General features: G+C 32.7%; 2 protein-coding genes across 2 annotated transcripts; both read right to left on the bottom strand.

Annotated features, from left to right (window-relative positions):
- Nucleotides 1-2,423: 2,423 nt before the first annotated feature.
- On the bottom strand, nt 2,424-5,385 carry LOC127712366 (toll-like receptor 13). Its single transcript, XM_052218754.1, has one exon. The coding sequence runs from the start codon at nt 5,382-5,384 to the stop codon at nt 3,240-3,242; it is 2,145 nt and encodes a 714-aa protein (XP_052074714.1). The 5' UTR covers nt 5,385; the 3' UTR covers nt 2,424-3,239.
- A 38,866-nt stretch (nt 5,386-44,251) lies between these two features.
- LOC127712024 (probable N-acetyltransferase 16) lies at nt 44,252-55,300 on the bottom strand. Its single transcript, XM_052218182.1, has 3 exons — nt 55,136-55,300; nt 53,280-53,507; nt 44,252-44,885 (listed from the first exon to the last, which is right to left on the bottom strand). The coding sequence occupies exons 1-3, from the start codon at nt 55,298-55,300 to the stop codon at nt 44,343-44,345; spliced, it is 936 nt and encodes a 311-aa protein (XP_052074142.1). The 3' UTR covers nt 44,252-44,342.
- Nucleotides 55,301-72,089: the final 16,789 nt, after the last annotated feature.

Below are 72,089 nucleotides of genomic sequence, written 5' to 3' on the forward strand. Positions count from 1 at the left end.
AAGGCTGGGATTGATGATGGGGGTAATTGCCTCAATATTTTAGGAATTAGGGGCCACAAAGGGGCAAAAAACAAGCATTTTTCTAGTTTCAGGACAATAACTTGTGTGTAAGTGTATGGATCTTTCTGAAATTGTACTACAAGGTTCCATATCACAAAGGGAAAGCTAGGTTTGAGTTTTGGGGTAATTGCCCTAAATGTTTAGGAATTTGGGGCCAAAAAGGGGCCAAAAAACACATTTTTCTAGTTTCCAGACAATAACTTGTGTTCAAGTGTATGGATCTCTCTGAAATTGTACTGCAAGGTACCATACCACAAAGGGAAGGCTGGGATTGAGTTTGGGGGTGATGAATCATAAGGGGGTTCAAAAAATTTGGGGGGGGATTTTTTTTTTTTTTCATTTTTTTTTCTTTTAAAATTTTTCATTTTAAGTTGGTTATTTCTGATTTATATTTAAAAGCAAATAATAATGATATGGTAGGAGATACACACCAAACAGGATGTGTAAATTATTATATTATAAGTATTGTGCAATAGCAAGAAATTTTCAATTGCACAGTATTGCACAATAGCAAGAAATCTTCAATTGCACAGTATTGCGCAATAGCAAGACATCTTCAATTGCACAGTATTGCGCAATAGCAAGGAATGTCCAATAGCACAATATTGCGCAATAGCAAGATATTGTCAATTGTACAGTATTGCGCAATAGCAAGAAATATTTAATTGCACAGTATTGTGCAAAAGAAGATACTTCATATAAATTGCTTATTTCTTGACCAATTTCAGTGGGGTTTTATTCTTGAGTTCTTGGGGTTCTTTAATATGCTGAATCTAACCTTGTATTTAGTTTTTGGATTTTGGGCCCCGTTTTTAAATTGGTCCACATTGAGGTCCAAAGGGTCCAAAATTAAACTTTGTTTGATTTCATCAAGAATTGAATTATTGGGATTCTTTGATTTGCCGAATCTAACCGTGTATTTAGATTCTTAATTTTTGGTTCCGTTTTCAAATTGGTCTACATTAAGGTCCAAAGGGTCCAAAATTAAACTTAGTTTGATTTTAACAAAAATTGAATTCTTAGGGTTCTTTGATATGCTGAATCTAACCATGTATTTAGATTTTTGATTATGGGCCCAGTTTGCAAGTTGGTCCAAATCGGGGTCCAAAATTAAACTTTGTTTGATTTCAACAAAAATTGAATATATGGGGTTCTTTGATATGCTGAATCTAACCATGTATTTAGATTTTTGACTTTTGGGCCCCGTTATCAACTTTGTCCACATTGAGGTCAAAAGGGTCCAAAATTAAACTTTGTTTGATTTCATCAAAAATTGAATTCTTGGGGTTCTTTGATATGCTGAATCTAACCATGTATTTAGATTTTGGATATTGGACCATAATAGCTATAGGTGAATGTCCAATTTAAAAATTTTAAGTTCTTAGACCACATTCATTCTGTGTCAGAAACCTATGCTGTGTCAAATATTTAATCACAATCCAAATGCAAAGCTGTATCAAGCTTGAATGTTGTGTCCATACTTGCCCCAACTGTTCAGGATTCAACCTCTGCGGTCGTATCAAGCTGCGCCCTGCGGAGCATTTTATTAACAATTAATGGCAACCTTACGGCTTTCAACATGAGAAAAACCATACTGTTTAGTCGCCTATTAAAGGCCCCGATATACATGATTACAGTTACACAAGAGTTTGTGAGGAAATTAGCCCATTTCCTATACTGTATCATCTCTATCTCTGATGTTTGTTGTTTAATTTATCAGTGTGAATGTTTCCCCAGCCAATGATTTCTTTCAATTGTGTTATCTGCTGCTGAAAATGTTTCACATTCACAACAGTGACTTTTTTCTATTCTTACAGTATCTGTTAGACGACATATTTCTCGCTGTTGTATACAACAGAATGTGCAATCATTGTGCAATGCATGAGTATTTTCTTCAAGCCTGTGAACTTATTTTGGTTATCATCTCTGTGGGAATAATTCCCCAGTCTATAGAAAACTATTTGGTTAAAATCTTTGTGAAGAAATTTCCCCAGTCTAAATATTTTTTTTGGTTATCAACTGTGTAAGGAAATTTCCCCATTCTATTGATTTCGGTATCGTTCCCATCTTTTTTGGGAAATTTCCCCAGTCTATTGATTTATTTTTGATTATGAAATTTTAGTGATTTCGTTTTCGTTATCATCTTTTTTGGGAAATTTCCCCAGACTTTTGATTTCTTTTTGGTAATCAACTTTGTAGGGAAATTTCCCCATTTTAGTGATTTCGTTTTCGTTATCATCTTTTTAGGGAAATTTCCCCATTCTATTGATTTCTTGTTGGTTATCATCTTTTTGGGGAGATTTCCCCATTCTATTGACTTCTTGTTGGTTATCGTCTTTTTGGGAAAATTTCCCCATTCTATTGATTTCTTGTTGGTTATCATCTTTTTGGGGAGATTTCCCCATTCTATTGACTTCTTGTTGGTTATCGTCTTTTTTGGGGAAATTTTACCATTCTATTGATTTCTTTTTAGTTTTCATCGTTTTGGGGAGATTTTATCATTCTATTGATTTCTTTTTCGTAAACATCGTTTTAGGGAAACTTCCCCATTCTATTGATTTGTTGTTGGTCATCATCTTTTTGGGGAAATTTCCCAAATTATTGATATCTGATTGGTTATCAACTTTATGGGGAAATTTCCCCAATACTTGTTAACAAATAATTTCTGCGTTTCTTGTATATGTAAAGTAATACGTGTTTATTTCTTGAGATTGTTCTCCAAGTTTTGTTGTGTAGTGTTATTGGATACCATCATCAAATATATTTGTTACAATCATGCCAGTTAAATGTTTGTTGGAATACTTTGTTCACACAAATAGAAAACATTGAAAAAAGAGAATAAAATAGAAATTCTCTTTTTCAAATAGATTGCGTTATACATAACATAAAAGAAATAGTTGTTTGTACCTATATGGTACTGCATTATCATGATTATGTCTTTGCACAATGTCATGTTTTTCTCAGATTGTCTATGCGGTCTTTCACTATATCCATTGTAGGTACACTGACAGAGATTTAAATATGGCCGCACAATGCCCTTTAGTTTATTACATACTCGTTCTTTGGTCTCAGGGAGATAATTTTCTATTCATCAAAGTATATTATATGCAAAAATGCAGCATTGCTGGGCTGCAATGATAGAAAAAAATAACAGAAACCTATAACATCGTTTGTATTATTTAGAAAATAGATGTTGGAGGCATATTCAAAGGTTTGTTAATGTCTTTAACTACAGCAGTCCAGAATAAATACTCCCCAAACCCTTCCTTATATGATAAATAAGGCGTTGTGTCGAGTAATGTCTTTAGTGGAGTAATCATGTGTTTCGAATCAATCTGTTGGTACATAACTAATACCAAAACCTCTTTTCCCTGTCGGCGCCTCCGCTCTTGTACAATGTCAATCTCCCATTGACACCATTCACTTTTAGCAAAATTATTAGACAAAACAACTATGATCTTCCAACTTTTCGCCATATATTTTCCAATATTGTTAAGGATTGGCTCTCCGACATCAAAATCCCTATGATGTACACAAATATTAAGGTTAGAATTTTCTAGATGTTTTAACAGAACGCCATGGACCCATAGGCGATCGGCATCGCAATAAACAACGAACGCGTCAAACTCGTAATCATCTGACGATTCAAGACTAAAGTACCCACGTTTCATACGTTGCTTTAAACGAAATAAGTACAGCGCATTCTTAAAATTTATCTGACATTGGAACGTCATTATGACAAAGAAAAGCAAAATCAAAACAGACGAACATGCAGTTATTATTATCAAATAGACAATGTTTAATGAATTACACTCTGCAATCGTTGGAAAGTAATCTGCAAGACGGGTTAATCGTAGATGTTCCGGATAGTAGCAAGTATAACGACTCGGCCAATTCTTCTGCATTTTTGTTGAAAAATTCGTTGATCGAATTCTGTCCAAAAACCATTTTATTTCACACGTACATCGATATTGATTCCCGGACAATTCTAGTACTTCTAAAGATTTTAATAAATTTGATGGAAACGACGTTTCGTTAATAACGTGAATATTGTTTCCATCAAGATACAATTCACGCATGGACGGCAAATTATCGAAGAGTGATTCGCTCCACCGTTCTATTTCATTTCCTTCTAAATTCAACGATTTGATGTGAGACATATTTCGGAACAATTCATCTGGAATCGTCGTTATATCTGACGAAACTAAAGTAAGTTTTTGGATATTCTGTGTAGACGCAAATAGTTCTCGTAATATTGAAAAGTTATTTAAATGGTTGTGAGATAAATCCAACTCTGTTAAATTTGGTATAGTTTGAAAAATTGTTTGTGGATTGAATCGTTTTTCCTTAATTTTTTTCTCACTAAATCGAAAATTATTCCGGTACAAATGAAGCTTCTGTAATGACGAACTGTTAAATGCGAACGGAGCAATGTCTTTCAACTGCTGATTATCCCCTATGATAAGTTTCGTCAAGCTATGTAGTAATGCGAGGACATTATTATCCAGGCTTCGAAAACGATTCCCATCCAAATTTAAAGACTCTAAATTATCCAGGCATTTAAAAGATTCTTTGGAAATTTTCCTTATAGCATTGTATGCAAGTGACAACTTTTTCAGTTTCGGAACAAACGTTTCATCGCTGTTATTACAAAAATTAGGTATTGCATAAATATTATTATTTGATAAATCCAGAAACCCAGTTGTCATAAGACCGTTTAAATCTACATTCACAATTTCGTTTTCCTCAACATGTAATTTCTTTAGGTTTGCTATTGGTAGAAATATACTTGAATTTAGTTTGTGTAATAAATTTTTTCTAAGTGACAGAGCGATATTAGCTCCTACCAAATGATAAAACATGTCATCCGGAAGTCCATACCAATCGTTTTTCTCTAAATACAACCTTTGAATGGTCCTAATAGTCAAACTCTGGAACGAAAATTTCAACGATGTTATGTTTAATAGCTTCTCAGTTGTTATTCTTAGCTCGGCAATATATTCAAAATCATCAAACACATCATCTTGAATTATCTCAATTGAGTTATTCTCAAACCATAATGTCTTGAGGTTGACTGAAGAAACATTCCTAAAACTACTCTGATTGATCACCGTAAGAATGTTATTTTTCAATATTAATTTAGTAATGCTACAGTTTAGTGGCAGCTTCGGGATGTAATGCAAATAGCAGCAGATTGCTTCTGCTTTTTCACACTTGCATTCAATATTTTTTCCACATTGTATTTTTTTCGCACAACAGAAGTCATTACATCCAACGGCAAAACAAAGTAAAATGAAAACACAATTTAACTTTAAATTCGACATTTTTTACACTACAAAGTGCTTTATAACAATGGAAAGGACACCGAAACCAAAAAAAGTACTTCCCGGTACATTATTATTTGAAAAACTTCCTTGATACTTCAGTTTTTTATATATTCGTACCTATGATAGTTGATCATTTCATCATTACGAGCATGTTTCAACTTTTTTCAATACTTGGTGACCTTCTATATCATGGCTACATATAAATTTGAATATTCTTTTGAAGTCTTTTAACACTGAAATTCTATCATCAAGCTCAAGCAATGCATGTTTATACATACTTCTTCGGTTTGCAAAAAAAGCTCTTTGATTCCAAAAATTTCTAAATTGGCAAAAAGTATATTTCTTTGTTTCAAAACTGTTGAAGGGCTTTGTGACCTCGCCTATCACAAGCCCAGTCTCTAAACCTCATATAAAAAGATGAGCTTCTTACATTGACATTATATTGTAAATGTATGCGTGTGAATGTTTTGCATTCAAATCGGACTTTAACTTCTTGCATTTACTTGAATTGAAGGATACTATTAATGAGCATAATATATATACTTGACTGATAGAGTAAAACTATAATTATCGATATTTCAGTACGGTCATATAGGAAGTTGATGATCATAGTTTTATATAAAAGGTGTCCAAATGTTACTGATTTTATTTTGGCTAGACATGTTTTGTATAAGGAAATTGAGTTAACCTTTGCTTACAGAAAATTAGAATATTGTATATTTCTCACGGAAGTCAATAAAATAACATTATTCAATTTAAAGTGTAATGTAAATAGTCACCATCAGAAAAAAAAAAAACTGGTTGAACACTAGATATGACCCTATTTATGGAAATTTTCTCTCATATTTATAATTTATTATTTATTGGAAAAAAAACACCTTTAAACACTGATGCCGAAGTCCCTTGGATGCATTTATCAACAAGTGATAAATGTTCCCTCGTCGTTCGAATTTTAAGTATTTCTAATGTTAATTCAATTGGACATAAACAAGATAAACAAAAATAACATTGATAGATCGCAATATCTTATTATTTTATTTTGCGATACGACTTTTTATTCAATTGTGTAGACTTAATTCTACCATTCAAAAAATATATAGGTACATAGAATGAATAAACGTAGCAGCAACAGTAGACAAATCTAAACAATTTTGTTTCGACGTTGGGAGAACTTCTGACACTGTTACATTCAAATACCGAACTAAATAAAACACCATAAAACAAAACCCGTACAAACACTAAAATTGTCCCCCTTGCACCGAACATCAAACTTTATAATAAGTAAGTACTGTTGTGGATAGATATAGGAAGATGTGGTACGTTGCCAATGAGACAACTCTCCATCCAAGTTACAATTTATAAAAGTAAACCATTATAGGTCAAGGTACGGCCTTCAACACGGAGCATTGGCTCACACCGAACAGCAAACTATAAAGGGCCCCAAACATTACTAGTGTAAAACCATTCAAACGGGAAAACCAACGGTCTAATCTATATAAAAACGAGAAACGAGAACCACGTATGAACTACATAAACAGACGACAACTACTGTACATCAGATTTCTGACTTAGGACAGGTGCAAACATTTGCAGCGGGATTAAACGTTTTAATGGTACCAAACCTTCTCCCTTTTTCTGAAACAATAGTATAACATCACAACATAGAAAGACACACTATAAAATATCAATTGGAAGGATTAACTCAATCAAAAAACGTAAATTAACACACAATGAACGAATAAATTTGGAACTATTTATTAAATAAGTCATACAAATATCAGACGGGGAAACCCGAATTTTAAACGAAATGATTACAATTGAAAATGGAAACGACGAATGCGTCAGAGAGACAACAACCCGCCTAGAGAGCAGAAAACAACCCAAGATCACCAATTGATCTTCAACACAGCGAGAAAATCCTGCACCTGCAGGCCGGTCTCTGAAAATAATAATGTATACTAGTTCAGCGAAAATGGAAACAAGTGAAAACTATTTATCATTGGTCAACGGTATTTTTGCAAATTGAAACGCAAGTTATTTTGAGGAAATAAAATGCAAATTATGAAAACAATAAGATATATCATATGCTCATGGTCTAGAACATTTAAAAACAATATATATACATACCTTTGACCCATCTAGTAAAACAAATTGTACAGAGAAAATTGTTCCCACATATTTGTTCTAGTTTCAGACTCTTTCTTGTGTTACATGTTTCTGCAAGGTTTACTCACAGTTCTGTCGATAAGAAAAATAGTTTTACCATTATCAAATAGAAAATCTATCCCAAGTGAATATTGGGCATAATGAAATTAAAGTTTTGCACCATATGTATAATCTCTGCAAAAATAACGTACTTCCAGAACTCAGAGAGCTGAATTAAAATTAGGAAGATATGTATCTACTACATACACAATTACAGTTCTTCAATAAATCACCAATAGCTGACCAACACATCAGTGGGAAGAGTAACTCATCTGTTGATCAAAGCGTGAGTGGTACAATGATCCCAACAGAAAAGATAATGTCTCAAGACCAGACACCTTACTCACAGTCAGTAGAATCATCTCAGTCTCAGGAGTTGTGTACTTCGACTGAATACACTGATAGTCAAAAGTCTGTGATTTCATTATCTACCACCTCTATATCCCAAACAAACAGTCAGACATCAGTCATCCCTTTATCAACAGAATAATCTGAAGATTACATGTGTAACAACGTCAGTACAGAACCTTTAGATTCAGATACAAGGCGAAGCACAGCTAACACTCCAAATCAGTTCATTGATCTCGGAAATTTTTATCCGTCTGTTGTAAGATATTGCCAAGGACTTACTGTTCTTACTGGAAATTCCAATAAAACATCATCCACGGTGACTGATATTCAGATCTTAATGACTGACGGCTGTGATAAACGTTTATTATCAGAAAATATGCTTCAATCTTTTAATAATCCGAAGACTTTACTTGAATCTGGGGGAAATCAACCTTCTTATGTCCTGTTAAAGTCAAACAAGGTTATATGTATCCTGGTTGACAAAATAGAGCCTGGGCAATACATTCTAAAAAAATTTGGTAAAAAGGTCAAGGTCATGCACGAGAAGGTTGTTACTGACAAAGATTTGAAAAATGTTACTGTAAGTAAAGCAACTGTTCCGAAGTTCAATGGATCTGTTACCGATGATAATCAGAGAGAGTCACAAATTTTGATATTGGGATCATTTCACAAGCAACCACTGAAACTTAAAATGATATCCACACATCTGTCATTAACAACAAAACTTGCATTCCTTGACCAATTCGAAACACAGACACTACTTGAACAGACAAGTCCTGCAAAACATGACCAAATATTTCTACAGATGATCAGCAACGTTGTAAACAAATGAAAACGGTCAGAACAAAGAAAAGCAGAAAGCAGAAACTTAAATCTGACACTAATAAAAAAGATGATGAATTTGAAAATGATTTTAACGAACCATTGAAAAAGAAACCTAAATTCCAACTGAGGATTGTTCTAAAGAATAAAGGAAATAGTCAGAAGAAATTTAAAACTAAACTAAACCAGGACACTTAGTGATATACATGGGCGTTAACAAGTTAGTGCTAATAGGCAAGAATTGACTTCGCTTGGAAAAGAGCAGAAGGAATATAAAAAACTCTTGTCTCTGATGAAGTAATGCTATTATCAACAATATGACTCATGTGATATTTCTTTTTTTTTCTATTATTTCTGATATCTTTTCTGCGCAATTTATATCTAACTAATTTTGTGACATTAACGTTATTGATATATTTAAAAGTTTTAAATACAGTATCCATCAATAGTGATTTTGCTGATAAAAAGGATCTGGATTGAGGTACTGGGTTGAAGTGGTGGGATGTCTTCATTTCTGTATTTTTTGTTTTTATATGGCATGTACTCTATTCTTTTATTCGTTTACTTATAATTCAGTTTTCTTTAGATTTCACCATCTCACTATGCTCTATTTTCTAAATTTCTTATGCCCATTTTCTCTATTCTGTTAGTCCTCGTCTATATTCTCAGTAAATTGTATCACAAATGTATTACATGTTGATGCCATTATAAATTGGTTCTTTTCTTTATTCTTTTGCCAATTTTTCTCTTTTCTGTAAATCCTCGTCTATACTCTCAGTAAATTGTGGCACAAATGTTTTACATGTTGATGCAATTAGATATTGGTTCTTTACTGATTAAGAAGTATGGTACCTTGAACTTCTTTTCAGTTTTAAATGATATTATACAGAACAAAAGTCGTCTATTCAAATGAAAATTGATATTCCAATAAGAGGATGTATTCATTTATGAGTTAATGTTTGTTTATCAACCATCGTCATGGAGACTAGGAGATAAAACTTTATTTTGTGCACATAGTTCAAGTGTGATTTGTATTTATCTTCAGCTTAATATATCTTAAAAATTCTTTGAAATATGCTGCTTTTATTATAAATTTTTGACATCCTTCTTTCGTATGACTATCTCGTTTGACAACAATTTTAATAACTTTGCTTACAAACAAACAAAACCGATCTGATCAGAATCCCTTATAATTCAAAGGTGTTAGATATGAATAGACAAGAATCAGTTAACACATTTGTTTACCTGTGAAATGTCCATTATATTAGGTATGATAGTTTCAAGACTTTAATATAAACAGTTTTCAGATTGATGCACGGTTTAGTTTAAATATGTAATTAAGAGATATCAGATCAATGTCTGTTGAAAGAATTGGAACAATTCTAACAATATATGGGTTGCATTGAAAATTGGTACAAACTGTCCCGAGTGCATTGATATATTATTGTCAGTGCCATATTTCTTCTAAGAGAGACAATTTTTACCAGCATTCATACAATAAGTCTTTTATTTTATAGCTTGAGAAAAATATTTTTGTCACCAACGAAGTCACCAATTTGAAACTTTATTTTGCACTTGTGATACAATATGATATATTATCGTACACTTACTTTTGGTCATGTTCTGTGTGTACGATTTTGGATATATACACTTACAAGGTTTTATAGAGGTCTTAATTCAAATTTCAAAAGTTTCGAGATGTAATCTTAATTAAGCATCAATTTATTTAGCATCGCATGCTTTTATTCTTGTTTTTTTATTTTTTTTATAGTTCTATCCTTTTTTTTGAACGTGGTAGGGTAGGAAAGTAATTTCAATATCTGCTCAAAACCAACATACTGTCTTTGACAAATTTGCATTGATGTCCAGAAACGAAAACAAATATATTTTGATGGAATAAAGCCTTATACAGAAAGTGATACAGATATTTTGTAATTTCTTAAAATTAATAATGTAATTGACTGCACATGGTATTTTTTTTTTTTTTTTTGTATGGCAAAGTGAAAATACAAACTCTTTATCCATTACTGATTGCAATATTATTAGGCAAACAATATAGACATATACAAAGTGTTCTGATTTCAAGGGAGATAACTCATGTTTGACTCAGATGTAAACCACATAAGTTGATTTTCAAATATGATCTGATGTAGTTTTTAGTACAATAAGAAATATTGTTGTTTTTGTTATTATCTATTTCATTGTTGGTTTGTTTGACAATAAAATAAATTGTATACAAATATGTAAGATTTCGTAAAGCAATGAAATGAAGGCAAAATAAAATTACCAGACACTGCAGAAAATTTCATTCACCTTTAACTTTCATTTAGAAGAATTCTTTCTTGGTAAGTATTCATTAAAACGGTAGAATTGCGAATACTAAAGAAATAAAGAGAGTACGGAAAGGATACTATTGAATGATAATACAACCGAATGGAAATCAACGGGAATAACAAGGTACTTCAAACAAATACGCCTTTCATAGATTTATTTAATGAAATGAGCAGAGCTGGGATTATTAAAATTGCTATAGTAATTATACGTAACTAATTACAAATTCAAAAAAATTGAAATTAATGTGTAATTAAGCTTCTTTGAAAGCAATGAATTATATTCCTTTTAAAATGTAGTTATTCAATACTTTTCAAAACATTGAAGTATTTGATTGACAGTTTAAAAATATTCTGATGTTCTCACACATGTAAACTGTTCTTTATTTTATTTCATTTAGTATGCCCTTGGTTTTAAAGCTAGGTAAACACCCCACTTGTATGACAATTGTATAGTTTCGTTATATTGACAAAAATGGGTAAGCAACCCAAACAGACATTACTACTAAATAGGGCAACAACTTGGACCAATAAGCCAACACCGTTGCTAGTGAGACAAACCCCCCACAAGAGACCAAATGACACATACATTAACAAGTACAGGTCATCATTGATTGAGAGCTTTTAATCAATCTAGAACTTGTGCAAACTTGTCGATTTTTCTGCAGATTTTACATGAAAATAACATTTTTTTTTAGACAAAAGAAACTAAAAGATAGACCTTCAGATAAAATATGTGAGGTTAGCTCTTTAAACGTGTTTCACAAAACAAGAAGTGAATTTGTGCTTACGTGACTTGATTTCTGACTACAAAACAAAATAGCTAAATATTTAAATTATTAACATCTAAATTATTAACATCTATTTTATCCGCAATCGAAGCCGGGTTCCAAAGTTATTGTGAAACTGCCTATTCTAGAGGTGGCGTGAATCAGATGTGGATACTAAAAAATTCCAAAAATATTTTAGAGTACATACAATCTAAGACTCTCTCATCTTGCAATAGTATTAAAACATTTGACTTTTCTACACTTTACACAAGTATTCCCCATTACAAACTAAAAGACAAATTGAAAGAGTTGGTTTTACTTTTTTTTCATTAAAAATAATGGCGAAAGTAGATTCAAGTATCTTGTTTTGGGGAGGGATAAATCCTTTTTTGTAAAGCATCACTCTGATTCAAACAAAAAATTATCTGAAACTGACATTATCAAGATGCTTGATTTCTTGATTGACAATATATTTGTTACGTTTGGAGGACGTGTTTTTCAACAGACTGTCGGAATTCCAATGGAAACCAATTGTGCCCCTCTTCTTGCCGACTTGTTTCTTTATTATTTTGAGGCTGACTTCATACAGGAACTTCTTAGGAAGAAAGATAAGAAGTTATCAATATCCTTTAACTCTACGTTCCGCTACATAGATGATGTTCTCTCACTAAATAATACAAAATTTGGTGACTATGTTGAACGAATCTGTCCCATCGAACTAGAGATAAAGGATACTACAGATACAGTTAAGTCTGCTTCATATCTTGACTTACATCTAGAAATTGACAATGAGGGTCGGTTGAAAACAACACTTTACGACAAAAGAGATAATTTCAGCTTCCCAATTGTGAACTTTCGATTTGTATGTAGCAACATTCCAGATGATATCGGATATGTTCCTTATGTCGTAACTACAATACCCTTCCCTTTTCACGAATGTGACTTACCGAATTCGACTATTTACCGGATTTATAATAACATAAGCAGCCCGGCGGGTGCCACATGTGGAGCAGGATCTGCTTCCCCTTCCGGAGCACCTGAGATCACCCCCAGTTTTTTGGTGGGGTTCGTGTTGCTTAGTCTTTAGTTTTCTATGCTGTGTCATCTGTACTATTATTTGTCTGTTTGTCTTTTTATTTTTGGCCATGGCGTTGTCAGTTTGTTTTCGATCTATGAGTTTGACTTTCCCTCTGGTATCTTTCGTCCCTCTTTTATCTATTTTTTTTTTTAGAAAATAGAAGTTGGTGGAATATTCTAAGGTTTGTTTATGTCTTTAACTACAGCAGTCCAGAATAAGTACTCGCCAAAACCTTCATTATATGATAAATAAGGCGTTGTGTCGAGTAATGCCTTTAGTGGGGTAATCATTTGTTTTGAATCAATCTGTTGGTACATGATTAATATCAAGACCTCTTTTCCCTGACGGCGCCTCCATTCTTGTACAAGGTCAATCTCTCATTGACACCATTCGCTTTTATTTTTAGCAAAGTTATTAAACAAAACTACTATGATCTTCCAACTTTTTGCCATATATTTACCAATATTGTTGATGATTGCAATCCCTATGATGTACACAAATATTAAAGTTAGAATTTTCCAATTGTTTTAGTAGAACGCCATGGATCCATCGGCGATCGGCATCGCAATAAACAACGAACGCGAACTGTAAATCATTTGATGACTCTAGACTAAAGTTCCAACGTTTCATATGTCGTTTTAAACGGAACAAATACAGTGCATTCTTAAAATTTATCTGACACTGAAAAGTCATTATGACACAAAAAAGCAAAATCAAAACAGACGAACATGCAGTAATAATTATCAGATAGACAATGTTCAACGAATTACACTCTGCAATTGTTGGAAAGTAATCTTAAAGACGGGGGAATCATAGATGTTCCGGTTAGTAGCAAATATAACGCCTGGTCCATTTTTTCCGAATTTTTGTTGATAAATTTGTTGATCGGATTAAGTCCGAAATCGATTTTATTTCACACGTGCATCGATATTGATTACCGGATAATTCGAGTACTTCTAAAGATTCTAACAAGTTTGCTGGAAACGACGTTTCGTTAATAACGTGAATATTGTTTCCGCCTAGATACAATTTACGCATAGAAGGCAAATGTTCGAATAGTGATTCGTCCCATAGTTCTATCTCATTTCCTTGTAAATTCAATGATTGGATGTGAGGCATTTTTCGCAATAAATCTTCTGGGATTGACGATATATCTGACGAAACTAAAGTAAGTTTTTGAATATTCCGTGTAGATGAAAAAAGTTTGTGTACTATAGCATAATCATTCGTATAGTTCTTAGATAAATCCAATTCTGTTAAATTAAGTATAGTTTGAAAAATTGTTTGCGGATCAAAACGCTTTTTCTTGAACTTGCTCTCACTATATCGGAAATGATTCGAGAATAAATGGATGGCCTGTAATGAAGAACTATTAAATGCAAACGGAGCAATCTTTTTCAGCTGCTGATTAACTCCTATGGCAAGTTTTCGCAAATTATGTAGTAATGCGAAAATATTATTATCCAAGCTTCGAAAACAATTTCCATCCATAATAAGATCTTTAAAATTGTCTAGGCATTTGATTGTCTTTAAAGCATTGTATGCAAGTGACAAATATTTCAGATGTGGAACAAAAGATTCATCGCTGTTTTTGCAAAAGTTTGGTAGTGCATAAATGTTATTATTCGATAGATTCAGGACCTCAGTAGTCCTAAGACCGATAACGTCGACATTCACAATTTGGGTGAGAATACACTTGAATTTAGTGTATTGAATAAATTGTATCTAAGCGACAGAGTCATGTTAGCTCCTGATAAATATTTAAACATTTCGGAAGTTCATTCCAATCGTTTTTCTCTCATCCCAACTTTTGAATGGTTGTAATAGTCAAACTGTGGAACAAATAGTTTAACGATGTTTTAATCAATAACCTCTCAGCTGTTATATTTAGCTCAGCAATGTATTTAAAATCATAAAATGCATCATCTTGAATGATCTCAATTGAATTATTCTCAAAGCATAGTGTCGTGAGGTTGATGGAAGAAATATTCCCAAAACTACGCCGATTGATCAGCGTTAGCATATTTTATATTATTTACTATCAATATATTAATTGTTGGTGGCAGCTCCGGTATAAAGTTCAAACCAGAGCAGATTGTTTTTATTTCTGTACACATACATTTTCCACATGGTATTATTATCGGACCACAGCAGAGGGCAATATACAAAACGATAAAACAGAGTATACTGCAAACAGATTCTAATTGTAAATTTGACATTTTAACACTGCAAAGTGTCATATTACAATGAAAGGACATCGAAACCAAAATAATAACTTCCCCGTGCATTTTTAGCTACAATACGTCCTTAATACTTAAGTTTTTTATATGTATATTTTTTTAAATGAAATTGTGAAAGTTTACCACTTGATAATTACGCATATCCTTCAACTCCTGCGTATCATCTATATCATGGCAACATATACATTTGAATATTCATCTGACACTCTTCTGGCACTTGAATCTATTATCACACCCAAACAATGCATGTTTATAAATGTTTGAATAACAACCCAACAATACTAGACTGGCCAAAAGTATATTTCTGCGATACGAAACTGTTGAAGGACTCGGATACCTCTTACCCGAGCCCAGTTTCTAAACCTTTTATCAAAAGATGTTATCTTAGATTGAATTAACTTTGGATGTGTATGCGTTTGATAACTATTTGAACGTTCTGCAGTCAATTCAGACTTAAATGGAAACTTCGTCAAAAAATGGAAAAAAATTTTTTTATTAATTCCTAAGCAATATGCATACAATCATTGATATTAACGTTTTTATCTACTGAATAAGTGATCAAAATAGATTTTTAAAATACGACTATCTTTTTTGACATGATGTCATGTCTTTATTTTTCTATGTTGTGTATTGTGCTCTATTGGTTGTCTGTTGGTTTTTTCCGACATGATGCCATCTTGACGGCATCTCGATACAAATAACCTCGTGATATTTAAATATTACAAAGTATCACAAAAAGCATGACATGCCAAGGTTTCATTTCGTGTCAACATGAGATATATACGTATATAGTAAAACTACTTAGAGATCACCCTTATTTTTCGGTGGAGTTCATGTTGCTCTGTCTTTAGTTTTCTATGTTGTCTATTGTGCATAATTGGTTGTTTGTTGGACTCTTTCATTTTTAGCCATGACGTTATCAGTTTTTATATTCGACTTATTAGTGTGACTGTCCCTTTGGTACCTATCATCACTCTTTTATTCATTCTGTGTTCATCCATAATGTGATTCGGCATGGCTTAATAGATAGTCAGAGGTTGTGTTGAAGTGGCACATTTGACTTCCCGACGACCGAACAAATGCAACTTTACGCAATGCGAATATCAATGCATCGCTTAGGATGAACCAAATTTAGTTTTAATACTAGGATCCCGAAGTTAATTCAAATTGTTCTTTCCTCTTACTGACTTCAGAACACGGTTTCGCAAATCCGAAACTTACCGATTTATTGATTAAAATAACATTTTATTTTTAGTTTGAAACTACCTATTTGCCAATTATATAAACAATATTATGTACTTTGTGCTCTTATTCAACTCCTTTGTGGTTCTTTTAGTTTTATGTTGCTGCTATCTGCACAAAGGAGGTCTTTTGTGGTGTTTTTAGAGACCGGTTTATATATTTTTCTTTTACATTTAATATTTAAATTAATAGATAATTCTATTTCAACCTTCCTTATCGTTATTATGATAAAATTTTATTAGTGAAAACATGTGTTATGTCTAATCTAGTACTCGAATGATAATGAAATATTCCACTGCCATCTTTGCCATCCCTTCCCCTTCCTCTTTGCCTGACCCCCCCCCCCCCCCCCTCTCCCCCCCCCCCCCCCCCCCAACCCCAAAATTATTAGTACAATGTTGAAATATTTTGTGTAATCTTTGCCCTACTTCTGTCTTATAATCTACCAGAGATGTTATCCACACCCTGAACGGTTAACGCTTCAGCCTAAAATGCACTCAGATGAAGATCAAAAGAGTAGATTTCCAGACAGTCGAGCTTCTTTAATTACCGAAAAAAAAATAAATAAAGACAACAGTGGTATACCGGTATCAAAAGTAGTAAATCGATTGAGAGAAAACAAATCCGGATTAGAAACCCATACTTAAGGAAACTCATCAACTATAAGAGGAAACAAAGGAATAACAGGAACACAGAAGTGCAACAAAAAAATCAAACGCCAACACACATAGAAACGAACTATTTGATAACAACTGCCATATTCTGACTTGATTCAGGACATTTTAAGAACAAATGTTTGGTTGAACATGGTTAAATGGCATAACAAATTTGGCCGTACATTTGTTTTTATTCGTTTGTCTATTGTGCAACGAAACGCGCGCATGGGGTACACAATTATAAGTCTGCTATCTTTGGTGAGTTGTTTATACACAGTTTCATCCGATGCTAGATGAAAGAATATTTATATCTATATAGAGTGACCGGGAACGATGCAAAACCTATCATGTTTATGTCACAGCTTACAAAGAAAATAAAAGAATTTCAGCATATGCATGTTTATATAATTTGACAAATGTAAACATTGTATGCAGTGATGCTACATCTTATCCTTATTATTGATGCAATGGATGCACCCTTGGACATAATTGATACCATTGAGATAAGCCGCTTCTGTTAATCATTGAACAGGAGCTACATTCAATTTTATAAGTCTGTAACATTATCGATGAAATGGGGAATTAAATCGCACGGTATCACTCGTTGATCGCTATTCTAATATATACATGTTGATGGTTCGACAATATATCCTTGGTCTCTTTCTGCATCTAAGGTATCGAAATCCTACGATGTCATAATAGCAACACACTTCGTTCCTTTAAAAAAAAATGGTCCATTGAGAACCAGAATTTTATACCATTCCGTCATTTTAAAAATGAATCAAAGTTACAACGTAAGTTCTATCCGAGATATATTCGGCGTTTTCTTCTTTTTCAATTGTTTTAAAAAAAAACAATAATAAAGCTCCCTACTGTAAGTTCGCGGTTTAATACCTTACTAATTGATTATTCTGAAAAAAACCATCTTGTATAAACAATGACGTTTTAATTACATATTGATTATTACTGTTATTGTTTTTGATTAATTAACAGACCGGTTGTGACAGGTAATAAATGATGTAAATAAACTAATCATAGATACCAGCATTGAAATTTTGTATTTGCGCCAGACGCGCGTTTCGTCTACAAAAGACTCATCAGTCCGGTCTGTTGGTGGAACAATTGTTCAGATTGTGGTAAAAGCATCAAACTTAGCTGAGTTTTAGTTTATGTCATAGAAAACATGTATAGCTATGTACCCATTTCAGAAAATGAAAATGGCTGCTATGGGCGGCCATTTTAAAATGGCCGCCATAAAATCAATAAAAGTAATTTAAAAAGAATTGTAGGAAATAAATAGTTTTACTTATTTTGATAACTTTGTTTATTATCCACTAATGACATAGACTTTCATCTGAGGTCTTCAAATATTGAAGTACTGGTGGTCATTTTGAATGATGGTCATTTAAAAAAAAAAAAAATATTTCAATATATAATTTTTCACGGTTTTTTAATAATTTTCTATTTGCCTTTTTACTAATGTATTGATGCATTTACAACTTGTAATTGTTATACGACTTGCTATTTATATTAGATATTCACCAAATATTGAAATCAGGCATGTACATGTTAAACAAAAAAATGTATCTAATACCTAATTTCTTTTAATTACTTTTTACCAAATATAATTACGTACATACAATATAATTTATGACCACACTTAATCGAAAAGGTTAAAGATTGAAGATATTAAAATCACTGGAGCTTTAAAATCTAATGAACAAATAGACGAAGAAATTGTGAAACGCCAAAAGAGGACGCGTGATTTTACAATTCCCATATATTTGAGCCGGTTATCAGTCCTTTTATGCTTGCATACAAAATATTGCGCATTAACGTTTCTCCCACCACTTAACCTGGAACAGTTGAATGAAGGCCATGGAATTGCAGAAAAACGCCAGCAAAACAATTCAAAATGGTACTAATATTCCTGCCAAATAAATTTTCAGATCTCAAAATATTTTGTCAGGAAAAACGAAAACATTTCTGAAGTTGAAAACACCAGTAAAATAACCATCAACAGTTGTGGCCAATCACTAACTAAAAAGAGCAATGACTGCAGTTAGTTTTTTTGTGGTGGTGTATCTGACAGTCTTCATGAAGCATCGACATTTATGATCGATAGAAGAGTACATGACTGTGCACTTGAACTACAAACCATTGTTTGCTAAGCCAAACTCAGTGCTGGAGATTTAATATCACAGGAACTACGGTATCATGCTAAATGTTTGTTAGAACTGCACAACAAAGCATTACAACAGAATCCAAAGACACAGAAAGAAAGTCGAGAATCTGTTATCCATTGAACTACGCTTGCCGAATTGATAGAATACATCGACGGCTCACAGTCTGGAACAGATATTTTGCCAATATCGCTAAATTGTACAGTTAACGCCTTAGGCAACTCGGAGTTGTCATGGAAGGAATGATTAATACAATGTTTCTGAAAAATTTGATACTAGCTGCCATAGATGATATGCAAGCACACATGAACGGTAGTGTTGTTCTTCTGATTTCAGGGAAGATGTTGGGGACATGATTCAGTTCCACAAACACCGAGACACGTGACTCTCTATCTGAGGAGTGATAAATTGTAGTTCAACGACGAGTTGCACAATCGAACTGATATAGGTGCGAAATGGTTAGTTCTGTCTGCGACTCAACAATATAACTTGACTGTGTCTCGATGTTTGGCCAACCTAGAATCATTCTTACTAAGGCAGCTAATGTCTGTGGAAATGGTTCATGTTAAAAGCTGATATTGAATTACCATGTAAAGCTTTTCTTAGTATCCAGCATCTCTCTTCAAACTATTTTAACTGCTTTGGCTATGATAATTCCTTTATTTGCACGCGTTCGAGATGTGACCTGTTTCAGAGCTTCACAAACACCGTCGTTCAAAATTAGGAGAACGAATCTACCTTGCTTGTAGGCAGCTAGTTTCCAGTTTTTTTAGATGCGTTGCGTCCTTCTATGACAACTCCAAGTTGTACAAGGCGTTTACTGTACAATTAGGCGTGGTCGGTTGAAAACTGTTCTAGACTCTGTGACTTCGATGTATTCTATTATTTCGTCAAGTACAATTCCATGGCTTTCTTTCTGCGTCTTTGGTTTCTGCCTACTTGCCCTATTGTCAAGGTATATAAAAAACATAAGCATGGTACTTGGCCTCCTTCGATACTTCATCTCCAGTACTTAGTTTGGATAAGACAAGAGTGTCTTGAAGTAAAGTGCACAGTCACGTTCTCTTTTGTCGTTGTATTTTGAAGATTATCAGATTCATCACCAAAGAAAAATATCGGCGACTTATAAATCTTCAACTTCAGTAGTATGTTTTCGTTTTTCCTGACGAAATGATTTAAGTTCTGAAAATTAGTTCGACAGGATTAGTGACATTTTGCCTTGAGTGTTTCTGCAGTTCCATAGCCTTCATTTAACTGTTCCAAATTGAGCGATGGAAAAAACCAATTCAATGTGCAACATCTTTGTATGCGAGCATCAAATGACTGATGACCAGCTCTAATGTATATTTCTGTTCTCTTTGTATCTGCTTGGCATTTTAAATCCTCACGTGTCCTCTTCCAGTCTCTTTGTTCATTATGTTATTCAACTCTGTGTTTTCGATATCAACAACTTTGATACTTTTTGACAAGGTCATAAAGCATATTGTATGTGAACATGTACATAATTTTTGTGATAAACAGTTACTTAGGATAACCTGTAAATAAAAGAAATTTTTAATTGGATACCTCTATTTCGTAAATATTTGCCTGCCTTATTTTACCACTTGGTGAATATCCAATATAAATAGCAACAGTCATATAACAATGATTTTTTTTCTAAACTAGTTGTTAATGCGTTAAAAAATTATTATAAATGCAAATAGCAAATAATAAAATTTCGTTTTCAAAGTGGCAACCATTCAAAATGACAACCAGTACAGTGTAACCTGTCTAATCCGACACCTGAGTTTTCCAACATCCTGCTTTAACCGGCATTTTTTCTGGTCCCCCAGTGTGTCGGATAACACAGGTTACACTGTACTTCAAAATCTAAAGTCTTAGATGATAGTCCTTGTCATTTTTGATGAATATACCATGTGTTATTACAATTGGTAAAGCTATTAATTTTTCATACTTTTTTGTATCAATTTCCTGGCGGCCATTTATAATGCCGCCAAAAGCAGACCGCTTTTGATTTTCTGAAATATGTCCATAGCTATAAAATTGAGAATGGTAATGGGGAATATGTCAAAGAGACAACAACCCGACCAAAGAGCAGACAACAGCCGAAGGCAACCAATGGGTCTTCAACGCAGCGAGAAATCCCGCACCCGGAGGTGGTCCTCAGCTGGCCCCTAAATAAAATATAAGTACAAATGTTTGCTTTTACCCTTAACGCAAACTCTGCAATGTTTGACTCTATTACCACCATCTAAATATTTTGTTTAAAAAATCGACTATATGGGAACCCTTCAGGATATCTTTGTAGCAAGCGTGCGAGTCCTGCGCAAAATTAACAAAATGTGAATGTTAAAGTTAAAATGGTTGCAGAGGACGATGCAAATGTCTTTTGGCAGTATTTAGTTGTACTACTCTGTGTAAATGTGAAGGGTAATGCGATTTGCTATAATAAACAGAGACAGCTTTTGTGTTATTTGACAAAACATATACAATTCATTCTTTGTTTGTTTTTTTAACGTCAATTGAAAACTTTTGAGCAGATGATATCCTTATGAACTGACTTGTTTGATATGATACTCATTATGTCTGCCATGAAGGTTTTTTTTAAAGTTGTTTTCAGATAAACAATATTGCAATTGATATAAGTACTGTCACTGTTTTTAGCAGGTTTCATGTCATTATTTTTAATTATATAATTTTCATGAATGTTTAAAGTACTTTATAGAAATCAAACGTGCGCCATTTTTAAAATAGCCACCTTTCCCGACAATACTATGATTCAAGGTGGGCAAAACATCGAGACACAGTCCAGTTATATTGTTGAGTCGTAGACGGCACTAACTATTTCGCAGCTATACCAGTTCGATTGTGCAACTCGTCGTTGAACTACAATTTATCACTCCTCAGATAGAGAGTAGCCTGTCTCGGTGTTTTTTCAACTGAATCATGTTGAAGGCATTCATTTAATGTCCCTGTAAAACTTAGAATCAAGCATATCCCTTCGAACTATTCTAGCTGCTTTGGCTATGATGAGGCCTTCATCTTCACTACTATATAACATAGCCTTTTTCATAACGTCCCCAACATCTTTGCTGAAAATCAGAAGAACAACACTACCTTTCATGTGTGCTTGCATATCATCTATGACAGCTAGTATCAAATTTTTCAGAAGCATTGTATTAATCATTCCATCCATGACAACTCCGAGTTGCCTAAGGCGTTAACTGTACAATTTAGCGATATCTTAAAGCTCGAAGGTTGGCAAAATATGTGTTCCAGACTGTGAGCCGTCGTTGTATTCTATCAATTCGGCAAGCGTAGTTCAATGGATAACAGATTCCTGACTTTCTTTCTGTGTCTTTGGATTCTGTCGTAATGCTTTGTTGCGCGGTTCCTGTAATATTAAATCTCCAGTACTGAGTTTGGCTTAGCGAACAATGGTTTGTAGTTCAAGTGCACAGTCATGTACTCTTCAGTCGATCATAAATGTCGATGCTTCATGAAGACTGTCAGATACATCACATCACCACAAAAAAACTAACTGCTGTCATTGCTCTTTTTAGTTTGTGATTAGCCACAACTGTTGATGGTTATTTTACTGGTGTTTTTAACTTCAGAAATGTTTTCGTTTTTCCTGACAAAATATTTTGAGATCTGAAATTTATTTGGCAAGAATATTAGTACCATTTTGAATTGAGTTCCTTGAGTTTTTCTGCAATTCCATGGCCTTCATTCAACTGTTCTAGGTCGAGTGTTGGAGAAACTTTAATGCGCAATATATTTGTATGTTAGCATAAAAGGACTGATAACCAGCTCAAATATATTTGTCTGTGTTTTTGGTATATGCTGGGAATTGTAAAATCACTCGTCCTCTCTTGGCGTTTCACAATTCTTTTCAGTCTATTTGTTCAGTAGATTTTTTAGCTCCAGTAATTTTAATATCTCCAATCTTTATCCTTTTCGATTTAGTGTGGTCATAAAATATATTGTATATACGTAATTATATTTAGTAAAAAGTAATTAAAAGAAATTATGTATTAGATACATTTATTATTTTAACATGTGCATGGCTGATTTCAACATTTGGTGAATATCCAATATTAAATATTAAATAGCAAGTCGTATAACAATTAAAAGTTGTAAATGCATCAATACATTAGTATAAATGCAAATAGAAAATTATTAAAAAACCGTGAATAATCATATATTGGAAATTCTTGTTTTTTTCTTCAAAATGGCAATCATTCAAAATGACCACCAGTACTTCAATATTTGAAGACCTCAGATGATAGTCCTTGTCATTAGTGGATAATAAACCAAAGTTATCAAAATAATTAAAACTATTTATTTCCTACAATTTTTTCTAATTACTTTTATTGATTTTATGGCGGCCATTTTTAAATGGCCGCCCAGAGCAGCCATTTTGATTTTCTGAAATGGGTTCATAGCTATAAATGTTTTCTATGACATAAACTAAAACTCAACTAAATGTTTGATGCTTTTAGCACAATCTGAACAATTGTTTCACAAATCGACCGGACTAATTTCTTTAAAAACAAATCATACCCTTTATCAGTCTTCTATCATACTGTCGTTGTACTAATACCTGTGCATATATAATGAGAAATTCAAAGACAAAAATAGAGGATGGAATTATGTAAAGAAGGCCCATGTCTCTTTACCTGCATGGAAGCGATAAGTTACGTAAACATTCGGTTGACCTACCCAAAACGGACTACTAGTATCCATATTTGAATTAAATTTTTTTTAATGCAGGAAACTACCGATCATAAACAACTTGAGGTAACACTTTCCACAACTGATTGAATTTTATGAATGATTTGTGAAGTATTGAAAGGGATGAACTTATGAATGTCTGAAAATAGGAAATTGTATGTCGGACAAAAGATACACAAGTTCGGATGGACATTTGGCTGAAAATTGTCAGGCTAAGGAAGTTGAGGTTATCGTCACAAACGGAAATTGGAGTAATCTAAATTTTCACAGGGAAGTAATAAACATAACATTATGTGTTTGAAGTGTTAGAAAATAGGTCATTTTCAGAAAAGTTGACGTATGAACCTTTCTCTGTAGCAGTCCCATTTTTGTAATTATTTCAAACAGAAAATATGTAAAATAAATTAAAACAAAGACAGTAAAATATAACACTAAAATAAACAAAATTAACTACTATTCAAATATAAGAAGATGTGGAATGAGTGCCAATGAGATAACTCTCCATCCAAGTCACAATTTGTAAAAGTAAACCATTATAGGTCAAAGTACGACTTTCAACACGGAGCATTGGAACACACTGAACACCGAATAAAACATTGTTGTGACGTCGTTCTATTGTTGGACCCGTTCTTTATTTCAGTGATTGGACTATCATTTACCTATAAGAAACCAAAGTGACCAGAACTGGACTATTAATTAAAAGTGATTTGCAATTTTCAAAAGCGTTTTGACAATTTTTACTCCAAATAAATTTAGAATCTTTCCGTAAAAGATGAGTCAATGGTTAAACAACAGTAGCAAAATATGAACAGAATTTCCTGTAAATTCCAATCATGCCTAAGAATCTCATAAGTTGTTTTTTATTTGTAAGAGGAGGAAATTTGGTAATTGCATCCACTTTAGCCATAATAGGTTTCACCTGACCTTGGCCAACTGTGTGCCCAAAATAATCATATATATAATTTCTTGTCTCATAAATTTTAGTTTAAGTGAATTGAGCCTGTAAGGATGTTGCTTAATTGGAGAAGCATCGCTTACATCAGCATCATGACAAACAGCAGTGGTTTCGTTTGGCAAATCTGGTAAAAGATTTTGAAAAGAAAATACCAAAGCTTTTACTTTTTCCATACGATCAAAAGACAGATGTGCAAGTTTGGAATCTAAATTTTGACAAAATTTCTGAATTTTTTAATCTAACTGTCTCTTCCATAGATTAAGAACTAAAAAGTGGTTCAATTACATATGGTTTGTCATGATTGTTCTCCAATTTAACAATGGCTAAAGTGGCAACTGGTTTACTCTCACATTCATTAGTACGCTCAAAATATGGTTTTAACATATCAATATGACACACTCTCTTTTGTTTGCCCCGACCTGGAGTTTTTACAATATAATTCAAATCATTGATTTTACTCTCTATTGTATAAGGATCACAATATTTAGCCTGTTAAAGATGTCCAGGGACTGGCAAAAATACAAGTACATTGTACCTTATCACCAGGCTCAAAAACTCTGTCCCTGGCATCTTTATCATTTCATATTTTCATTTTGTTCTGTACATTTTTTTTGTGAGCAATTTGACAAGCAGTATACATTTTTTCTTTACATCTAGATACATAGTCTAGAAGTCAGTGTGTTCAGTAAGCCATTTTTCCTAAACCAATTTCAAAGGTCCCCTAACAGTATGACCAAACACCAACTCAAAAGGAACTAAAACCAAGGGATTCTTGAACAGCCTCAAGGACCGTAAAAGTAGAAAGTGAACTCCATCATCCCAGTCTCTGTCAAATTGAAGACAAAAAATTCTAATCATGTTCTTCAATGTTTGATGAAAACGTTCTAAGGCACCTTGAGATTCTAGATGATAAGCACTTCATCTATACTGAGCAATCTCTAACTGGTACACGACTTGCTGAAATAAACCTGACATAAAATTTGAACCATGGTCGGACTGTATAGACTTTGGAAGTCCTACTAGCGTAAAAAAATTGATAAGAGTTTGACAATAGTTGGTGTCTTGATATTCCTTAGCGGAATAGCCTCAGGAAAGCGAATGGATGTACACATGATCGTCAATAAATACGCATATCCAGTCTTGGTAAAGGTCCAACGCAGTCAATTAATACTCTGCTGAAAAGTTCTTCAAAGGCTGGAATAGCCAGAATTGGTGCTAGTGGTATTTTCTGGTTAGGCTTACCAACAACCTGGCATATATGGCATGATTTACAGTATTCTGCGACATCATTTCCAAGTCTTGGCCAGTAGAAATGCTGCAAGATCTTAAGGCAAGTCTTCCTTATACCTCAGCGGCCAGCCAAGGGGGTGTCATGTGCAAGACCAATAATGTCTTGCCTATAAACTTTAGGCACCACCACTTGGTATACCACTCTCCATTCCTCCTCTGGGGTAGCATCAGGGAGCCTCCACTTCCTCATTAAAATGCTCTCTTGATGGAAATAGCATTCGGCCACTTTGTTTGCTTCCTCCTTTGGTTGAGCCCTCTTGCGGAGCTGATAAACCTCAGGGTCTTTATTTTGTTCTTCGACAAATTTCCTTCGGTCTAAAGAACGGCTGTTTACGTCTGGCCATGGAATAATTACTCTCTTGTTAACACTAGGTGGTCTTATTATGGCCTTTTCTGAGCTACCAGGACCTTCAATGTCGGCTAGGAAAGTTTCAGAAAGGTCCATGTAATCAAACTGGTCTTCTTGCAAATCCTCATTTTTTTATTTTCTAGCCATCGCCCGAGTAACAACACAAGCTGGATACAGTTCAGCAACATCTTCAGGTAATTTAACATCAACCACCGGTTCACTGGTAAAAATTGGTTCAGCAACCACTTTGTTCTTAACTAGATCATTTCCTAGCAATAATGAAACACCCTCAACAGGGAGATTAAAACGAACACCCACAACTGGTCCAGTTATCAAATCTGACTTCAGATAAATACGATGGCGGGGAACATCTATACAACCTAACTCCACACCTTGTAACAAAACGGAGATACCAACAGAAGTCTCCTCGGACAAAGGTAACACACCTTCTAACAATACAGTCTGAGAAGTTCCAGTGCTGTAAAATCTTAATAGGCTGAGGAGTAGTATTATCAACAATAGAAACAAACCCATCAGACATAAAGGGTTTATAATCCTCCATGTAATCACAAAATCTGGACTTAAAAGCCTAACACAGGGTGTCGTACAAGCCCTGGTCTTGGGCTTTTTATCTCTTTCATTATTCTTCTGGAGTCTAACACAATCCGCCATCAGGTGACCATTCTTCTTACAATAAGCACAAGTAAGTGACTTCTCAAAAGTATCAAATTTTGGACTAGACATATCATAACTAGACTGACTCTTATTCTGTGCAACAGACTTACTATCAGTACGCTCAGTGCTTTGAATTTTGTAATTTCTACTCGAAGTATTAAAATATTGACCCTTGAAACTTCTTTTATGTGAAAGAGTATAATTATCTGAAATAACAGCTGCACCATTTAATGTCTCAACAGTTTTGTCGTCTAAATGTTTTTTAAGTCTAAATGAACACATTGTTTGAACTCTTCTAATAACATCAATTGTCTTAGGTTATCAAAATTGTTATCTGTTTTCTTTGACGTAAGCTATTTATCAAAAAGATCTTCTTTTTACCTAGCAAATTCAACATAGGTTTGTGAATCAAACTTTTTATAAGATCTAAATTTCTGTCTATATGCTTCTGGTACTACCTCATAAGCTTTTAAAACTTCCTGTTTTACCGTGTCATAATCAGAACTTTTTCTGATGAAAGTGCTGAGTAAATTTCAGCGGCCTTGCAGCATCGTAGTCCAATAAGGCTTTAGCAATGTCAAATTATGACTGTTTTTTCACAAAATCTTGGAACCAAACGTATATTTTTTGCTGCATCATTTAGTGTTACTTTCTTCTTTGACCATTTCAATTTTCAATTTTTCCATCTCTAACCTTTCCTTCATTTAAAGTTCTGCCTGTTTTGATTTAAATTCATCTTGTTTAAGTTTTAATTCATCTTCTTTTTCTTTTATCATCTCCATCTCTAACCTTTTCTTCATTTCAAGTTCTGCCTGTCTTTCTTCTTTTTCTTTTTCCAATTGTTTTTTTTTTTATTTTAACATTAACAAATTCTTTATTGCACTAGTATCTAGTTGTTAACAACTGCCCTATATAGTACAACCATTATATATTGGTTTAACCCTGTGTGTTAATCGTCAAATGAACCAGGGGATTGACTTGACGAAATTATATATTCTTCATTGTTAGAATAATTTACATTTGCGTTATACATTCATTTTGCGGATATCTGTTTTCTCCGTTTACGGTTTGTTATTTACAGTGATTTATTTATAAACCCTACAACACGTATGATTTTCCGTTGGATAAATTTTGTCTATCAAGGTAAGTTTCAAATATAATGTGCCACTATGATTAAGATGACTTAATGTATGATGTTCTTCTATGTGTATATGTATCTATTTGAAATGTCTTCAATCTTTGATATGATCTGATATTATTCTACGTTCACTGAAACGAAAGTAGATATTTCAACATGTTTGCTTTCTTCAAAATTGAAAATAAGAAGATATATTGCTAATTTAGAAAACCGCTTTGTGTCCTTTGCTAATTTCATTTGGATAATATTACAAACATCGTGACCCATGACCATTATTGTTTTAATTTAAGTTCATCTTCTTTTTCCAATTGCTTTAATTTAACTTCGTTTTCCAGTTGTTTTAAAATAAGTTCATGTTCTAATTTAAGCTGTTTTAATTTGATAGCGTCAACATTTTCGACCTTAAATTCAAAAGCCTCTTCACCTAAAATTTCTGCGTCAACTAATTTGTCTATTACCAAATTTTTTATAATTTGCTTTCTCATAGATACTCTAAATTCTAATTTCAGATGTTTAGCAAGCAAAACTAATTCCTCTTTCTTTAAATTATCAAACACCTCCAGGTCTGGCGTTTTCCAAAATTTACCGACATCAAATGCCATTTTGTAGAAATTTGTTGGCTAGTTCTAATGATAAATACTAAACAAATTTTCAATAAGATATTTACGTTATCCCGGACGAGCTCCCAATTTCTGTTACGACCAGAAACATCGACTCATGTAGCCAACATAAGACACAAATCAATAATAAAATTTAACAAGATTTATTATACACTAGTTTACAAGGAGTATTACACAAATAGTAATGTCAACTTAACTGTCAAAATATGAGTCCAATCTTTTATCTTTTCTTTATCCGGAAATCTTCTCGGAATCCACAGAGCATATTACGTCCAATAGGTCAAAATCTAGCATGATGTAGTTTGTAAGTAAAACGTGTCAATCCAACTGCCGAGAATGTTGGTGTCTATCGATATCTAAGTCTAATCTAACTTTAGGGTCTGCATACTTATATATTTACTTATAACGGACACTTCTAGATAACGGTAAATGTTTAAATTACGCATATTTTGTTATGATCATTCTGGAAACGTTATGTAAGTGAAATAGAAAGTTCTAATCATTTCATGAGTATCCATGATTGTTCCAGTGATTACTAAACTGTATAGTTGTAACACAATGTGTATTATTTTGTACACAATGTAAAAAAAATATAATTTAAACATTCTTAGGCCACACAAAACAAATTAGGTCAACTAAATAAATATGATAGTTACAATATCATAACAATATACAGTTATCACTAGCCTGTCAATGCTGAGGTTGTGAATTTGAACCCCGTTCGTGGCATGATGCCTTCTTCTCTAATCTTAATTTTTGTTTGACGCTGGTTTTACAAATGTACTCTACATGTCGAGATTTATAGATTTTTTTTTAAAAATTAATCAATGATCCTATACAAATGTTCAATAGTTAATACGAAAATGTTCATACTTAATAGCAATAGTTTATTCAACACTATTTTTTAAGCATGAAAAAGCGCTATTTAGATTAAAAACGATATGCTGTTCCACTTTTAATGTATATATCTTATATACACACATTTTTGTTTAGGGGCCAGCTGAAGCCCTCCTCCGGGTGCGGGATTTTCAGGCTGTGTTGATGTTTTTCGTGTATAATTGTTTTGTACAGTTAGTTCATTGTTGTTTTGGTGCACCACTGTCCCAAGTTTAGAAGAGGGTTTGGCGCCCGCTAACATGTTTAACCCCGCCACATTCTGTATGTACCTGTCCAAAGTCAGGAACCTGTAATTTAATTGTTGTCGTTTGTTGATTTTTAACATACAATGTATTTGTTTTCGTTTATTGTTTTGTACAGTTAGTTCATTGTTGTTTTGTTTCACCACTGTCCCAGGTTTAGAAGAGGATTTGGCGCCCGCTGACATGTTTAACCTCTGCCACATTCTTTATGTACTTGTCCAAATTCAGGAGCCTGTAATTTAATGGTTGTCGTTTGTTGCTTTTTATCATATTGGTTTTACTTTCATTGTTTTGTAGATAAATTAGGCCGTTAATTTTGTCGTTTAAGTTGTTTTACATTTGTCGTATTTCTGGGCCTTTTAAACGTCTTGCTATGTGGTATCAGTCTTGTTCATGGTAGAAGGCCCGAACGGTGATCTATAGTTGCTTACTTCTATGTCATTTAGTCTCTGGTGGAGAGTTGGCTCATTGACAATCATACCACATCTAATTGTTTTGCGGTTATGTTTGTTAACAAAAAATTGGCAAAAGTTGTACGTAGTTTTGATCATTTAACAAAAGCCAATAAAAAAGGTAAAAAAAATGGAAAACGCAAAAAGACGAAACAGGCGAAACGATACCAGTAGTGTTAACGAATATTCGCCTTTGCATTTTCGTCCTATTTAGCATCAAAGGCGAAAACGCGATATGGTGACATCTGGCCGATATATAGATGTACGATAGCTCTTTTTTTTTTTGGGGGGGGGGGGGGGGGGGGTGTCTTTGTTTTTCTATAGAACAAAGACGCAAAGATGCGATATAGTTTCGGTTGCTTCGCGTTTTCGCGATCTTGCCTATTCGCCTTTATGTGTTGGAAGAAATCTACTCACACATGCGTATAAATACATTGTTCAATTTGGTTAAAAAAAGGAGTATGATTGACAGATCTGCCATCAGCAGGAGTCCAATTGACCTATTAATACAACAGTCTATAATGTAAATGAAAAGAACACTAAATAAATTTTGTGTCCGAGCGCTTTTCTGGAGTAACCTTTATTAGGAACGTTCTAACCTAAACGTTTGAACGCCAGCGACTCATTTCACAAAAACTCATGAACATTTCAGTATATATGTTGTAGATATTGCTTAATTTGTATCGTAAAAAAATTTTGGAAAAGAGCTCCAGGAGTGTATACATAATTAAGAAATTAAGTAGCTAAATGACCAAAAGGAACCAAAAAAGGATAGCCATATTCGCCTATGGTCCATTTTGCCTGAGGGAATTGAATGACGATGGTGGCGAAGGTGTCAGTAATGATGATGACGTTGGTTATAACGAAGACGACTACGATGATGATGATTAAACTCGATAAGTTAATGAAATGCAATTTGTGATATAACAAAATCAACATTTAGAGATTTATATTTGTAGATGACGGTTTGTTGATATCTGATGGAAAGAAATGGGAACGGAATAAATGACTTTTGACCCCAGGCTTCCATTTTAAAATACTTAAACCATACGTTGAAGTAAATAACAGTGTTACAGATATATTTCTTGTAAGTATAAAAATATTTTCATTAATCGAAAATGTTAGAGAAAAAAATTAAAGAAAATGAGATAAGAGTTTATAATAATAACATTGCCATGTGTATGAAATATAATGTCTTATTGTGATGTATAAAGGCAATGAAAATAGAAGGAACAAAACGAGATATTGAGGAAAACGTCAGTTACCCGAACACAATGCGCCAAGAAAAGACATATACAGGTCAACTACCAGGCTTCATCATTATACATAAACAATGCTAAAACAGAAGGAATAAAAGGTAACAAAAACACAAAGTTAACAACTGACGAAATTATGTAATCGACTGCCTTGTTAGAATATTCAATTCCGATATCTGCAAGTATGACTAGCCATTGTATTAGATATGTGGTGCTTAGTTTAGTCCTTTTGTAATTTGTTAACACAATGAAATTCTAAACGACCAAGGAGCTAAGCGATAAGACGGGCACAGACAGTTCCTATTGAAAAATATATCGTTTGAAACTACCTCAACAAAGTGCATATGTATTATCAAGCAACAAAATTACTAGAATAAAGACGATTTATTCCTTTGACTTTCAATCAGTGTATAACTTTTAATACCGAGGCGGAAAAATAATTGTATACGGATATCGTCAAACTCGTAGAAATTATGTGGTAGTAACACCAAATACAACATGCATTATCAGTACAGAAACATATCAACTTGATATCAATATCATCATACTTCTACAAGACGGACCTTCGGTGCCTTTCAAATACGTACCGATTATCAGGTTGTCTGCATATTTGTATTGTAAAATATCAGCTGCGAGTCACAATATGAAGTCGGATGCGCGCAGCGAACGAGTTCAAAATGGCTTCATATTGTGTCGAGCAGCTGAAATGTACAATATAAATATGCAGACAACCAGATAATTGATTTATCGGGTTGTATTTGCGTATTTTGCATGATAGAAACAAATGTATTATTTGTTTCACCAGCAAACCGGAAGATGACTTGATTAGTTTGAGTCAAACTTATCAACGTCGGTACCTACATTATGACGTCGCTGATATGTCCGGGTCAAATTATTAAGGCCGGGTCAACGTATTTGACGTCACAAAGCCGTGATATGCAATTTTATTAAGAGCTACAGAGCAGAGTGATACAGACAGTGGGACAACCGATACACTATTTCACAAACTCCAAACATACCAGTCGTTACACATATTCCTACATGATGCATTTATTCTTGAAGAACCATTTCTTAATGGATGTCTTGAATGTTACCCAACCTACGTCTCTCACTCTCTAGGCGAACGCACCACTATTTTACTACCGAGGCGTTACTTGTGCGTGTGGAGAGTATATAAGACAAAATCGTGCAGCTGATCTCAATAAAATAAAAGATGTGGGGTTAACGTCAATGAAACAGAAACCTACGACACAGGAAATCAAAGAACCTCAACAAAATACGACCTTCAAGTATACACAGTTGCCCATACAGTATGGTATACTCTCATTCACTCTGTCTAAAATAGTCGTTGTATCTTTGAATTGTAGTAAAGATTATGAAAAAAAAATTTATATGACCCTTATGTGATATAATTTTTTGAGAAGTTGGCCCATTGGACAGATATTATCAAAGATTAGCCATAAAACCAAATTCCCATGCTTAAATAGCCTAACCCCCACCCCCACACCCCCTCCTCCAGAGAAAAAAATGCAATGAGTCGCATTTGAAGAAAATTTGACAAACTGTAGAAAAATGGCCAACATGCAAATTCTTATAGGTGTTAACTTAAAATAACATTTCTATGTGAAGTCATTTTTTTTTTTTCTTTTTATTATTTCGTTTGCAAAATCTAATAGGAAAAACTGAAGTATTATGCCAAAAGTGGCGAGGCAGTAGATATATTTCCGCGTGTAGCTCTAGCAACTTTAGACACAATATTAAGATGTGACTTTTCATATCAAGGAAATATTCAAGATCAGGGGTGAGTAAGTATTATAGGAAATGATTTACGATGACATGCTTGTTATAAAAAACATTTCTCGTATGGTTAGCTTGTAGGTCCCGCCTACGACAATAGGTGGCATTATGTTTTCAAGTGTGTGCGTAAGTCCTTCCATCCGTCATTTCGTTCGTCCGTTAACTGTAATTCGACACGAATGAATGTGTTTAAAAAATTGAGGAACAAACTAATTCCTCTTTGTTTCACGCTCTGTTCAAACATTTTAAGTCTAAAACAAATTCTACAAACATATACCAGATGATTAGAAAAAATAAGGGATTTAATCAATTTAATTTGACATATTGATTTTTAAGATGCCTCATACAAAACACTGTCGAGGTTTGACCAGCATCAGTTCTCCTTGTGTATGATAATACTACATTTTGATTTTAAACAACCTGTATATTTTTATGTTATTTATTCTGTTCGTTTGTACTTTTTTTTCATTTCTTTATCTCCAAACGTATAAAATTTACTAATACATTTGTTTTCGATATTCAAATGCACATGATGCAGTTTCAAATGATGTGGTTGCTTACAAATTTCAAAAAAATCCGTGAATTCGACCCTTTACATACCTGTTACCTTAAAGCCAATCATGTCCAAGTGAAATTGAATAATAAAACATTGCAGTACAATTGGTACCGTTAATGTTTTGAATACGACTGACTAATGTGTACATGTATATATTCTCTTTAAATCTTCTTAAGTGACACTTTGTCAATGTCCTTTTACGCAACTTATCGATAATCATATTAGTGTCCGGTGTATTATTTGAATTTTCTTCCTAGTTGTAGGTAAGGACTATATAATTATACATATTTTATAAAAGATTCAGTACAGTTTAAACTTAAACATTTAATGTTTCTTTGATCCATGTTAAAATTACAATTGGTTAAAAAAAATTAGAACAAATTTATATGAAATAATTTGAAACAAATGCAAACATTAATTACATGATACTAGGTACATGCAATTGACATATGAATCTTCTTTTCAATTTCTGAAATAGCTAGTATGCTTGCTTTGATTTTGGTTCTTCTGTGGCAATTTTTAACTATGCCAATTCATATATATTATAAAGCTTACCTGTGCAAAATTTATTACAGATGTTTGTATATGTTTGTGTAAAATACGACTGAAAAAGTAACCTAGTGCAAAGATGCCTTAATTGAATAAATCAAAAGCTAATTTAAAAGTATGCGAATACAGTCTGCAACATGTATACATCAAACCAAAGGTTTGACTGTATTTTGCACTAAGCCCGCGCCTAACACTTGAAAATTCGTAATGAAATATACACACTTCCGTGCGGCGATCACTAACATTTCATCATTCCACCACATTCATTTAGCAAAATGTAAATAAAGAGTATGTCCTTGTTCGTATTATTTGATAAAGTTATATATTGTGTCATGTTCATTTCTCATTGTTGTAATTATAGTCTAAAATCTGTTACACTCGCTTACCCGACTACTCGAATTGCACGATTGCAACATCACATAACATTTTACTCCGCCAAGGTAAGGGGCCTCTTCTTTTTGAAACCTTAAAAAGTAGTTCAGCAAATCTTTGTAAATAGCGAAATGATAACGCAAAATAGGTATACAATTTGCGTAAATTGCAGTTCAAGTGTGAAGACAACAATAGTGTTTTGACTTGATATATTAACAATATAATGATTCGGCATAAATCCTCGCCAGAGCCTCACATGTTTCTCGTTTCTAAGCTTTATTATCATATTAATATTATGTCAAGTCAATGTACTATTAACAACTATTTACACCGACCAAGTGATAGCAAGATAAAGGGAAGATTGTGTAGAAATTTTAGTGTACAAAGTCAAAAAGTCAAAACTGTCGACCAAATAAATGTAATTTATCCAAAAATAGCTTTTGATACTCAGAAATTTATATGTTAATATTTTCACGTGCTTTATTACAAAAATAAATAACATGTTTTTTAGTCGAAGCTATGGAACAAGTCAACTTCATAGAACGATTAGTCGTATAGCACTTACTAATAGCCCAGATGAACCGAAAAGTGAGTTTTTTGTGTAGTTACGTAGCCACTACATAGTAGGGACCTTCAAATATTCAGTGTAGATTTTTTTTAGCTGAGGTGTGGTAATGACATGATTATTAATATATTTCAATCTTCCGTGTAATCTTTAAGTCATACAACTACCACATTGTTGGCTTGTTGGCTTGTACGAACACAAAACACACTGCGAGTACTTGAATTTTGTTTTTAATCCTTGTCGTTTGGTCCTGTATGGATAGTTGACTTTTTAGCAATCATGCCACATCTCCTTACTTTGAAAGCTTTGGTCCATCATTTTTTTTACAAATATTACCAGAAGTGATGCCTTGTTCTACGAAGGGTACACATACGCTGCTTGCAGTATTGACCAGATGTCAAAGACGATAATTTGTTGAGATTACACTTTATAATTTATAACAGATGTTTGAAAGTAAAATTGCTATAATGAACGCATCTGAAACCCGCCTTTTTCTTGGTCATTCTTGATAGGCATAATTGTACATTAAAGATTATTTTGCAAACTATAACAAAAATTGAGAAAACTCACGAATTCAAATCATCACACTCCTTTCAAATACATATGGCAAAGAATAATATTCACTGCGTAATCACATACCAAGTAGTCTGCACTTATGTGTTGGCATGAAATGTTATTCCTATGTTCCTAGCTACAAAGTTGAAAGACATTATTATGGATACAATTGAAAACAGAATCATTACACACATAATATGACGTCATACCAGACACAGCTTTTAAGAAATCAAAAGGATCAGTATGCGACTCTTCGGGTATAACTAACAACTGACTTGTAACTAAAAGTATTTCTGTATAATCGTTAGAAATAGGCTCATCATGGTTTGTGGCGACTCCTAAAACTTTAATATCTGATTTGTTTAGATTTAGTATTTGGTCTCTTATTTCAGCGGAATAACCAGTGATTAAGGAAGAAATCATCATAACTATTTTCCTAGCCAAAGGTCGTCCACCATTTGAACTACGAAAGGCATCAACGCCTACAAATTGAAGAGTATGGCTTAAATTCGATTCAACAGACACTTTGTCTAACTCAACTTGAAAGGCAGCTGTAATACGGCTGTGCACGTTGTTCGACCATGATAATTTAAATACATAATCAACATGATCTGAGTATGATATCATGCCTATTTGTACATGTACGTTAGGGTTACCGTTATATAAACCTTCAAGTAATTTCCTGATGGCTGTTTTTCGATATTGAAACCCAATACTCGACTGATTCCTTTGAACATCTGAAAGTATAATGATGTCAGCTTCTGTGTTACGTACGCACACTAAAAATGAAGTAAATGGTAAAAGTTAGTTATTAAATAAAAATATAAGTTAGTTGAGTCAACACTTCATTCAGATTTTATCGTGAAATAAAAGCAAGGTAACACCAATTAAAGAATGATTGATACGCAGTATTTTATTTTAGAAAAAACAGAAAGATAAAAGTTTCTTTTTCTTTTTAATTGTCGTTAAACTTGACTTTGATAAATGAATTTGCCGTTGAGATCAAGAAACATGTTATGGGTGTCACAAAGTTTTGAATGACTTTGCATTCAACTTGTAAACTTCGAATTTTAGCTAAAATCGAAACATATAATACTTTTTTTAACTGTTTTATATCATGAAAAACTTTTCGAATAACAAATCTTAAAACATGTTGAAAATCAAAAACAGTCAACAGAAATATTCTCAAAAATATCTTTGAATTTACAAGAACATAGATTTTTCAATAAAACGTTTATGTTGTTGCCTATAAAAAGTCTGTTTAGATGTTGTGGAATAATCATCAGTATAACAATGTTTTGGATGTAATTTAAAGAGGAGGTTATGATTTTTCAAAAGCTATTCTACTCAAATTTTTGGTAATGTTCAGAAAAAAATAACAACAATCTTAATTTTGGGTAAGGATTTATCACATTTGAATATATAAGTAATTTCTTAAAAGGTGGCTTTTTCCACACTTTAACAAAAATTAAACTCTTCTTCAAAAGCGTTAAGTTGGAAGGCATAATGCAAGTACTCAACATTTACAAATATTAACTCTGTCATCTGACAAACCATGTCTTGAATACAACGGAAGAATGATACAGTGTTTTAATACCTTGGTCTTTATCTAAAACACCTCAGATTGGTTGTTGTGAAACTAACATTTTAAGGACAATTGTTTTTAAAAAATGTCTTCATTTATTTTATATGCATTCTTTGCAAATCAAATGTGATGACATGAATTGTTGTTTCACACATGAAGGAGGATAAGATGCATTTTTCAATTTGTAAATTCGTTTATTGAAATTCAAACCGTTTGCTTGAAGTTTAACAAGTTAACTTAACGCATGAGATGTAGACAAAGGGTGTATTACCAAAGCATGTAGTAGCATTGGCACTCATACCACATCTTCTTATATCTAGTAGCATTGTTTTAAAAAGATCATTTGGATTATATTAGTGTATGTAGCGAAATAAATACCTAGACAACTGACGTCTATGCTGTCTTGTATTAGCTGATTGTAAATATCATCAAGGTGCATAATATTGAACGCATAATATTTACTGAATGCAGTGTTGACAATCTCCATGTGAGAAACTGCATTCCCAATACCTACTGAGAAAATTTTTATTCTTTTTCTCTCATTTTTTTGGCTTGTGATAATTCGTTCATTCTATCAGATGACAAACCAACATAGATTACAATGATGTATTTGTAAGCAAAGATATGTGATTCAGATGACTCGTCTTGAAATATCTGGAATTAATAAAAAATGTAAACCATTACCATGATTAACAAAGAAAGTTTCAGAAAGATACTTGTTGATACAGTAAAGTTTACTAAAAAGGATTTATTGGAATAAAGATAAAATGTAAAACAAATAAGTAACCACGTATTAAGAAATCACTAGAAGACCCGATAAATGTATCACGTACTCGTCTGAAAACACCCGATATAATATTCACGAAGTGCTTCATTCTTACAGCAATTTTTTAAACAGGCATTGGAACAAAGTTTATTGTAAACTACATGTTAGGGACTTCAAATTCTTCTTGTATCAGTTCAGTAAAATGTCACAGACTACTAGGTCTTACATAATTGATTTGACTATAAGTGAAAATTGCTTCAAATCATCGTCAGTTATGTGTCTGTCCACAGCCTTTGATGAGTAACTGAATACTTTAAAAAATATTATTTTCCTAGATATTCGTTTGCTTCTGTTTATCTATATGTCTATCTAAATGCTACATAAATTTGGAAGCATAACTGCAATTTACTCTTAATGTTGACACAAAAATGATGTTAAAGGAGGGCGAAAGATTCCAGAGGGACATTCAAGTATACGTGTAAGTATGTATGGTTACCATAATTGGTATTACGAATCTTCGGAAGTGGGGAAAGTTCTTTTGTGACCTTTTTGCACACAATTCATGTTTGTATAATTTATTTTTCTACGTAGTCCCATGACCGCAGCATTCGGAAGAATATTATAATAAATAGCTGTCGAAGCACTGATTCGCTCATTTTCTAATTTTGTTCTATCCAAAGTTTTATATATTGCCACTTGACTTTGGATAACTAGAACATTATGCAGGACGGAGAATAGATAAATGAATATAGGGACAGCATTTCAGAGTAAAGTTATACATAAGAAGAAATATATTTGTAAAATATCGTATGCCTATTCCAAGAAGAATATCTGACAGTTGTTTCCTTTAATTGTTGGGTTTGGGCATCTGATTTTGCCAACTAAAAAGGGACTCTCCATTTTGAATTTTCCTTAGAGTTTGTTATTTCACTTTTTACTTATCAATTCTTAGCAATGCGACACATTTCTGGAAAGTATGACGACATGATGTAGATCGTAAGTACTTATTGATTCAACTTGAGTTTTCTGTGTAATGTTTGGTTGACACTTATTTGTCTTTTTGTCTTTTTCCTTTTGGTCATAGTCTGGTTTTTAATATAGGTTTTTGTATTGCTCCTTGTTAACCTCTCTCTATAGATGTGTTCATCTTAGCCGAAAGGTATCCAATAAAAAAACCAAACAGAGCCTTCAAATTAAAACTGAAGACTTGTAATCAAGAGTATTATCAAACGACCCGGGGTTAATTAGTTTAAATGTACAATTTGAATTATTGTTTGTGATATTTGAGAAGTTTGTTATATGTGATTTTTGTATAATTTTTTATACCTCGTCTGCCTTTTGTAAGGCTTCATCAGTTTTTGTCGGTCCATTAGAATTGTGTTTGTCATACAATGCGGATGTAATTGAGTGTACCCTTGTATATTGTACAAAGTTAAAGACAAGCGAGGGATGGTAGTTGTATTTCACCAGAGCTATTTGGAAATCTTCAGATCCTATAGGCAACCTCTTGACAATGTACGTCATAATTTCGCTAGTTCTATTTAGATGAAGGATAATGATTAAATGACGGAAACTTCGTAACACAATGGATCTATATACAAAGTATGAATCATCCAGTTCCTCTGCCCTCTGAAATATAAACATCATGTAGACCTTGCAAGGATACAATATATTAGTAACCAAAAATAGTTATCCTAGAACTCGTGATAATTGAGACATTCACATGACGAAAAAAGCTATACAGTTTTTAAGCAGTCACTTAATATTGAATATAAGGTCAAGGATAATGATTATATGACGGAAACTTCGTAACACAATGAATCTGTATACAAAGTATGAATCCTCCAGTTCCTCTGTCCTCTGAAATAATATAAGCTATACAAATAGTTTACGGTGTTGCCGCCACCACCATCAGATTGTATTCTGTATGCCTCGCATTCTGCTACTTGCGTCGAATGCGATTTAAAAAAGAACAACTGAAATTAGCTCTCTTACCTAAACCTAGTCGATGTGCTTTCAACTTAACAGTAGACAATGAAACGTAATAGCTACTACTAGCTTCGGTAATTTTTCTATGGTGTTTCGCTCTTATTAAAATTCTGATCTTTATTAACTCGCGTGCTCTTATATATAAGCTCAAATGAGGATAACGAAATCAGAGATCTATATTTTAATCAGATTGATGTTGTTTACAAGTGTTTGTAAAATACATCGATGCTGTACAAAACTTTCTTTTTGTAGATAATCTTTAACTTCATGTCAATGTAGGCCAATGTATGTTCGATAAGTCATGTACATTACACATGATATATATGTGTAAGATGGAGTGATTAGCCTGCTGTTTCTAATTCTCATTTTGTTTTCATAACTTGTAACATAAACCCTCCCCCTTTTTCACCGTTTGCAGTTTGTTTTTTAATTTCTGTAAAGCAAATATATACTCAGACCTGCTAATTCAATCAATTCTGCATTAATATTCATCAGTTTTGGAACTAAGTACTATTTGATGTGCTTCCACGTTCACCAAAAGAAAATTGGATATTTACCCAGAGAATCATGACGAACACCTTCTATCAAAAGACGGAAAAAATACATCATTTTGGGAGGGCAACTTATAAATGTTAATATTTAAAAAAAACATCTCTAAAGATCACTTGTATTCCGATTTTGGAACTTTTAAAAGGTCAAGGTCACTGTTATTTAACAGCTGAATGAAAATTGTAAATGTGCACCCTATAAGTACAAATGTCAATCTCGAACCATATTTGGCAATACAATTATCAAATTAGTCCTAAATATAGAAACTTTAGTTATAATCCTTTGAATTATTTGAATTTATATTGCTATAAACGCAAATATGTAGGGGTGGCCAGCTGTCTAAACGTGACTCTACGTTTTCCTTGAAATTTTAGATTTGACCTTTGACCCAAATTTAAGAAAATCTTGACCACTGTAGACAACGACGACATCAATATTTCGACGAGGCTTGTTCTCTTCTTTCCAATAATATAAAATATAGCCGTGTGTTATTCCGTTAACCCAAATCGATCAAATTTGTTGACTGGGCACCCTACTATTGAACATACATATAAATAAGGCCTGTATCGCTGAACTGATGTTTTTGTTTCAAAATTCTTAATTTGAAATCGTTGTATTGTTGTGTGTGGAACACCTGAGAAATTTTCCAGAACGTTCAATTTATATAATCCGGAAATTCAGCTACGCAAAATTTGATAGAGTTCACTATTTTATATTTTCTCCCAAAATTAGGTCATCGTATCATCAGCTGGGCATTTTATCGTTTCTTTTGGATATTTTGCATCAAAGAAAAGGTAAGAATTAGTAAATATGTAAACGCGTCAAGCCGTTAGTGAAATTGGGTCTCAGTGGAACAATGGAATAAACTGTCTGGCTTTCAGATTTAACTGTGTCAGTGACTTGAATGCTTTTTCATATGTTTTCAGTCGGATTTAAATAATGAGAACTGGAACCTTGTGGCTACGCGAGGAGAAATTCTCACTATAGACTATAGTAGGACATTTCACAGATGAGGGGTCTGTAGAAGCTAAACTTGGGGAACGGTCATTATTTATCAGTTGAGGGTGTGACACACCGATCAAGAAATGTGAAATCAAAATTATAACGTTATTATAACTACGTAAAGTTCTCTTCCTGTATCTTTGACATTTAGTCTTGCGTTATACATTCTCTCAAAGTTAAAGACAAGGAATTCAACAACAATGTACGGAAGCGTATTAGCGCCACACGTCTTTTTTTTTTATATTTCTTCCTATGTTTGCGTTATAACGCAAACCTTTGCGTTATAACGCAAACATTTGTGTTATAACGCAAACCTTTTGCGTTTTAACGCAAACCTTTTGCGAAATAACGCAAACCTTTGCGAAATAACGCAAACCTTTGCGAAATAACGCAAACCTTTTGCGTTATAACGCAAACATTTGCGAAATAACGCAAACCTTTGCAATATAACGCAAACATTTGCGAAATAACGCAAACCTTTTGCGTTATAACGCAAACATATGCGAAATAACGCAAACCTTTGCGAAATAACGCAAACCTTTGCGAAATAACGCAAACCTTTTGCGTTATAACGCAAACCTTTGCGATATAACGCAAACATTTTGATTTCAATTATTCATTAAGTTTTGTATATATGTCTGTCTGTCATTATTTTCGGTTGTGATTTACTAGTAGATAGGAAAAGAACCATAAATACAATGCCAACTCATTATAATAAATTTGCATAGGAATAATGGAATACTTGAAGTGCAATTATACATAAATTAAGAATGATTTGTGCATCAGAAAAGTATATAATTTAACAAGAAAATAGATATGGTATAGGCATATTTTAATTGAAAGAGCAAAACTAATGTCATACATTTGTGAAACTTTCAAGTCAAATAGACAAAATGATCTTTCTGCTTAAAATGAATTATTAATAAAGAAACATTTTTTTTTTAATTTTGATGCAAGATTTGTTTCAAATCTCAGAATATGATCAAGATTCTTTGATAGAAATTCATGGAATTTTCATTTCAATCTAGTGAAGTAACTTTAAGATACTTGGGTAGCAATTTAAATGTAGAGAACATAATTTTAATAATAAAACATCTTCATTTTATTGCAAAAAGGTAGCTTGTTTGGATCTAACCAACCTTACACAATCCTCAAACGAGAGCTTACTTTGGAAGTATATTTATATTTGGCTATAGCTATATTAGCAGGGTTGATTTTTTATATTCTTCGATACAACTTCAATTTACTCAATTTTCTTTGTAATATATATACATGTATTATCATGTATATAATTTTTGGGGCCCTGTATAGCTTGCTGTACGGTGTGAACCAAGGCTCCGTGTTGAAGACCGTACTTTGACCTATATCAAATGGTTTGATTTTAGAAATTGTGACTTGGATGGAGAGTTGTCTCATTGCCATTCATACCACATCTTCTTATATCTATTATCCTACTCATTATTAGTCAATGATATGTTCTAAATATTCAAGCATTTTTCTTTGTTATGAGTACAAAGGAGGATACATTTTAATGTAGGCAGCCTCCTCCATTTATAACTGCTGCTTCCTTTGAATCTTAAATAAGAAATAAGATAAAAAAAAATGTTTGCGAGATTTTGCAAATGTTTGCGTTATAACGCAAAGGTTTGCGTTATAACGCAAAGGTTTGCGTTATTTCGCAAAGGTTTGCGTTATTACGCAAAGGTTTGCGTTATTACGCAAAGGTTTGCGTTATATCGCAAAGGTTTGCGTTATAACGCAAAGGTTTGCGTTATTTCGCAAAGGTTTGCGTTATAACGCAAAGGTTTGCGTTATAACGCAAACATAGGAAGGAATATTAAAAAAAAAAGTTGTGTGGCGCTAATACGCTTCCGTAACAATGTTCCAGAATACATGAAGGTTTTTTTACAATAATTAGTATCATATTGTTGAACAAATATTTCATTTTGGGAAGTTGCGTAGTTATTTTACAATTGAGCAACTTGAATATAGTTCAGATAAATATTCATGTATGGCATACATCATTTGACAATCACGTATTAATTGTAATCTTGTTAATTTCGTAAAAAAAGTATGGGTTTTTGTCTCAGTCATAACTACATTTACTAAAATATTATATAGGTCAGTACATTAATTTTCGTCTTTAATTTATTATATAATGCTTTATATAGAATCGTAAATATCACTGAATTAAGTATTTCCAATTCATTTCTGTGGTAGCTACATGATGAACATCTCTGAAACTTTCGTCTCTCTGAATATCGAGTTGTCTCATAGCATCAGTTATATACTGGTTTTCAGAATCCATGCAATGTATGTTTATTTCCATTGGCTCATTAACAAATCGTAGGTCCACATGTCGGAAATGCTGTAGTAAATGTTGTACAAATGCATTATTTAAAGTTCCGTACACATCAAGTACAAATATATGTCCTTTACTACAACGGAAGCTTGTCCCTGCTGTTACTAATAGGGATCCTTCAGTAACTGATCCCAGAACTTTCGTCCCCTGATAATATATCAGTGGTATGTTGGAATCTTTTAATTTATACGGTACATAGAAACATAGCATTCTACCTTCCGGGAAAAGTTCGCTACACATTTTCTCTGATTTGAAGACTTCCTTAAGATGGACAGGAAATATTGTGTTGTTGTTGTTGTTTGGTCTAGTTGTGTTGTTTTTTAGAACCTCTCTGGGAGACTTCAAATTATACGCTGTTACATCCTAAAATTTATAAAAGTATAAAAGTTTAGTTACATATCACAAGAAAATTGTTTATTCAGACCCAGATCATGATACATATCCCTTCAACTTCACGTCTCATAACACCCGTTTCTACAAACAGATCGTACTATCACCACAGCCCCCCCCCCCCCTTTTAACATTTTTATTGGGGTCATTATTTCTCTTCATTTTTTGCCTCGATTTCTTTTCAAATTCCATTTGTTAAAATAAGTTACTTTTCATAATAACTATGATTTCTTTTTCTCTATTTACTTATATTAACATACTTAGGTGATGTGTGTAATTTTATGAAGATTATTTAAAAAAAAAAATGAAAAAACTGTATTACACCAATGATGTTTAGTGGTGTTAATATATTCAACTGAATGGGAAATAAGCGAACGACTTTGTAAATGAAATCAATTCCTGGTACAATGTAACACTTCTAAGTACAATTAGATAAACAAATAGGATTTCTGATGTTATAAACGACAGAAATGTCTGCGCCTAAATTGCTTCTATCTCAACGTTTTTAATTTGTCCTTTTATGTCCGAGATTACATTAATATCATAAAATGTCCATCTTCGTGCAAATCAAGAAATCAAGCAACTCCAAATTAAAATTTGGAAGAACAATTTATGTCCTGATATGAACACTTTGCCCGCTTTTTCGATCCAAAACTGGAAATAAATGTATACCCGGTAAATATCAATTGCACACCTTAAGATAAGGAAAAGTCCATTCTTATAATAAATTAAACCATGAACTCAAATTAAAAGTTAACAAGTAAACGAAACAATATTTCAAGCGTTAATGTTTTATTATAAATGTAGATCATTAACGCTTTATCATATAACCTACAGTGAATCTGAATGAATTTCTCAAGTCTATAAACTATGGTTGAGTTGAGAGCAACAAAACCAGGATGCAAGAGGATTTGCTCCAAAGACAAAGGTACGGGTGTAGTACATTTAGGTATAAGGTTGAAAGGAAAGGGGATTACCCTTTAATTTTTGGGGAAGATTATTTTGAAAATGAATATCATATCCACTGAATAAAATAAGCATGTGTATATAGCAACAGATGAAAATGAATAGTCGATTTGCAAAACAATCCTTCTGGCCCCCAAAATATCAAATGGTCATCTTAGCCAAATAATTATGATGTCTTGACCATGTTAAAAGGCTAACGTCACAGTACCCAAATTGCACCTATTCAACAAAAATAGCTGCGGAAATCTTACAAGTTTTCTTTGAGACTAAACAATTTGTGTTTTTATGATTTGACATTATACACGTCTTTCAACATAGGTAAATATATTTAGATATACACAAAACGTTCACAGTAAATATCAACAGATGAAGCATTCACTGGAAAAAGTAAATCTACGGAAACGTTCTCAAAACGTCATCTTTAAAAAATGAGCAAATTAAATATGTTACAAGCATCCATTCCTTAAAAAATGAATAGTAAGCATGGACTAATGTCACATTGTTCTAAATATTTGAAGAAATGAAACAAAACATCTGTTTTTCATTTTTTAAGGATGTGAATTTAAGCATGGATGCAATTTGGGTACTCCTCATTATGGCATCCTGGATCGTTTGGAGGTCGGTTCAAACCCATTTTTCTATGATTCAATATGGATCCAAAATTAAACTAGTGTAACTATATAGTAAATAAGGACACATCTACAAAAAAAACACAGAATGGAAACTTTTGTCTGGATCATAAAAAAACGTAGGTGAAAAAACTGTCAAAATAGGTGCAATTTGGGTACCCTCACGTTATATATTTTAAATTTTCCTGTGACGCCTTCCTTTGGACTAATAATTATCTGATGAATTACTCTAGGCATAGTTTTAGTTTCTATAGAGAACTGACATGTAGTTTGACATGAGACTTTGACTCAATACTGGGAGAGTTAAATAGATTAGCTTCTGCATCTGACATGTCTGATACATATACATTACATCCATTTTCTTGGAATGTCTTTTTTCCGAAAAAAAGAATAAATTTATTGAAAGTAAAATACATAAAACTCCGGATAACATTATCAATACCACGTTCTCTATCTTCATGTATCTAGATTTTTTTGGCTTTTTTGTGCATGCAAGTGCGTCCACACCAGCCTCGTGTATATACATGTATATATTTATTAAAACTGCATAGACCTTATGCCTAGATGCAGTCCACTCTTCCACAACAGCCTCGTGTATATATACTCTACCGTTGTCAAATTTGAAATATTTACACATTTAGATCGTTCAGTGCTGTTTATTTAGATTATTATTGACGCAATCGTTCTTGTAGCATCATAACTATCGTCACCGTTAAAGCTTTAGAATTGTGCTAGTTCATATCGCACATAATTATTTCTATTTAAAGCATATATTTGAACTCTCTGTTGTAAGTAGTCATATAACCTATGTCGTGTTTAACACATATTTAGAATTGTGCAAGCGTCTTACCTGATGTTCGGTTTGACTTTTTTATTGTATAAATTTCAAGATTGTTATGGTTTAATCTAAGTAGACTGATATATGATTCATTCAACATCACAATCATATTTACTGATGAAGGATATCTGTTATCCGAAATATTTATAAATAATTACATTTATAGTTCCTTTTTTTGTTATTGGTGTTTTTGTGTACACTTTTTAGGCGTTTATATATATATTTATCCACAGGAAAACTTTTTCACTGCTATGAATATTGATGTAGGCGCGAAACAATTGTATACAGCCATACAACAGACAGTGTATGATATATATTAATAAAAAAGTTACTACTTTTAAGCACATGTTTACACTGATGCAAATACATGTACTAATACAAATGTATTGATTCAGTTTTGATGGTAAAAGACACTGAAAACGTTTTTTAGTTTTCAATGTTTTTTTTCACCATGTTCACCTGTTTACTATGATAAAGTGGAAGTTTGTTCTTATTTCAAGAGAGAGGCACTCAGGATGTATTTATTTGTGCATGTAGTGACATCTACTTGCTTTTTATTAACTATTTTTACCAGAAATTTGTATGAGTTTTATATACATGTACAGAGACATTATATTTACATATAATATAATTAATGGATATGTCTATTTTCAGGACCTCTGATCCATGCAGTTAGGCATGTTTGTTAGTGGTGTTCAAGAAGTATATCACTGGATTGAGCTCTCTGTCTAAGTGTATTATTAAAGTGCTTTGCATTAAGCTCAGCCCATTGTTATGCGAAATTGCCAATGCATTCTTTGTGAAATTGTCAGAGATTCATAAACAGACAACCATATCAACATATAAACAACTAAGGTAAGATCGTAGAAATTGTCAGCACAAGGAATTATTGAAGCAGCATCCACAGAACATAAGTAGTTAAAGGGAGATTAAAGCATTTTATTTACATTTGAACATGTTAAAACAAACATTTTTGCGTCCAGATAACAAAAAAAAAAGCACATTGAAATATACCAAACATTGCTACCTGGAATATGATGCTGGGTGGTTTTGTCACCTTTTCAACCATTTGTACTGTCTACTGAAGAGCCATGAGTGCAACTGGTCATTCATTCATTCATACATATGGATGAAACTCATAAGACTAAAGTCAGTTTCTAAAATTATCTGTCATTGTTCAACTTTTATCATTCATTCATTATTTTTTAATTTGTGTTAATATTAATTGCCAGATTACAGCACTATTTGTTTTTATACCATGGCCACAACAAAACTGCATCCTACAGGTTTCATTTATATCTTTATCCACATAACAAAAACCTCGAAACAAGAATAATTCTGCAAAACCTTTTTCACATTTCTTTTAGTCTACACTATAGCTATTTCTCATAATTTATTTATTGAAATTAATAAGTATAAACAAATAAATTGGAGATACCATGTTATCAAAATTATTTCATACTGGTAAATTTGTCTTTTATCATGTTTATATACATGATATAACTTCAACCAGGCCATGGAGAATCTAAGACAAAGACAATTTCAAAGAAAGAATAAAAATACATGTGTAATACAACAGAAGTGTACTTGCTTGCTCATCAAGCTCCATGTGCATGCCAGGTATTATCATAACTATTAACTATTCGACATCTTCCAAGAAACAATATCGAACATGTAAACAAAATCTTTCACTGATGATACTTGGATGATCCTTAACTACATGTAAGTGTTTCAAGTAAGAAATGCCCACCACAACCGTTAGACTGGCACAACGGACATAATTAGAACCATACGAGAAGAACATACAACACAGGTTCTTATAAATCATCTTGCATATTAAAATCACATAATTAGAACCATACGAGAAGAACATACATACAGGTTCTTATAAATCATCTTGCATATTAAAATCACATAATTAGAACCATACGAGAAGAACATACATACAGGTTCTTATAAATCATCTTGCATATTAAAATCACATAATGCAGAAATGCAGCTTATGTGTTCCTCTTCTAATTTTTATCATTGTTTATACAAAAGCAAAGAAGTGGAACATATTTTAACAGAATCATTTGGTAATCCATATTATGTGTACAAAAAGTGTCTCCTCGATGATAATCTTTAACATAAAACCCAAATATTGAAAAAAAAACCGACACTACAAATTTGTAGTGTTTGGTACTGGTCTGATATTGAAGATGGCTGTCACTGTGGAACACAGTTTAACATAGAACACTATGAAAAAAAAACCTGTAGAAAACTTTTTTGTTAGAAAACACTGTCGAAAGTATAAACAATATCCACACTGATCTGTGTCCATACTTGTTTTATACGAAAATAAGTCCAGTACCCAATTCAGCTATTTGATATATTTCGTTCCATTGATGTTTCCATTATAGAGGTATGGCCAATTTCCCGTGATTTTTTTTTTTTCATTTGATTAGACAGGTAAATTGTGTTTTTAAATAGCCCGATAGATGCTAATCATAGTACATAAAATACGTCACATCATCTATTTTCATATCTTGAAAGGTATTCCTACAATTAACAAGGCCAAGACTATTGTTTTTATTTCATTTCTCAATACCAAGGATTTGTATAGTAAGACTACTATACAAATCCTTGTTAAAACCAATATTGAATTCGTTTGTTAACACCCCTGAGGAGCATGAAAATAGATATAACTGATAGATATTCAAAATTAGTTGTTTACTAAAAAAAGAAACATTATGCCTAAGTTCGCGTGTTAATGTTAGTAGGTGATTTGTATCGTACATGTATTTTATAGCTTTGTTTTATAACTTAAAACTAACAAAATAATACGAAAAACGGGGGTAAAATATAAATACAGAACACATCCAATAATCTAATTATCGGATATAAATCACCTAATCTGATTCGAGATCGGTCTATAATATCGGACGCATTTAACTGGGATGTTGTTTTCCTCAATGAGGATGTATTTATCTCTGTCCCATTCGTTGTTTCGAAATTTTTTTGCCATGGCCTTTTTTTGTTATGAGTGTTTTACACACACACTTTTGGGCTACATTGCATCATTATCAATTCTCGCGTGTTATTGTTCTTTGTACAAACATCTACTTCAGCTTGACGGCAATTGTTCCTTGCATATATATACTAAATGTAGCAGGAATAGGAAGTAATTCTAGAGTATGGATAGTAATTATAGGAACACACAATAAAAGCACACACAATAAGCAACACATTAGTTTTTTCCTTTAATGAAATGATAGATAGTCAAATTGATTCATAAAGACTCTATAAATTAAACCAACATCCGAAAAAAATATGATAGAAACATGACAATTTAATATTTCAACACAAAAAATGCAAAACATCTGCGTGAGATTTGAACTCATTCTTTAAAATAATCCGTCCTTAACCGTTCTACGCGGTACCGATGGAGCCACGACGACTCGGGAATTATACGTTACTATTAGGCACTTATAAAGGTACAATACAGTGATGTTCAACTTTTTTATTAAAAAAGTTGTATTTTAGGTATTAAGGACACACTTAACCAATTTCATTTTTGAGGAAAAAAGTTGTATAAATTACAACAACCATAAAAAACATAACTTTGTTTTGGTTTGAAATGTCCTTCTCGGGGATTCCCTGTTATTGACACCTAAAACACGGTAAATTCCGCATACCCTTATAACCTTACAGAACTGAAATGTTTGCAGCAGATCTGCTGCAAATTTGCTGCAGGTCTGCTGCAAACAAAAAGCTTGCAGGAACCCTTTGAATAATGTTTGCAGATGTTTGCAGCTAGCTGCAAACCTCCTGCAAACATTGCAGCTTTTTGCTGCAAGCTTGCGGTAAGTTTGCAGAAACAAATATGTTTGCAGTAAGATTGCAAGAAAAACTACAATATAAGGGATGTTCGCAGCTAGATTGCAGAAATATTTGACAATTCTAAATGTTTGCAAGAGCATTGCAAGAACTACATAAAATGACTGAGCATGCCTATTGGTAACTTCCTGGAAGATAAAGATTTGAAATTTGACAATGTTGATGGTGTTTCATTTCATGATATATTAGTGTTCAGGAGGCATTTTTATTTGGAAATTAAAAGTTTAGTTTTCAAAGACAATATTTGTAAGTACAAATTATTCATAGAAGTGTAAACTTATGAAATTCGTCAATTTTTATGCTGCAAGCTTTTTGTTTGCAGCAGATCTAGACCTGCAGCAGTTCTGTAAGGGATAGGCCTATTTGACTTTCATCTGTTTTTGGGAGTTAAATAAACTATTTTTCAGACATATCATAATATATAAAAATCGAGATATTGAATAAAAAACATTTTTATTTCTGGTTTCAACCGTCAATTTTAATGTTTCAGCACTTTATGAAATTGGCCCTTCCGTGAAAATTTTACAGGGGAAATTGGCATTACCTCTTTCAGACAACCCTGAATGTCTTTAAAAGTCTTATTGCGTGTTCAACATGCATGCAGACGACACTCCGACATTCTTTATTTATTTTTTTACATTTCTTGTTTTTCCTCGGCGTTTTCTGTCGAAATGATATTTCTTATACGGTGTAACAATTGGTGGTCAATTGACCTTTGACCTATGAAATTGAAAATGAATTGGGTTCTAGATTTTCATACGGGTTAAGTATATACCAAGTCAAGTCAATATATGTCGAACTATAACGAGTCTAGAATGTTAACAAGGATATCAAATAAATTGCATGTCCAACTGTGACCTTGACCTTTGATCTTGAAAATTAACAGGATTTTAGGTGTTTATAAGGACTAAGTATGTACAAAGTTTGGTCGAAATCCTGGAACGATGTTGAGTCTAGAGTTTTATCAAGGGTCTTACGGGTGGAAAGAAGGGCGGAAGGACGGAAAGACGGTACCGTTACATTGGATAGTAGTATGAGTTGTAACGTACAACATAAGTACTTACTGTTAAAATGAGTTGGAAATGGCTTGACTCATTATATTGTCAGGAGGCCGAAAAAACCAACTAACATATCGACAAAAAGACACAAAGTATCAATATTAGAGAACTCGCAGTTACTGAAAGCTAGGTCAAAGTAAATAACAACGGCTTCCATATGTATAAATAGACCTTGTATTATTTATTAATGTATTTATGACTTTGAGCTAGCTTTCACTAAATGCGAGTTTTATTATCTAATAAAAAAGTGATTCAACTACAGTACAGGATAATCAATCCGAGATAACGGATTATCAATCCGAGATCACAGATTAGCAATCCGAGATCACAGATTAGCAATCCGAAATCACAGACTGTCAATCTTAGGTCATAGATTGTCAATCCGAGATCACAGATTACAATCCAAGATCACGGATTATCAATCACAGAAAAGCAATCTAATATCACGGATTGTCAATCCAATATCACAGATTACCAATCCGAGATCACGGATTATCAATTCGATATTACGGGTTGATAATTTTTATGTGGATCCCTTTATGGCTTTCGTAGTTATACGACCAAACCTTTTTACCATTTGTTTACAAAACGTTAAAAAAAATAGATTATTCACATGATTAATACAAATTGATCTAAAAATGAATTTATTAAACATTTTCTGGTTCTTGAAAAAATATTTGATCTTCTCGTGTGTACTTTGAAAAAAAATAATTGCTTAAGATTAATCTCAGCGTTATCAAACACACCCAAACAGTTAACAAAAATATTTAGTATTTGTACTTTTTGAGATGGTCCCCAAATCTTATTGTATTCATCTTCCATCCAACACGGGCGCCAGCAGTAGTGACGACTTTTCTAACACGTCTATTATGAAAGAGAAATTAATATTGTTAGAATGTGCAATAGATGGACCCATAGTCGGGGTGACGAATGGTGACAACAATTTCCATGAGAAAAGACAAGTATGCTTAATTGTTAAATAATTATAGTTTCTTACTCTTGGCATCACTGTTTCCATTTTTCTGGCATACAGTCGTTTCATCAAAGTTTGATTGTGTGCGTCAAATGAGAAAGTCCTTTGTCTGCCCAATAAATGATACTTTTGCTGTGTAAATGAATCAAGCGCGTTATATATTCCTGTTCCTTCATATTCCTTAGCCACGCGTGCAGCTTTCTTCAAGACCGTGCGACCATCATCCAAAAGATTTACTAGTTGAAAAGCAACCTTAAATAAACATACATTTTTAAAAGTATAAAACCCAAAAATAACTCTTCGCAAAAAAGCTGTCACTCGTCGGCTACTTCGGCATTCGTAACAACTCGGCCGATTCCGTACCTCCATCTCGAGAGCAGCAGAGTCACCCGAGATTAGCCGATTGGCTGCTTCGCAACAGAATTTTGCATATTCGTTTACAGTGGTTTCTTTTTTTAGAATCAACGCTTCTTTAAAATCTCGCTGAAATGAAGTTATCACATTATAAAAATCAATTGTTTCCTTTGTGTGCTTAAATTCATTAAATTTGAATTGGCAATTTACTTCATTTCCGTATTCAACTGGCATTAGGTATGACTTTTGCAAATTTGTATTTCTGTTTCTGGGGTTTTAACTCCCTCTGTGTCACTGTTCATTGACACATCGTCGAAAATCTCGAATACAACTGGGTGTGTGTGTGTGTTATTGATATTTTACCTTCCGGAGCACATGTATAGTACTGGGAAGTTCATTTGATTATGCTTTTTTCAATAATTATGGACAAATTTCTGATTCATATTCCTTATACTGCAAGTTCATACGACTTTGTATTAATATTCATTAATTAAAAAACCACAAACTTGGCTATATAAATCTTATTGAAAATGAAATTGAATAGTAGGGTAGATAATAAAGAGATTATTTAAGCTTTCGTAAAATAAGGTCTAATGAAGAAGGACTGTAATTTGGAAGTATAAGACACAATGGATAATCGTTAGTACATTAAAAGGATATAATTTTAACGAACTTAAGCTCATCCATTGTATCCCAAACACATATTTGAAAACCTGTCATGTTAATTCATACATGTGTACATAGGAGTGGATAGTTCTTTTTAAGTAACTGAATTCTAAATCTTGCCAAATCAGATAAACTTCACAATAAAATTACTTCAAATTCAACAGAGTATTATCAAATTAAATCTTGATCAACGAAAACGAGAGTCGTCCACTGATGTTTTATACAATAAAATTTTTAATATCTAAACAAGTACTGAATAATACGGCATAAAAGCAAAATGTGCTGTATGTATTCTAGGGACAAGAAAAACAATTCACAATAAATAGTTACATATTAAACATTTATGAAATTTCAGTCTTTTACAAGGATTTTAAAACACTCCGATCTACTTTCTGTTTTGTTAGTTATTATTCAGCCAATAAAATTTCAGCCTACAAATTTTTGAAGGTGTGTATTAATCCGACAAAACGAGAGGATCCCGAAAGGTTTTAAAACAGAAAGCAGAACGGAGCGTTTTCAGAACTTGGACATGAGATCTAATCAGATTGATGCAATTTGAAATATATATCACGAGTTATAATTAAACAACACTTCTAAGTGTTAAGCAGCAGTTGCTGTATCTTACCCAGAGACAAGAAAAACAAAGCACAACATAACCATTCAATGCAATTTAAAACAGTACAATGAGAGCTTGGCCCTAGTTCTGTCAGTTTGTGCCATTAAAATATAGTATTTTACAAGGTTTTGCATTTCGAAAAAAAGTGGATAAGGTACAGTGCAACCAAAGCATGCACGTCAAACCCACAATAAAACAATGTTTTAATTTTTGTGTCTGCCTTTTTTACATTTACGGAACTTACAAATTCGTTGTCAATAGAGGCTGCATACCCTTCAGTTGATGAACTACTAATCAGTTTATGGAAGCGATCTGGTAAGTAATCATATCCCTCATAAACATCCTCTGGTGATCTTATAGACAACACTTTGTAATAATCATCAACTTTAACTCTGTGGAAAGTTATCATGTTAGTGTCGACAGCATCACTTTGCTTTATTTAATCGCAATGTGCAGGGTTCGTTTAATAATGCGAAATGTCCTTTTCATGTTCATGATAACATTAATGTATTTCTCTTTATGTATGCTGTATGTAGATATACTATAGCGATTTACAGAGAACACAGTTTCTTATTCATCAAGATTTCAAGATTCAAAGTTTTATAATCATACTCAATTCCTGAATGGTTGTGATGTAACAAAGATGACATATCCGTTTAAAATTAAATGCCAGAATAGTACAGTTTACGATTAGAATTAAACGGAACTAAGGATTAAGTTGTCGCGTAGGTACAAATGAGATAATTCAATCAGTGAGCTATTGTAATTGAGCTATAATGGAAAGAAAGCGCAAAGCCAATAGGGAGATATCGAAATAGAATTCCAATCTTACATATAACCAATTTGTACATTGAACATCCATTTTTTTTATTCTGTAACATTTGTATTTGTTATGTCATTTGTTTTATGTCTTTGTATCAGTTTTACTTATTTTCATTAATAGTCATTTACAGTGTTGAAGGCCGTACTTTGACCTATATAATTGTATACTTTTTACACATTGTGACTTGGATGGATAGCTGTCTCATTGGCACTCATACCACATTTTCTTGTTTATATTTAATACAGTTAGATGTCATCAGAAATATTAATCAAGAGTTATATATAGATTCCTTTGTTTGACTAGTTAGCCCAAATGATTTGTCATATGGTGCCCTAGTAAATTTTTGAAATGTAACACAAATACGAGTGATATAAAAGAGATGAAAAGCTTGAGATAAGGGGGAGAGCAGTTACAGTGAACATGGTGCAGTGAGTTGACAGCGACGTTATTAAAGTAAGAGAGAAAAACCATATTGTTAAGCCGGCTTGAAGTTTTATATGTTATACAATTCTATATTTGTTACTTTGGAAAAAGTCAATAGATTTTGTTGATACAGAATGGAATGGCTTACGACTTTAAGTCTATTTTCACCGACAAGGATGTGTTCAGACTACACCAGGATTCATTCTATGTATGTGACCAGGATTTTCCTTTATCGCGCTACCGGTTGAATACTATAGGGTAATCCTGTAAAGTGTATGATTGACATCTGTCGTATGTGTACGATTGAATATCACGATCTGAAACTGAGACACCAAACAACACATCACACCACACTTTTTCGTCGCAATTCTATAATTTTTTATATCTATTTTTCTCTTATCTTTATTTATTTTCCCCATTATTCTCTATTCTTTATATTTTAGTACCCCATAATTCTCTATTACTTATTTCTATTTTATCTATTTTCTCTATTCTTTATCATTTTTATTGTCCTTATATATGCATTTTTTGCCCATTATTCTCTATTCTGTAAACTCCATGTAGACCCTCCTACAACAATCGCAGCTCAAGAAGGAGAATCGGTAGATTACAATTGGTTGATTGAGTAACGTTCAGTGTCAAATATTTCATGCATGTGCAGGACGGGAACAAGATAGCAATAATTACAATACGTAGGTTCTGTATTTCAGTGGTCAACTGGTATGATGGATGATAATTCTGACAGCAACTGGGAAATGAGTTGAATTGGATAAGACATTTTTTTCTTATTGAATTATCGGAAGACTAGCCGAGACATTACATCGAAATAACTGTGTCACAATGGATGAAAGAGAAGACCTCAAAGCTTGGCAAAACTGCTAACAAAAGGTTGCGGGAAAAACAAACACTCGACCCCCCGAAATGACCGGAGCGGCACTCGAAGGTATCTTAAGCGGATTATCCTTCACTTTGGGTCCTATTGATTTTTCTGATTCCTTAGCCCAACCACCAGCAACGTACCAAAGACCTTTTATGAATGTACTGGTTGTCAACATAGCGCAGAACTGTTTTCTCAAATTTTAAATACAAAACAACGAGTTGGAAAAGTATAGACCGTATTGCTCTTATTACGTATAAATTACATTCCGGGGATTCAAAATGGTGGATAATTTATAAGACTTTTGATCAGAAGTCTTAAATATTGCTGTGCCGTTTTTCTATGTATTCAAACTTTAAGATAGCTCATATAATATATAAGATATCTTCTGTAATATACAAGATATCTAATTTAATATATAAGATAACTTATATAATCTAGTTTTTATAAAATATTTGTATATGTGATATCTTATATCCTTTATAAGATATCTTATAAACTTTATAAGATATCTCATATACTTTATAAGGTATCTTCTAAAGTTTATGAGATATCTTATAAAGTATACTAGAACACACCCGCGAAATTGCGGGCATTTAGAGCGTGGTTGAAAGTATGTAAACTTTTGTAGGATGAATTTTTGTAAAAGATTTTATGACTGGAGAATTTCAGGAAAAAGTATCAAAAGTCATAGGTACTTAGTGACAGGCCAATTTTTTTTTAGCCCTCCCCCTTTTTTTCCAAAGACCTTTATTTTTATGTTTACTGTTTATTTTCAATTATTTACGGGTGTATTTTTTGTACTATGACCATACATATACCTATAAACGAAGTGTATTTGCTATTTACTATCAATTCCAAGTTTACTATCCACGGCGGACTGTCACTGATATATTTATATATATACTATATAAAGAGTCTTTTTATTATATATATATATATATATATATATATATATATACAAGTCTAAATTGAAAACAACGTTCAAACCTATGATTGCGTTGGATAAAACCGCAATTTTTATACGTGTGCATGCAAAACAAATTTCTTGGTAGAGGGGTCTAAATACAGCACAAACAACATTTTCCAAAAGACCAAATGAGTCAAAAAATATATTTTAACAAAACGCATTTGACTAGCAGGTCGAACAACTGATGTTCTTAAACCCTGCTGACTGCAATTGGCGATTGCCAAATAAACGGATCACAAGATGCAACAAAATAGATCTTTTCATTAATTTATTACCAAACAGAAAACAATAAACTTGCGGAAAAGATGGTATACCGCAAACACGAGGTGCAAAAAGTTGTACACCATATCCGGATTTCAACAATTAATGTCTCTTCAGTGATGTTAGGAATCGAAACGGTATTTGGAAGCCCATATAATTTACCTCAATTTAGGATAGACTCTTGAATTTTGAAAGAGTCAAAATAGGATGAACGGATCATATAAACCCGAAGGCAAATATAATACAAGCCCAAACGAAAAAATATAAACAAGTCTAAATTGAAAACAACGTTCAAACCTATGATTGCGTTGGATAAAAACCGCAATTTTTATACGTGTGCATGCAAAACAAATTTCTTGGTAGAGGGGTCTAAATACAGCACAAACAACATTTTCCAAAAGACCAAATGAGTGAAAAAGCATATTTTAACAAAACGCATTTGACTAGCAGGTCGAACAACTGATGTTCTTAAACCCTGCTGACTGCCATTGGCGATTGCCAAATAAACGGATCACACGATGTAACAAAATAGATCTTTTCATTAATTTATTACCAAACAGAAAACAATAAACTTGCGGAAAAGATGGTATACCGCAAACACGAGGTGCAAAAATTTGTACACCATATCAGGATTTCGACAATTAATGTCTCTTCAGTGATGTTAGGAATCGAAACGGTATTTGGAAGGCCATATAATTTACCTCAATTTAGGATAGACTCTTGAATTTTGAAAGAGTCAAAATAGGATGAACGGATCATATAAACCCGAAGGCAAATATAATACAAGCCCAAACGAAAAAATATAAACAAGTCTAAATTGAAAACAACGTTCAAACCTATGATTGCGTTGGATAAAAAACGCAATTTTTATACGTGTGCATGCAAAACAAATTTCTTGGTAGAGGGGTCTAAATACAGCACAAACAACATTTTCCAAAAGACCAAATGAGTGAAAAAGCATATTTTAACAAAACGCATTTGACTAGCAGGTCGAACAACTGATGTTCTTAAACCCTGCTGACTGCCATTGGCGATTGCCAAATAAACGGATCACAAGATGCAACAAAATAAATTTTTTCATTAATTTATTACCAAACAGAAAACAATAAACTTGCGGAAAAGATGGTATACCGCAAACACGAGGTGCAAAAATTTGTACACCATATCCGGATTTCGACAATTAATGTCTCTTCAGTGATATATATATATATCAGTGACCGCCGTGGATAGTAAACTTGGAATTGATAGTCTCTGTATAATATATCAGTGACCGCCGTGGATAGTAAACTTGGAATTGATAGTCTCTTCATAATATATCAGTGACCGCCGTGGATAGTAAACTTGGTATTGATTGCAAATAGCAAATACACTTTATTGTATGTATATGTATGTTCATAGTTAACAGAAAAAACGCGAAAATAATTGTCCTGTCCCCAAGGACCCCAAGTACTTGTGAAAATCTAACCCGAATAATTCAGTCGTTATATTATTCCGCTGATCTACGATTACCTCGCAAGTAAGAAAGATCGATTACGGGGAGGGACTGAATTATTCGGGTAAGTGAAAATTATATGTAATTTTTAAAACTACGGAAACCTTGTCTATGACTTAAAAGTCCGTCCGATGACGGAAACTATATCCGGACGCATGATGATTAATTTATTGTGGAAGGAAGAGAAGCGACACACAAAATGAGTTCTTCTGATTTAATACCGGACGCCTTTATTTTCGTTTTCCTCCCAAAATAACACAAACTGAATAATTATATGTGAGGATGACAAATGCGACTATGCATGGTACCTATAGGACACAGAGGCATGATGATTGATTTATTGTGGAAGGAAGAGAAGCGACACACAAAATGAGGTCTTCTCATTTAATAGTATAGATATAGATATTTAGATATCTTATAAATATTTTTATGTAAGATATCGTATATACTTTATACGATATTTTATATAGTTTATAAGATATCTGATATACTTTATAAGATATCTCATATAATTTATAAGATATCTTATAAAGAAAATTATATAAAATATCTTATAAACTATATGAGATATCTAATAAACTGTATAATATATCTTATAAACTATATAAGATGTCTTATTAACTATAGAAGATATCTTATAAACTATATAAGATATATAATAAACTATATGAGATATCTTATATAATATATAAGTTTTTTATATATTCTAGTTTTTATAAGATATTTTCTAACGTTTATAAGATATCTTATAATTTTTTTATATAAGATATCTTATATACTTTATAAGATATCTCATATATTTTATAAGATATCTCATATATTTTATAAGATATCTTACATAGTTTTTAAGATATATCATATAGTTTATAAGATATCTTATATAATATACAAGATATCTTATGAAGAAAATTATTTGAGATATCTCATAAACTATATAAGATATCTTATAAACTATATAAGATATCTTATAGATTTTATGAGATATTTATAAAGTTTATTAAATTTCTTGAAGTTCGAAAAAATAGTTAAACGGCTTGCCAAACTTAAATGCAAATGATTGAAATCTCATGGCGATATATGTATCCTGATTTTTAATTTCTCACATTGATAGAAAATCTTGAAACATGTTTTTGTTTCTTCTTTTTTCAACTTATGCACTAATATTATTTTTTTAAGAACCAACACAAAAGTATGTTTCATTTGTTCTTTTGTCAGTCTTTTTGTTAAAGAATACTGAGATGTGGTGCGAAGCTTTCTCTTCGTCAAAATTTATTGCAATAAAGGAGGAGCGTGAATAAAAGAAAAGAAAAATACGTGCGAAAAATGAGCAAGATGAATTTTATTAAGATTTTTGTTCACCGTAAATCATTATTCTCTCGCCATTGGATTTTGCTTTTTTTCATTAATATTCTGTTCAGATTAGAAGAGACCATTCTGTTCTTTTCTTATGCCAGTATTTGGTTCAAGCTTAACAAAATTTACGTTTTTTTTTATCTCGACACCAAATGCAAAGCTTGATCGACAACCATTTACCTACTCCAATTTACCCCACTTAATCAAATTATTTGGTATATTTAGTTTCGTCAGCGAAACGCAATATATCAAAAATAGAAAATTGAAATGGAACATACGTGATAGGTCATTCTCCTTCTTCTCAATAATAACTCAATTCTACTTTTTTTTTTCTTCTTTTTTTTATGATTATAGAATATTATATTAGAGGAGAAAACTTTTGGATCCACCAGTTGCATACTTTAGAATCTAATGGGCTTTATGAACAAGACGAGAAAAGATACACGAAAGATAAAGAAAATGAATAATTAACTGTATAACATCGTCCTTTATATCTCTGTAATATTGGCCAATGGACGTAGCAAACTTCAACCACAAAATTAATTTTGTAATTAAATAAATAATAACTGCATGCATCCAACCTTTGAATTATTTACAAGGCAGCAAAATTCATTAACAATGAGCTGCAAAAGTTTCTTATCTGCATCCGATTTCACCTGGATAGATGCACCCTCGATGAAACTAGTTTGTCTAGCGAAATATTGTGTTTATTTTTTATCGTATTGTAAATATTTTTTTAATATTGACAAAAGTAAAACAATTCAAACGAGAAAACTAACGGCCTAATTTATGTACAAACAAATGAACGAAAAACAAATATGTAACACAGCAAAAAACGACAACCACTGAATTACTATAGGTTGCATTTCTGTAAATATAGACAATGCAATTTCCCATAGGAACTCCCTTTGCGGCTTAAACTGTGATACTTTTACTATGAAGTTTCGTGAAAAATTATATCCTAGAATGGAAAGTTGATATGCACTACTATTTTATTCAAAGGTCAAAACATAGTGCTGTGCGGCATATTTTCAACATTTATATGCCCTGAACTTGTTAGAGTTTAAACTTATACTAAAATTATGTACTACCCCTACCTTTACTTTTTGCCTACTTCAGAATTCATTTTTCACCGCAATAGTATGTTTTTATACTGGTAACAGTCCTAAGTTATGTCTCTATGAGATGAAACATAGAGATCATATCTGGGAACCAGTATGTCAACAAATCAAATTATCTATGAATATTATATATCTCCCCAAAAGAGGCGTGGTTTGAGAAACAGCTGTATTAACAAAGTGCAACCTATACAGGCTCCTGACTTGGGACAGGCACATACATACAGACTGTGGCGGGGTTAAATATGTTATCGGGATCCCAAGGTTATTTTAATAGATATAAACCAGTCACCAAAGTTTCATGAAATCTGTTCAAAGCACTTTTAAATCAATGTCCGAAAACTGGAAAATCCCCCTTTTTATGAATAAAATCCCATAACTCGAAAACGTGAAATTAAAAAAAAAATATTTAAATAAAAAAGGCAGCTTACGTGAAGCTACGTCAGTAAATATAAACAATTAACCACAGTTTCACGTAAACTGCTCAAAGTATACTTAAATAATTGTCCGAAAACTGGAAAAAATAATCCCCCTTTTTTATGGATAAAACCCCATAACTCGGAAACGTAAAATCTAAAATTTATAAAAATCAAAAGTGAGCTCACATTAATAGATATAAACCAGCCACCAACATTTCATAAAATCTCTTTAAAGCACTTTTAGGTTAATGTCCGAAAACTGGAAAATTCACCTTTTTAGCTCACCTGGCACAGTGAGCTTTTCTCATCAATTGGCGTTCGTCGTCCGTCGTCCGTCGTCCGTCGTCGTCGTCGTCGTCGTTAGCTTTTACAAAAATCTTCTCCTCTGAAACTACTAGGCCAAATTAAACCAAACTTGGCCTAAATCGTCCTTAGGGTATCTAGTTTAAAAAATGTATCCGATGACCCCGCCCATCAACCAAGATGGCCGTCATGGCTAAAAATAGAACATGGGGGTAAAATGCAGTTTTTGGCTTATATCTCTGAAACTAAACCATTTAGAGCAAATCTGACAAGGGGTAAACATGTTCATCAGGTCAATATCTATCTGCCACGAGATTTTGCAGACGCATTAGACAACCCGTTGTTGGGTTGCTGCCCATGAATTGGTAATTTTAAGGAAATTTTGCAGTTTTTGGTTATTATCTTGAATATTATAATAGATACAGATCAACTGTAAACAGCAAAATTGTTCAGCAAAGTAAGATCTACAAATTAGTTAGCATGACTTAAATTGTCAATTGACCCCATAAGGAGTTATTGCCCTTTAAAATCAATTTTTCATAATTTTTCGTAAATTTTTGTAATTTTTACAAAAATCTTCTCCTCTGAAACTACTAAGCCAAATTAAACCAAACTTGGCCATAATCATTATCAATAATGTATCCGATGATCCTGTCCATAAACCAAGATGGCCGCCAACAAACATAGCCGACATGGCTAAAAATACAACATAGTGGTAAAATGCAGTTTTTGGCTTATATCTCTGAAACTATATATATATAAAGCATTTAGAGCAATTCTGACATGGGTAAAAAATGTTCATCAGGTTTAGATCTACCTGCCATGAAATTTTCAGATGCTGCCCATGAATTGGTAATTTTAAGGAAATTTTGCAGTTTTTGGTTATTATCTTAAATATTATTATAGATATCTTGATTGAAAAATGTATCTGATGACCCTGTCATCCAACCAACATGGCTGCCATGGCTAAAAATAGATCATATGGGTTTACTATAGAAGTCTAAGGGAAAATTGTAAAAAGAATCAATTTCAAATGGTCACATCTTGGAAACTTATTTAAATAATGATAAGGGCCTTTTTAATGGATAAAACCCCATAACTCGGAAACGTAAAACCGACAATTTAGAAATATCAAAAATGATCTCACGTTAATAGATATAAACAATTCACCAAAGTCTCATTATTGGTTTAAGCGTTTTTGAGTTATTGTCCGACATGTTGACGACGAACGGACGGACGGACGGACAGACAGTCGGACAGGCGGACGGACAACGGTATACCATAATACGTCCCGTAAACGAGCGTATAAAAAACTATATATATTATTTTTCACAGAATATTTCAAATTTTACTTTTTTTTTCCAAATTTGCATCGAATGATATCTTTAACCAGAAGTAATTGATTTAAATCTAAAGAATTATACAGGCAAAACTTGCTCCAATGAATAAAATTCAAAACTCGGGTTTCTATCTGACATTGGAATGAAATATGGTAAACAAGTTCTGGGACTCTGTCTCTCTTTGATAAAATCCAAATGTAATTCAGCGTTACATTTTTCCATCAAAGAACGTCTTTGACCAAAACGAATTAATTTGTATCCGAAAGACAGCATTGCCTTTATCAAAATTATTTTTCCCAGTGACAGAACAAATTCTCGCTCTCCACTTTACTGTACCTATACTTTTCCATCATACAACATATCCTCATTTTTTATATTACTGCATAGTTTAATTCGTTATCATACTGGACATGCATTAAATATTTGCCACTGCACACCAAGCAATCACCCAGCAATTAAAAAAGGTTCTGAAACTAAAAAAATGCCATGGGATTAACGCGTTTATAATTTCATGTCGCGTACAAAATATAAATTGTTAGTCTAGTAAATACCAACAAACAAGAGGCATATATATACATGTACTTGTATCGCTCACCGTGATGGTTTAAAAAAATTGCTAGTTTGTTAATTAGAACTTTTGAGTTACTGATTATTTTTTTTACTTTTAAACTAGCTCCTGTAAAATTTCAAAACAACAACAAGAAAATGTGAATAATTAGAAAAATGTATACTTCAGGGGCAATAACTCAAAAACAGGTTGACATTTTTTTGTTTTGAAACTTTCAGGGTGATCTTATTGTGCTTAGCATTTTTGTAATTTACACATTAAACATAGTTCCTATATAATAAAAAAAAGATGTAGTATGATAGGTCCGTGTAACACTTATCAATTCAAAATTTCAAAAAGTTTTGAAAGTTTAGATTTTGGAATTTTGATCAAAGTTTTAAAATATTAAAATTCCAAATTTTTTAAAAGTTTTGAAATTTTGAGATTTTCACCGAATAATTAAAATTTTAAAATTCTAAATTTGATAGTTTAGATATTTGATCAAACTTTAAAAGTACTAAACTTAACGTGCAGTTTTGATTATGTATTTCGCTTTTTGAAAGTTTTGATTTTTTAAATGTTTGATTAACATAGAAAAGGGGCGAAAAGAGGGGTACCTGTAAACACTCTGATTATGATCAATCTAAGTTAGGAATAAAAAGCACGAAGTATATCAAATCAGTTTTAATTACAAACTAAATAATTAAAAGAAGAAGTCGGATTTTTATAAATCATATTAGACAGTATCCTGAAATTTTTGATGTTGTGCATCTATCAAAAAAAGTTTAAACCTATTTAAACCGGCATCAAACAAGTTGATTTACTTTTAAAAAGAAATCTCTAATATTTGGTGTCCCCAGCGCCCAAAATTTTAGAGTAACAGTGAAAACTGACCAACTCGCAGTAAGCCAAATAGTATTATTCGACTTTTGAACGTTCTTGATGAAGGTAGATCCAAAAAAAGCGCTTCGGTCGCATGCAATTTTTAACGTTTCGTTTTCATTTATTATCGATTGCATGACGATAATATATTGCCTTTTATGATTGATTTCAGTTCCAATAGATATAAGAAGATGTGGTATGAGTGCCAATGAGACAACTCTCCATCCAAGTCACAATTTATAAAAGTAAACCATTATAGGTCAAAGTATGGTCTTCAACATAGAGCCTTGGCTCACACCGAACAGCAAGCTATAAAGGGCCCATAAAATTACTAGTGTTAAACCATTCAAACGGGAAAAACAACTTTCTAATCTATATAAAAAACGAGAAACGAGAAAAACTTATCTGAACCAATAGTGTAACATCACAACATAGAAATACACAAGTATTGATACAGAAAGAATACTGAATTTATGGTGTCGCAATGAACGTTGTGATAGGCGTGCTTCAGCTAGCCCCTAGACAAAAATGTGTACAAGTTCAGTGATAATGGACGGCATACTAAACTCCGAAATATAACAATGAACTTAGATTAGAATCATACAATACTAAAAAGTCCAGAGGCCCATGAATTGGGACAGGCGCATAAATGGGCGGGGTTAAGCATGTTTTGTGAGATCTCAACCCTTCCCTATAACTCTAGCCAATGTAGAAAAAACAAACACACAGCAATATGCACAGTAAAACGCACTTTACAAGAGGTCCGAGTCCTACGTCAGAATAGGAAACAATAGAAACTAATCAAAATGACAATGATACATAAATTAACAAAGGACTACTAGCAGTTACTGACATGTCAGCTCCAGACCTCAATTAAACTAATTGAAAGATTATGTCTTCATCATATGAATATCAAGCACAATCCCTTCCTGTTGTATTAATTGCTAATTTGTTATCGTCCTGAACATGCATGAAATATATGCCACTGGCAACCAACAATCGATCATTTAAAATAGTTCGTTTACATACAAATTACAAAGAAACTTAGGTTTCAACTGCCTCGGGCAACTTAGCCCTTAGATGGATTTTGATATGGCTAAACACCTTTTCAATTGTTTCGGTTCTCATATTTACTTGACTTTCAAATATTCAGTTTTCAGCGTTCTGCAGGTGAATGCTTTAAATAAAATTCAGCGTTTTACATTGTCCTGGTTTTTCGAGAGCAACATTGGTGTATGGCCAAAAATTAAACATCCATCATGCAGACAGCGTGACACTCTCTTTACACGCCCCATTCTGACTGGACAGGTACTGTCTTCTTTTACTTTGCTGAAAGTTGATTGTCGTACGATAACTTAAAAATGCACAAATAACAAATACGAGACTACTAGTATCCCTTAATACAAAAAAATCCCGTTTCCTTTTTTTTGCTATTTAAAAAAATGGCGGATTGAGGACCCCTAATCGAGCTACGAATATGATAAATGCATATACTTTTTACAAGCATCAGTCCAAATGTTGTCTATAAAATAACCATTTAACTTCAAAAGTGGAGGTTTGGTTGTTTTGTCGAGGTGAGAATTTTTTTAAGTTTTTCAACGTAATTAATCAAATTATTTGGTTCATAAGTTAACACTATATGGCATGGGGAAAATCTGGATACAGAATATTTTTTTTTGTCCTCTGCTTGTACAGAATATTTTTTCCCCATCAAATTGGGGATCAGAATATTTTTTTTTGTCCTCTGCTTGTACAGAATATTTTTTCCCCATCAAATTGGGGATCAGAATATTTTTTTAGGAAAAAGACATATCCCCCTTTGAAGTTAAATGATCGTTCCCTGACTAGGCCCCACCTTTTCAAATTCATTGATCCGCACATGAACAATGTACCATTATTGTGGGAGGTCAAATATAGTGTCACCTTAGTGACAATATTTATATTCCGAATTCCCAAATAGATTACCATTTATCGCTGATATAAACTTTAAAAAATTTATTTCAATTTTCAAAATGCCGACACCTACAAATGGATAGATGAGCGCTTAATGTACAGCGGCAACTATTACATAAGTATGCAGGCTGAAAATAATGTTAATGGTATACGTTTATATGATATGAATGTGTCCAGCTTTTACAAAACCAGAACGATGAGTTTGATGTTAACGTTTGCTTTATTTGGCCTTTTTAATTTTATTTGACTGTATTGCCCTTTTTAGCTTAATTTGATTCGAGCGTCACTGATACGTCTTTTGTAGACGAAACGCGCATCTGGCGCAAATACAAAATTTACATCCTGGTATCTATCTATGGTGAGTTTATGTAGATACTTTATAACAGTATCCTGGCTCCAAGCTACTAATATTTGGTCTTACTCTTAAATTCAGCGTAAAAAAGTTATCAACAACCACCCACATTCGAGGCTAGCACAACGTTCATTGAATTCATTTTTCCTACTGTACCAATACTTAGAACTAAAATCAATGATACAAGGCAATATATGTTCGTCATGCAATCGATAAAATTTTTTTTAATGAAAACAAAACGTCAAAAATTGCATGCGTTCGAAGCGCTTTTCTGGATCTACCTTCATCAGGAACACTCAAAGCCGAATATTTGAAGGCCAACAATTTATAAAGAACTGAAAAAGTTGATTAAAAGGTTAAAGATGATCATTTAAAATGTACAAGCAATGATTTCATCTGCCGACATGATTGCAGAAAGTAAGAAGTCGTAGAGCAAAACAGAAAAATTTGAAATCAAATTAGAGATAACACAACATGCATTGAGCCATTTTATTGCTTAAAGTTCAGTAGAAAATATATATACATACTCAACCTAACCATACTATTTGACCTACTGCGAGTTGGTCAGTTTTCACTGTTACTCCTAAATGATGGGCGCTTGGTAAACCACATAGTTCTGAATTATTTATTTGAAACGCTATAAAGCTTATGTTAGAGATTTTTAAAACGTAAATCAACTTGTTTGATGCCGGTTTAGATAGGTTTACATTTTTTTTCCAATAGATGCAAAACCTTAAAATTTTCAGGATACTGTTATCTAATGTGATGTCCAATTTGTTTTAAAAAAAAACTTCTTCTTTAGATTATTTATTTTGCACTTAAAAATGATTTGCTATATTTCGTGCTTTCTTTTCTAAGGTAAGAATCATCATAATCAGAGCCGTGAGTCTTGTTTCAAAATGAATTCTCTTCTTTTGAGAAATATTTATTTTGTTATCCAATTTTTAACTGCTTTCGACTGTCTGCCTCTGGTTTTATTTTATACATTAACTTTTAAATAACAGCAACTTTTCACTATATTTTGTTTCGCTTCGTTCCGCTTTATTTCGTTTCGCAGTTTACAGGTATACTTTGTGCTTTTTATTCCTAACTAAGAATGATCATAATGTTTACAGGTATACTTCGTGCTTTTAATTCCTAACTAAGAATTATCATAATCAGAGCCGTGTTTACAGGTACCCCTCTTTTCGCCCCTTTTCTATTTTTGATATTTTAATCAAAAATTGAAAAAATCAAACTTTCAAAAGGCGAAATAATCAAAACTGCACGTTAAGTTTAGTGGTCCGTGTAACACTTATCAATTCAAATTTTCAAAAAGTTTTCAAATTTTATTTTTTTTGGATTTTTGATCAAAGTTTTAAAATATCAAAATTCCAAATTTTTTAATTTTTTTTTAATTTTGAAAATTTAACCAAATAGTTAAAATTTCAAAATTATAAACTTCGTTTTAAAATTTAATAGTTTAGATATTTAAGCAAACTTTAAAAATACTAAACTGAACGAACAGTTTTGATCATTTGGCGTTTTGAAAGTTTGAATTTTTTTATTTTTGATTAAAATATAGGAAAGGGGGAAAGGACTAAAATGTGGATACCTGTTACCAGTGCGAAACGGAATAAGAATGGAAGGAAACGAAATGAAATTTACCAAAACAAATCAAAACGAAAACAATATTTTCTGAAAAAACTAAATATAATGAAAATTATAAAACAAGAGGCTAACTTGTGACCTACCGAACTACTTATTACCGGGTTTGTAATAACATGAGCATCACGACGGGTGCCACATATGGAGCAGGATCTGCTTACCCTTCCGGAGCACCTGAGATCACCCCCAGTTTTTGGTGGGGTTCGTGTTGCTCAGTCTTTAGTTTTCTATGTACAGTTGTGTTTGTGTACTATTGTTGGTCTATTGGTCTTTTTCTTTTTTAGCCATGGCGTTGTCTGTTTATTTTCGACATATGAGTTTGAATGTCTCTCTGTTATCTTTCGTCCCTCTTTTGTTTGATCTACAGGGTGAAAAAGAGAAATATGTTTCTTTAAGTCTAAAAAATAATTAGTAAGACCTGATTTTGACACACTTTGATTCTCTAACTAAATGAACAAAATGCAGAAATTACTTGTCGACTATGTGATTACTGCTATTTTTAGACAGCGAATAAAAGGAAACAGGATATTCGATTTTTTAAATAAGGGATAGTTCCGTATTTGTTATTTGCACTTTTGTAAGTTATCGTGCGACAATCAACTTTGAGCAAATTACAAGTACGCAGCCACGTCTAGTCAGAATGGGGCGTGTATATAGAGAGTGCCACGCTCTCTGCACGTTACGAACCGTAACAACAACTCTTTGAGTGGTTCGTTGATTGCAAAGTTTCTGTCCCTATCCAATATACCCTCATTTTCCAGTTGCGATCTAAATTTGCCGACCTTCATCCTAAACGGACTCTATTATAGGACCTACCTATTGTATTTATTGTTAATTTGTTGCAACCAACAATCAATCATTTAAAATAGGCCGTTCATATATTTACAATTGAAGAGGTGTATTGCCAAAAAGGACATTAAAAATAGCAAAATCCATCTAAGGGAAACTTTGTCCGAGGGAGTTGAAACCTGAGTTTCTTTATAATTTATATATAAACCGCCTATTTTAAATGATTGATTGTTGGTTAACAATATTAACAATAAATACAATAGGTAGGTCCTGTAATAGAGTCTGTTCAGGATGAAGGTCAACAAATTTAGATCGCCAATGGAAAATGAGGGTATATTGGATAGGGACAGAAACTTTGCAATCAACGAACCACTCAAAAAGTTGTTGTTACGGTTCGTAACGTGCAGAGAGCGTTGCATTCTCTCTACACGCCCCTTTCTGACTAGACGTGGCTACATACTTGTATTTTACTCAAAGTTGATTGTGCAAATAATAACTACGGAACTATCCTTTATTCAAAAATCGAATATCCCGTTTCCTTTTATTTGCTATCTAAAAGTAGCAGTAATCACAAAGTCGACAAGTAATTTCGGCATATTATTCATTTAGTTAGAGCATGGAAGTAATATTTAAATATTACTATTTAAATATTACTTCCATGGTTAGAGAATCAAAGTGTGTCAAAATCAGGTCTTACTAATTATTTTGTAGACTTAAAGAAACATATTTCTATTTTTCACCCTGTAGATCAAACAAAAGAGGGGCGAAGAGACAAACAATAGTACACTAAACACAACATAGAAAACTAAAGACTGAGCAACACGAACCCCACCAAAAACTGGGGGTTATCTCAGGTGCTCCCGAAGGGTAAGCAGATCCTGCTCTACATGTGGCACCCGTCGTGTTGCTCATGTTATTACAAACCCGGTAATAAATAATTCGGTAGGTCACAAGTTAGCCTCTTGTTTTATAATTTTCATTATATTTAGTTTTTCAGAAAATATTGTTTTCGTTTTGATTTGTTTTGGTAAATTTCATTTCGTTTCCTTCCATTCTTATTCCGTTTCGCACTTGTAACAGGTATCCACATTTTAGTCCTTTCCCCCTTTCCTATATTTTAATCAAAATTCAAAAAATTCAAACTTTCAAAAAGCGAAATGATCAAAACTGTACGTTCAGTTTAGTATTTTTAAAGTTTGCTTAAATATCTAAACTATTAAATTTTAAAGCGAAGTATATAATTTAAAAATTTTAATTATTTGATGAAATTTCCAAAATTTAAAAAAGAATAAAAAAATTGGAATTTTGATATTTTAAAACTTTGATAAAAAATCAAAAAAATTAAAATTTGAAAACTTTTTGAAAATTTGAATTTATAAGTGTTACACGGACCTTTAGTACTTTTAAAGTTTGATCAAATATCTAAACTATCAAATTTAAAAACGATGTTTAGAATTTTAAAATTTTAATTATTTGGTGAAAATTTCAAAATATCAAAACTTTTAAATAATTTGGAATTTTGATATTTTAAAACTTTGATCGAAATTCCAAAAATCTAAAATTTTAAAACTTTTTAAAACTTTGAATTGATAAGTGTTACACGGACCTGAAGTATTATCACCTACACACTGTATTTTGAAAAAAACTGT

Source organism: Mytilus californianus, unplaced genomic scaffold, assembly GCF_021869535.1.
Source record: "Mytilus californianus isolate M0D057914Y unplaced genomic scaffold, xbMytCali1.0.p SCAF_8, whole genome shotgun sequence".
Taxonomy (NCBI): domain Eukaryota; kingdom Metazoa; phylum Mollusca; class Bivalvia; order Mytilida; family Mytilidae; genus Mytilus; species Mytilus californianus.

Bases quoted from the DNA above. Each gene is read 5' to 3' on its own strand.
- LOC127712366 (XM_052218754.1), bottom strand. From the start codon at position 5,384: ATGTCGAATTTAAAGTTAAATTGTGTTTTCATTTTACTTTGTTTTGCC.
- LOC127712024 (XM_052218182.1), bottom strand. From the start codon at position 55,300: ATGATAACTTTCCACAGAGTTAAAGTTGATGATTATTACAAAGTGTTG. The intron at 53,508-55,135 runs GTAAGTTCCGTA...TGTTTATTTAAG, and splicing joins CCTCTATTGACAACGAATTT to GTTGCTTTTCAACTAGTAAA. The intron at 44,886-53,279 runs GTAAGAAACTAT...TATAAATTTTAG, and splicing joins TGGAAACAGTGATGCCAAGA to GATGTAACAGCGTATAATTT.